This window comes from Rhinoderma darwinii, chromosome 1 (genome assembly GCF_050947455.1).
Source record: "Rhinoderma darwinii isolate aRhiDar2 chromosome 1, aRhiDar2.hap1, whole genome shotgun sequence".
Lineage (NCBI taxonomy): Eukaryota > Metazoa > Chordata > Amphibia > Anura > Rhinodermatidae > Rhinoderma > Rhinoderma darwinii.
In genome coordinates this window covers 160384743-160453092 of record NC_134687.1, presented here as the reverse complement: position 1 = coordinate 160453092, position 68350 = coordinate 160384743, and the positions used below count along the sequence as shown (strand labels likewise).

Genomic DNA, 68350 nt, shown 5'->3' with positions numbered 1-68350 from the left:
TTTGCAGGCGGAAATTCTGCCTCAAAATTCCGTTTGGAAGTTTGAGGCAGATTTTCCTCTCCCTGCACGCCAATTTTCGCTGTGTTTTTCACGCCATTGAGGCCCCCGGGCATAATACTCCACGAAATACACTTTCTCTGCCTCCTATTGATGTCAATGGCAGGTCAGAGGCGTAAACGCCCGAAGATAGGGCATGTCCCTTCTTTCTCCCGCGAGACGGTTTTACTGATCGCGGGAAAAAAACGCCAACGCCTCCCATTGAAATCAATGGAAGGCATTTTCGGGCCGTTTTTGACGAGTTTTGCTGCGCGGTTTCTGCGTCAAAAAAACTCTGTGTGAACCCAGCCTAGTATATTCAAGGTATGTTCACAGGGCCTATTTTCAGACATTTTTCGGCCCGTAAACGCCCCTAAAAATGGCTGAAAATACGGTGAATGAACGCCTCTAAACATCTGCCCATTTCAATGGGAAAGACGGCGTTCTGTTCTCACGGGGCTTTTTTTTACGCGACCGTGTTTAAAAACGGCGCGTAAAAAACGCCCAGTAAGAAAGAAGTGCATGTCACTTCTTGAGCCGTTTTTCATTGGGTCAATAGAAAAACAGCTCCAAAAACGGGCGTAAAAAAACCGCATCAAAAAACGCTTGATGCTTAAAAAACAGCTAAAAATCAGACGCTGTTTTCCATTGAAAACAGCTCTGTACTTTACAGACGTTTTTTGTTAAGCGTGTGAACATAGCCTCATACGTATTGAAAAATACAAGGCTGATTTCAAGAGAAAACAACCTCTGAATCTAGCCGTTTTTTAAGCTGATTTTCAAAGCGTTTTTGTTGTTTGCAAGCGTGTTTTGGGGCTTTTTTTGTAGTCAATGGAAAATCAGCTCCGCAAACGCATTTAATTCAGCAGCGTAAAAATATGCCTAATAAGGGTATGTTCACACGCAGTGTTTTCAGGCATATTTTGGGGTGTTTATGCCCCGAAAAACGCCTGAAAAAACGGAAGCTGAACGCTTAAGGCCCTGTTCACACTGAGTTTTTTGAAGAGTTTTTTGACGCGGAAACTCCTGAAAAACCGCCCAAAAATGCCTCCCATTCATTTCAATGGGAGTTGGACGTTTTTTTTTACCGCGAGTAAAAAAACTGCATCGCGGTAAAAAGAAGCGACATGACCCATCTTGAGGCGATTTCCGCCTCCAAAACCCCATTTCAATCAGTCAGAAAGGGTAAAAAAAAAGACCTCGACGAGTGTTTTGACGAGTTTTTGTCAAACCACTGTGCAAAAAACGTCTGGAGCAGTTTTTGCAGGAGGAATTTTCCTCCAGCAAAAAACTCTGTGTGAACACAGATAGTTTTGATAAATGAGGCCTACTGTTTTTTCTAATAGTCAGGGTATGTTCACACGTAGTGTTTTCAGGCATATTACGGGGCGTTTACGCATCGAAAAACAGAAGCAGACAAACGCCTACAAACATCTGCCCATTGATTTCAATGGGTAAAACGGCGTTCTGTTCCGACAGGGCGTTTTTTTACGCCTCATTTTCAAAAACCAGCACGTAAAAAGACGCCCGCAAAAAAGTGCATGTCACTTCTTGGGCCGTTTTTCATGTACTCTATAGAAAAACAGCTCCAAAAACGGACGTAAAAAACGCAGCGAAAAACGCGAGTTTGCTTAAAAAACGCCTGAAAATCAGGAGCTGTTTTCCCTTCAAAACAACTCCGTATTTTCAGAAGTTTTTTGCTAAGCGTGTGAACATACCCTCACTAATTTTTACAACCACTTTTCTGTCCAGGTAATATGAGAATGTTTTTTCCTGTTTCTTTGCTTTACATACAAAGAAATTAAGAGATTTTTCACTAAAAACATTTGTCATGCTGTTTTATCTTTCTTTCTGATCTATAAAAACTTTAATAAAAAGTGACGAGATTTGGCTCGGATGGATAAAGGACGGAGTGGGCTAGTAGAGGCGGCTAGACTGATCACCTCAATTAACACTCTACACTCCAGCCAGATAATAAAGAATGAGCCGAAATGGAGTGGTATATAAGAGGCAGCTGGAATGATCACCTCCTTCAACCTATTAGATTGGGTGTAGCTCACATACGGGCACATTTACAAAAATAAAGTCCACCAAACTTGATATACACATGCGCCAACTTTTGACACAAAATATTGACGTACATGTACACTAGTCTGAAATTGGCCCTTAAGAGAAGTAGTGTGCCTGGCTTCGCTATTTTGATAAATTGACACAATTTTTTCTTTCAGGTAAGCATATACACTATAAGGCTATGTTCACATGTTTAACATTTTTAAGCAACTTGTGTTTTTTGCTGAGTTTTTGGAGCTGTTTTTCTATTGAGTCAATGAAAAAATGGCTCAAGAAGTGACATGCACTTCTTTTTACGAGCCGTTTTTTTACCCGGCCGTTAAAAGGCAGTTTTTCCCATTGAAATCAATGGGCAGATTTTTGGAGGCGTTCAGCCCCCACATTTTTAGGGGAGTTTATGTTTCAGCACCCAGGACAGTGACTTCCGATCACAATATACATCAACCTGTAAAAAAAAAACGACGTTCATACTTACCCAGAACTTCCTGCTTCTTCCTCCAGTCCGGCTTCCTTGGATGACGTTTCAGCCCATGTGACCGCTGCAGCCAATCACAGGCCAATCACTGGCTGCAGCGGTCACATGGACTGCCGGGTCATCCAGGGAAGTTGGACTGGATGTCAAGAGAGGGACGCGTCACCAAGACAACGGCCGGGTAAGTATGAATTTCATTTACTTTTTCTGCGGAAAGGGCTGTCCCTTCTCTCTATCCTGCACTGATAGAGAGAAGGGCTGCCGATTACTGCAGTGTAATTTTGCAGTGAAAACGTGCCCGTAAATATGGGTGGAATACGGGTGACACCGGACCCGTATTTACGGACATGGGTCCGTAAATACTGGTGCAATACGGGTCGAATACGTGTGACCAAGGACCCGTATTTACGCCAGTATTTACGGGAGGAGAAAAATACGTTTGTGTGCATGAGGCTTTAGGCACAGGAACAAATGTAACACGGGAAACAGGATACAGGGCACGGGAACAGGAGAACACTAAGGGACCATTTGCTAAGACTAACATAGGTAAACACAACAACGCTCAGGCAATGAGCGAAAGGGCAGAGCCCTTTTTATAGTCCAGGGTGATCACGGATTAATTACAGATTTTACACGTGTGTGTACTGGCCCCTTAAGACAGGGCGCGAGCACCCTACGGGAACTAGTGCAGAGATGCGGAAGTGAGTGCCAGCGTCTCTCAGGAGGGAGATGCCGCCCGGCACTCACTCGTCCGCGGCCGTCGTTAGAACGACAGTCCGCACATACATAATTAAAGGGGTATTCCAGTCATAAGAAATTGATGGCCACTTCTGAATTTAGATGTGATCGTTAGCAGTTCGATCCTGCTTGTCAGAGACACGCAGGACCCGCTGACACTGAACCCGTGAGTGCCGCTGATCTAACGGATACAGAGCAAGATGCAGCTGCTCTGTATACAGAATCCAAAACAGCTGTATCTCAAAAAGTTAAAATTATTTTTAATACAATTTAGGAAGTTGCACTAATCACACTGATGGCCAATTTTTTTTAATTTTTTTTTTTTAAAAACAATTTCAAATGAGTACACAGCTTTTAATTCTGCACTTCTAATTTAAAGAAATGTCTAATTTGATTACAGAAGAGAATATAAATTGTTAATATACATCAAATAAAAGTTTAATACACCAAATCAACGCTTTAGGAAAAATATATTTTGTGGAAAATTGCAAAAAGGAACTCCCCACAGTCATACTCTTAATTCGGATTATTTTCATTGGTGCTTTTAAAAAAAAAAAAAAAAGAAAAGTTAAATGTCATTGTAAAAGCAATAAAAATTCCCACATGTATGTAGACATTGATTACTAAGACATCCAATTATGTGTCAATAGACCGGGCAATGCCAACAACATGAAATGAAAGACAAGCAGCAATTTTGGTCTACATTGATATATCTTGGGCACTTTTAATCACAACCGTATTAAATACCTTAGTGCAAGGGTTGAAGCTTATTCCATTCATAACTATTGCTTAGCTATGGGATGTATCCCCTTTACACTGGCCAACTATCGGGCAAACGAGCATTCAAAGAACGCTCTTTCCCGATCATTGCCCTGTGTAAACAGGGCAAGGATCAGCCGATGAACAAGCAAACGCTCATTCATCGGCTGATTTTATCACTTAAAAATGCATAAACCTTTATGGCTGCCGGCAGCACATCTTCCTTTGTAAACAGGGAGACGCGCTGCTGACATGATAAAAATGTACGGGGACGAGTGATCGGGTTAACCAGCGCTCGTCCCCATACTAGCTCCTTGTGACAGGAGCAAACGAGCGCTCTCGTTGCCAGGCGATCGTTTACACTGAGGCAGGATCATTAACACAATCTGTAATGGTGGTATATGTCATCTTATAAACATTATATCAGCCATTCTTCCTATCACAGGTATCACAGGTAAGGGTCATATGCTTTATCGAGCCAGTGGATAAGTACAGTGTTGCAGATAACAAACCTAACATTTAAAACACTCGTATTAAGCTCTGAAATGCACTTTTAAAACTCCTGCAAACAGTCACATGAAGCGTTTTCTAAGCAGATTTTTAACGTTCCCCAATCTATTTAACAATACACTGGTTTTCAGAGGCTGATTTCTCTTGAAAATCAGCTCGTATTTTTCTGCCAGAAAACGAGCCATGTGAATATGCCCTAATGTCTGCTGCCCCTGGCCTTTACCTAGGTTGGTCGATATGATGTTTCAGCAAGACATATATTATATTAGATAAACTTCCGAATCATTTATGCAATAATGACTTATATTACTACAATGAAAGCTTTGTAAGATCATCATAAGATTATTATTTGCCATTAAGATCTCGAAGATTCTTTTTAAGCGGAATATTAAATGCAGGTTTTTTTTTTTTAAATCTTTTGTGACATCTAAGGTTCTGTTAACACCATATTTGTCCACATAAGTCAGCCATACACTACCGTTATTTTTGCAAGAAAAGCACAGTTTTTTTTCAATGAAGATAACATTAAATTAATCAGATATACACTCTATATATTGTTAATGTGCTAAATGACTATTCTAGCTGCAAACGTCTGGTTTTTAATGCAATATCTACATAGGTGTATAGAGGCCCATTTCCAGCAACCATCACTCCAGTGTTGTAATGGTACATTGTGTTTGCTAACTGTGTTAGAAGGCTAATGGATGATTAGAAAACACTTGAAAACCCTTGTGCAATTATGTTAGCACCGCTGTAAACAGTTTTGCTGTTTAGAGGAGCTATAAAACTGACCTTCCTTTGAGCTAGTTGAGAATCTGGAGCATTACATTTGTGGGTTCGATTAAACTCTCAAAATGGCTAGAAAAAGAGAGCTTTCATGTGAAACTCGACAGTCTATTCTTGTTCTTAGAAATGAAGGCTATTCCATGCGAGAAATTGCCAAGAAACTGAAGATTTCCTACAACGGTGTGTACTACTCCCTTCAGAGAACAGCACAAACAGGCTCTAACCAGAGTAGAAAGAGAAGTGGAAGGCCCCGCTGCACAACTGAGCAACAAGACAAGTACATTAGAGTCTCTAGTTTGAGAAATAGACGCCTCACAGGTCCTCAACTGGCAGCTTCATTAAATAGTACCCGCAAAACGCCAGTGTCAACGTCTACAGTGAAGAGGCGACTCCGGGATGCTGGCCTTCAGGGCAGAGTGGCAAAGAAAAAGCCATATCTGAGACTGGCTAATAAAAGGAAAAGATTAATATGGGAAAAAGCACACAGACAATGGACAGAGGAAGATTGGAAAAAAGTGTTATGGACAGACTAATCGAAGTTTGAGGTGTTTGGATCACACAGAAGAACATTTGTGAGACGCAGAACAACTGAAAAGATGCTGGAAGAGTGCCTGACGCCATCTGTCAAGCATGGTGGAGGTAATGTGATGGTCTGGGGTTGCTTTGGTGCTGGTAAAGTGGGAGATTTGTACAAGGTAAAAGGGATTTTGAATAAGGAAGGCTATCACTCCATTTTGCAACGCCATGCCATACCCTGTGGACAGCGCTTGATTGGAGCCAATTTCATCCTATGACAATGACAAAAAGCACACCTCCAAATTATGCATGAACTATTTAGGGAAGAAGCAGGCAGCTGGTATTCTATCTGTAATGGAGTGGCCAGCGCAGTCACCAGATCTCAACCCCATAGAGCTGTTGTGGGAGCAGCTTGACCGTATCGTACGCAAGAAGTGCCCATAAAGCCAATCCAACTTGTGGGAGGGGCTTCTGGAAGAATGGGGTGAAATTTCTCCCGTTTACCTCAGCAAATTAACAGCTAGAATGCCAAAGGTCTGCAATGCTGTAAATTGCTGCAAATGGAGCATTCTTTGACGAAAGCAAATATTGAAGGAGAAAATTATTATTTCAAATAAAAATCATTATTTCTAACCTTGTCAATGTCTTGACTATATTTTCTAGTCATTTTGCAACTCATTTGATGAATATAAGTGTGAGTTTTCATGGAAAACACAAAATTGTCTGGGCGAACCCAAACTTTTGAACGGTAGTGTATATGCTCATATAAAATAAAAAAATCCCTTACAAATGTACCCATAGCATTTTTTGGGGGGGGGGGGGGGGGGGGGGGGGGGTTGACTGCCAACAGTGTTTGTTGAAGCATTTCTACCCATGATATTTCTAAATAGATGCTGTCAGAACCCATATATTAATATATGCTCCTAAATGCCTATTTCATAGTCATGTAGGACTATGATGCTGTGTGATAGGCATTGTAGGCAAAATTCAAGTCTAGTGGGAGCAGAATTGTCATTGCCCCCTCCTAGAACTTTTGTCCAAAAGCTGTATCCAAGGGTAAGTTCTCACACACGGCAGATTTGTTGCGGAAATTTTTGTGACTCTCCCATTTTTTTAAATAGATTTTGCAGAAATTTCTGCAACAAACACTGAATAAAATATGAAGGACCCAGGTTCATGTGTGAGGGATTTGTTGCAGATTTTCAGAGCGGAATCCGTACTGAATATCTGTGGCAGTTTACAGTACAATACATGTGAATGGGTTTTTCAAAACACTATGTGTTAGAAAGAAAAAAAAAACATGCAAGGATTTTCAAATCTGAAGCATGCCCATTATGTTGTGAAATTGCCGTGGATTTTACCCTTAAAAAAAGAGGGAAATCAGTGGAAAATCCACATGTAATGGAAAAACTGCCGCATCAGAACCCAGCCTTAAATTGGAACTGTCACCAGTTTAGTAAAGCCCTAATTTCCTACCTCATGTCATAGGCGCTGTCACGCTGATGATGTCAGTGTAATTTGTATCCCAATCCGTGTTTTACTTTCCAAGTTATGAGCCATTGTCGTACTATGCTTATTAGTCTATACTAGCCAAAAGGGGCGGTAACGCTGAGGTTTCACTGGGGGCTGTGTCTGTGTTGAATGGGCAGGCACACCGCCTATCTATGGAGTGCAAAGTCTATGCCCTAGAACAAACGACTAAAACTACCAGAGAAAGTAGGGCAAAAAAACTGACATGTACATCCAAAATTGTATCAAAATAGTAAAACTATTTTTATTGACACCAAGGAGAGGACAAACAAGTTAAAAACATTGTATACAAAAATTCTAACTGTTTGACATTGTCCTATCAGTCATACAGCTTCTCCCATTCCTGCACAGCTTGATCTCAGCTTCTATCGCAAGACTCTTTCCTTCCAAAACAGAATTTCCAGCTTTACAAGAAATAAAAGTTCAAATGATTCTGGATTTTTTTTCTATTGAAAATATATTATTGATTATTACTACGTTACTATGTAGTACTATGTAATTACTCACTCTCCTACGTCTGTACTGGTTAGAGCAGGTTATAAAGCAAGTCAGGTTGTGTGTACTCTGCTCCATGAAATGAATATTGCACATTCATGAACTACACCTGCTGAAGCGGAGAATTCCGATATCTGCCGAGTTGCTAAGTTGAGATAATGCAGTAGATATGTATGTGGCCTTTTGCCAGCTTTACTGATACCTTACTGTGGACCAATGACATTTTTTTTAGGTCATTCTAAAAACATACTGACCCAATACATTTTTTCAGATAAAGGCTGGAATCACACATACAGTTTTTGGAGTCAAAGCAAGGAGTGGATCCAAAAGGAATGGGAAGTACAAAAGAAAAAACAAATCCGTTTCCTTCCTGTTGGATGCACTTCTACACCAAAAACTGCAGGGGTGATTCCAGCCAAAAGAAGAAGCAATAGAAAGCAGTGTAAAGTGCAATCTGGGACACGTTTCTGTAATTAAAACGAATGATAATGCAAAGAATATTATGTTAGCAGGCGATACTAAACATGAGCACCCACACCACATAACTTTGTTACAAAAATACATAAATGTAGCAAAGGCCAATTAGTAAATACTCTGTTTATATGAAAGATACTATTTAATAGAGTAAGATACTTTGGTTACGCTTTGGTTTCTGTTTTCATTCCCTTTTCTCCATTGTTCCATTCAGTACATTTGCCTGGTGGTTTCTGATCTAAAGGGAAGCCGTTGTCTAACCAGTATGTAATGAATATTAATACATCTAAAGTGCCTGTCCCCATTGATTGTTTTGACCTTGTAAAGGTAAGCAGAGACCTTTCCTTACATGTATGAGTCCAAAAAGGGACTAATTCTGCTCTCTTATAACATATCACTGAAACGCTGTACTGTGTGTTTAAGAACCGAGATTCCTTGATGATTTAGGAGGACATCAGGACACTCAAGGAAAGTGCTGTGCAAACAACTTAAGGCAAACATTTAAGTGCTGTGTGTTCTTGAGGATGCAGAAGTGTTCTAAAATCTAGTGACATTAATGATATACAATGTATGAATCTGAATGGGGCAACCAAGGAATGGGCCATATACCAGCTAAGGAAAAAAAACGCACCGATGTAATTGTACTCTCTGTAGGCATTATAGCAAGCTTTTATAAGAATTCCACAACCTTTGGTTGTCCCTTGACTGTAGTTGCAAAGTTTTGGGCCAATCCTTTAAAAGAGATTTCTAAAAAATAAAATAAAAAATCTTTTTGATTACATATTTCAGATCTGTACAAAATACTTCTGGTTTCAGAAATCATCTTTTAACAATCTTGATATCAAATGGGTATGGAGCAAGAGTCAAGCCAAACCGTCCCTCCAGCATAGGCTGAAATGTGTCACTAGCAAACGAAAAAGTGAAAGATTGCAGCAGGTTGACAAACATCAGGAATAGCTCCATCTTGGCCAACTGTTCACCCATGCAGACCCGTCGACCTAAATAATAAAAAAAATAATTATTACTAGAATGGAAAACCATTTTACGGCACAAATGATCATATATATATATATATATATATATATATATACACAGGGTGGGCCATTTATATGGATACACCTAAATAAAATGGGAATGGTTGGTGATATTAACTTCCTGTTTGTGGCACATTAGTATATGGGAGGGGGGAAACTTTTCAAGCTGGGTGTTGACCATGGTGGCCATTTTGAAGTCGGCCATTTTGTATCCAACTTTCGTTTTTTCAATGGGAAGAGGCTCATGTGACACATCAAACTTATCGAGAATTTCACAAGAAAAACAATGGTGTGCTTCGTTTTAACGTTACTTTATTATTTCATGAGTTATTTATGTCATTATGGGTGTCAGGTCCGAGCATTCCTAGATGGTCGTCGTGGGCCAGTTGAATGGCCCCCTAGGTCTCCCGATCTGACCCCCTTAGACTTTTATCTTTGGGGTCATCTGAAGGCAATTGTCTATGATGTGAAGATACGAGATGTGCAGCAACTGAAACTACGGATACTGGAAGCCTGTGCTAGCATTTCTTCTGCGGTGTTGCTATCAGTATGTGAAGAGTGGGAGAAGAGGGTTGCATTGACAATCCAACACAATGGGCAGCACTTTGAACACATTTTATAAGTGGTTAGAAACTTGTAAATAACTCATGAAAGAATAAAGTAACGTTAAAACCAAGCACACCATTGTTTTTCTTGTGAAATTCTCGATAAGTTTGATGTGTCACATGACCCTCTTCCCATTGAAAAAACGAAAGTTGGATACAAAATGGCCGACTTCAAAATGGCCGCCATGGTCAACACCCAGCTCGAAAAGTTTGCCCCCTCCCATATACTAATGTGCCACAAACAGGAAGTTAATATCACAAACCATTCCCATTTTTTTAGGTGTATCCATATAAATGGCCCACCCTGTATATATATATATATATATATATATATATAAATATATATATAAAAAGCATATAGATCCCCCCTTGGGGGTCAATTCTAGCGTCCTTCAACGTGGTGTCCCTTTATACATCAATTGACAATAAGAAGGGCATAGAAGCAGTTAGACGCAGATTGGGTACTTCTGGCTATAAGGCATCATGTTGTGAATTTATCATATTGCTTTTAGACCTTATTTTGACATCTAATTATTTCATCTTCGAGGATAAAATATTATATTCAGTTTAAGGGGACGGCCATGGGGTCCAACATGGCCCCGACCTATGCTAATATTTTTATGGACTTGATGTTCGTCTATGTATCCCACCACTTCGCTCACGTTTTGAGGTGGTGGAGATACATAGACGACGGAAGCCTCTTTGGTGGCTTTTCATCAATACCTTAATACGATTGATAAAGATTAATATACAATTTACTGTGGTTTACTCTACAGAAACCATCCAATTTTTGGATGTTACCGTTATGATCAAGGATAACATACTTAGAACTGGTTTGTACACAAAAGAAAAGGGATTGTAACGCACTTTTAACATTTGAAAGCTGCCATCCAAAAAACATGATACGATCATTGCCTTATAGTCAGATGATCCGTGCTAAAGAGAACCTGTCACCTCCCCATACATGTGCAGCTGAGTGCAGCATGTAATGGGCAGGGCTGCACAAACCCTGGGGCACTTGACATTTTTTTTTCCTACCCGCCTCCGTTATTTAGATATCAGTGCCGTTATATTTGGTGCCCGATATTTAAATAACCCCCTGAACTGTCAATGGGGCGTGTAATGGCAAGGGGGCGTGTATCATCGCTGTGACACTGTCCAATCAGCTACGGACAGTGCCACAGTAAGAGCTGGAGAGAGGAGAGAGTGTGCGTGTGCACGTGCAGCTCGCAAGAGATCATAGTCTTGTCCTTGTCTGCCAAGAGCTGAAGAGTGAGTGAGAGCGTGTGCGCGCATGAGCGCACACGCTCTCCTCTCTCCAGCTCTTACTGTGGCACTGTCCGTAGCTGATTGGACAGTGTCACAGCGATGTTACACGCTCCCTTGCTATTACACGCCATTGACAGTTCAGGGGCGTTATTTAAATATTGGCACCAAATATAACGGCACCGATATCTAAATAACGGAGGAGGGTAGGAATTTTTTTTTACGTGCCCCAGGGTTTGTGCAACCCTGCCCATTACATGCTGCACATGTATGGGCAGGTGAAAGGTTCTCTTTAAGCGTATTGTAGAAGATCAAATTGACTTGGACCAATCACTTGATGCAGTGACCTGTAATTGTTTACAAAGGAGTTACCCCAGACAGATGTTACAGTCACACAAAGACAAATTAAAACTATTCCAAGGAAGAGACTATTTAATACTTCTAGATACTAGACACAAACGAATTCCCTTCATCTCCACGTATAACGACCTTAGTGGAGACATATCCAAAATTCTTAATAAACATTGGTCAATTATTAAAAATAGTTATGATCATATTGATAAATTAAACAACACCTCACTTATGTCTTATAGACGACCACAGAAGTTACGTGATACACTTCTTAAGACCCGAGCGGGGGGGGGGGGGGGGATCTAAGGGTGGACAACAGACTTAGACCATTTAAACAAGGCAATTTTCCTTGCCATTATTGTGTTAATCACACACTTATGCGTAGAGTTAGTGTATTTATACACCCCTGTACTTGTAAGCAATATAACAGTAAACACACTTTTACTTGTGATTCCGATTGAGTCATTTATGTATTATGGTGCCCCTGCTTACTCCTGTATGTGGGAGAAACCACTTGTGATTTCAAAACCCGTTTAAAAACCAGCGATTCTCCGTTAGGAGAAAGAAACTTGATCTGCCTGTATCAAAACACTTTGCGGAACAGGTTCATACAGAGGAAGATTGTCCAGCAAAGGTGGAGACAGGTGGAGACAGATACACGTGGTTACATAAATGTGAATTGAAATGGATATTTCTGTTAGATACATGGAAACCTAATAGTCTCAATATAGAATTCAATGTGGCCAGGTGTAAAGGATCTGCCAGGCACAGCTTCGGGGTTAACTCCCATAGGTAATCAGTCTACACCTGAATCTACGTCTCTGAGACTGACTTCATCTTCCACCACTCAGGATGGCAGGCTTAGGAGTGGGAGAGCCTATCGCAGCCTGGCCAGACGGAGCTAGCTCCCACCCTCTGTCTATTTATACCTGCCTTTCCTGTTCCTCCTTGCTTGTGATTCTTTCCGTGTGGTTTCCTGGCCCAGCTACAGCTCCTAACTATTTGATCCTGCTCCATACTGACCCTGGCTTACTGACTACTCTCCTGCTCTGCGTTTGGTACCTCGTGATCTCCTGGTTTGACTTGGCTCGTTCACCACTCTGGTTGCTCACGGTGTTGCCGTGGGCAACTGCCCCTTTCCCTTTGCTTTGTATTCCCTTGTATGATTGTCTCGTGCACTTACTGAGCGTAGGGACCGCCGCCCAGTTGTACCCCGTCGCCTAGGGCGGGTCGTTGCAAGTAGGCAGGGACAGAGTGGCGGGTAGATTAGGGCTCACTTGTTCGTTTCCCTACCCCCGTCGTTACACCAGGGTTACTTGTGGATAACTCTTTCCTTCTCTTGCTGTATTCGCTCCTCGCAATGCCCCCTTCTGATGTTGTACGTAATACATTTATATGTAATTTCATAGATGTGATGTATGTATATGGATTTTTGTTTACCAAATGTACAGTTAGGTCCAGAATTATTTGGACAGTGACACAAGTTTAAAGCATTTTAGCGGTTTACCAAAAGATATTGAATATACAGTTATATAACCAAAATGGGCTTAAAGTGCAGACTCTCAGCTTTAATTTGAGGGTATTCACATCCTAATTTGAGGAAGGGTTTAGGAATTACAGCTCTTTACTATGTAGCTGCCTCTTTTTCAAGGGACCAAAGGTAATTGGACAATTATCTCAAAAGCTATTCAATGGGCTGCATGGGCTATTCCTTCGTTAATCCATCATCACTTAAGCAGATGAAAGGTCTGGAGTTGATTCCAGGTGTGGCATTTGCATTTGGAAGCTCTTGCTGTGAACCCACAACATGAGGTCAAAGGAGCTCTCAATGGAAGTGAAACAGACCATCGTTAGGCCAAAAAAATGAAGAAATCCATCAGAGAGAGAGCACTAATGTTAGGAGTTGCCAAATCAGCAGTTTGGTACATTCTTGAAAAAAAAGAGCGCACTGGTGATCTCGTGAACTCCAAAAGGCCTGGATGTCCACGGAAGAAAACAGTGGTGGATGTTCGCAGAATTCTTTCCATGGTAAAGAAAAACCCCTTCACAACATCTACCCAAGTGAAGAACACTCTCCTGGAAGTAGGTGTATTAGTATCTAAATCTACCATAAAGAAAAGACTTCATGAGAGCAAATACAGAGCGTTCACCACAAGGTGCAAACCATTAATCAGCCTCAAAAATAGAAAGGCCAGATTATTCTTTGCCAACCAACATCTAAGAAGCCAGCCCAGTTCTGGAACAGCATTCTTTGGACAGATGGGAACTAAGATCAACCCGTTCCAGAATGATGGGTGGAAGAAAGTATGGAGAAGGCTTGGAACGGCTCATGATCCAAAGCACACCACATCCTCTGTAAAACATGGTTGAGGCAGTGTGATGGCATGGGCATGCATGGCTGCCAAAGGCATTGGGTTATTAGTGTTTATTGACGATGTGACTGAAGACAGAAGCAGCCGGATGAATTCTGAAGTGTTCAGGGATATACTTTCTGCTCAGATTCAACCAAATGCAGCAAGGTTGATGGGACGTCGCTTCACAGTACAGATGAACAATGACCCAAAACATACTGCGAAAACAACCCAAGAGTTTTTTTTAAGGCAAAGAAGTGGAATATTCTGCAATGGCCAAGTCAATCACCAGATCTCAACCCAATCGAGCTGCATTTCACTTGCTTAAGACAAAACTTAAGGCAGAAAGACCCACAAACAAGCAACAACTGAAGACAGCTGCAGTACAGCATCACAAAGTAGGAAACCCAGTGTTTGGTGATGTCCATGGGTTCCAGACTTCAGGCAGTCATTGCCTGCAAAGGATTCTTGACAAAGTATTAAAAAAAAACATTTTATTTCTGGTAATGTTAATTTGTCCAATCTCTTTTGAGCCCCTGGAATGAGGAGACTGTGTAGAAAAATGTCTGCAATTCCTAAACGTTTCACAGGATATTTTTGTTCAACCTCTTGAATTAAACCTGAAAGTCTCATATCAGTTGTTTCATTCAAATCCAATGTGGTGGCATGCAGAGCCCAAATCATGAAGATTGGGTCTCTGTCCAAATAATTCTGGACCTAACTGTATATGTATTTGTATAGACATGCTTTATTAGTATTGATTTTTTCTTCTTTATTAATTTTTAGATCACACCAGAACTTCAGGACCACTTTTTACCATCATCCATCTCTACATAAAGTGGACTATAGAAATTCTATCTTTGCTATATATGTCATGTCCTGTGATCATTATACGTGGGGAACTTTCATATAACAGTTTGTTATTTAATTTCAATATTGTTGAGATATATATATATATATATATATATATATATATATATATATATATATATATATATAATCTATTCACTGCTTTGGAAATGGTTGCAGTATTGAGCTGCTGCGTAGCAGGCACCTGAATGTCCCAAACACGATTGGTGGTTGCAGTGTGACTTCCCATGTACACGAAGGGGGAACATGGTGTCTCCACGAACCCAGATTTAAGATCCGACTGACCACATAACAGTTACCAGGGTTCTTATTTCCACTTGTGGACCATAATTGTTCTTGTTTTTAAAAAATAATAACATATTAAGAGAAGGTACAGATTAAAACCTTTACAGTTGCGTATCTTGCATGTATATCTACAGGGGCGTAGCTAAAGGCTTATGGGCCCAGATGCAAAGGTTCTTCTTGGGACACCCCCAAACTTCTCATTGCCGACGGCCCGCAGCTTTCAGCTTTCAGCTGCATCGCTGGGTCTCCTAAGTGACCCAACGATGCAGCAATAGCAGGCAGGGGCGTCACTAACGTCTTAAAACGTCAGGGGAAATAGCCCCAATACATATACCCCCCCCCCAAAAAAAATGTGCGTGCGTGTATGTATATGTGTATATAGGACACAGCATATTTATAGCACTACGACCCTATAGCTATGGATAGGATTAGATACAGTGGCTCAGCAGACAGTATCACATATGATAGGATTGGATACAGTGACTGAGCAGACAGTATCACACATGATAGGCTTAGATATAGGGCCCAGCTCGCTGACATTGCGGCTCCAGCAATGGACCCAGGAAAGGTAATAATAATAATTGTTTTGCTTTTTTATGTGTTACTAATTATTTTTTGTGTTTGTGTTTTTTTACAAGTTCGGTTGTTGGACTACTTCGGATTCGAGGACTGCTTCGATAACGGCGTTTTTTTTATTTTCATTAAAATGGTTAATGTGGGTTGTGTGTGGGATTTTTATTTCAATAAAATATTTTTTCTATATCTTTGTATTTTTCTAAACTTTATTACTATTTAATAGCTGCTGGCTGATTGACAATGTCCATTACTAAAGCGGGGCTTAGTGTTATCCGGTGCAGAGGCTAACACTAACCCCCATTATTACCCCGGTACCCTCCGCCTCCAGGGGTACCGGGAAGAGCTGGGTACGATCCAGTACCCGACCATCTGTATTGATGGTTGGGCACTGGCGTGGCCGCAGGCTGGTATTATTGGGCTGGGAAATGGTAATTTCCAACCTGGTAATGCTAGCCTGCTGCTGCTATGTTGTATCTAGCTGGTTATAAAAAATTTTCATAACCAGCCAGATACAACATAGCAGCAGCAGGCTAGCATTACCAGGGTGGAAGGGCCACTTTGTTTGGCCTTTCCCAGCCTAATAATACCAGTCTGCGGCCGCCCCAGTGCCCGAACATCACTACAGATGGCCGGGTACTGGATCGTACCCAGCTCTTCCTGGCACCCCTGGTGGCGGTGGGTATCGGGGTAATAATGGGGGTTAGTGTTGGCCTCTGCACCGAATAACACTAAGCCCCGCCTTAGTAATGGATGCTGTCAATCAGCCAGAAGCTATTAATAAGGCAGTAGTAATAAGGTTTAAAAAAAATACAAAGACATAGAAAAAACAGGCTTATTGAAATAAAAAAAACCCACACAACCCTCAGTAACCATTTAACTTGATAATAAAAAAAAGCCATCAACAAAGTAGTCCTCGAATACGACGTACTCCAATGACCGAACCTTTAAAAACACACAAACACAAAAAAAAACATTAGTAAGGGACTGTTCACATCACCGCTGCCCTTCCGTCAGAGGTTTCTGTCGGGTAACCCCTCAACGGAAAGGTAAACTGAAACTTCAGCTTCCGTTTCCCTCACCATTGATCTCCATGGTGACGGAAACGTTGCTAAACGATCTGTTTGTCACTGTTGTTTTGACTGAATCAATAGCGCAGTCGACTACGCTATTGGTTGCGTCAAGAACAACGGAACCCTGTCTCAACGGTGACAAACGGAAATCTTTAGCAACGTTTCCGTCACCATGGAGATCAATGGTGAAGGAAACAGAAGCTAAGCATTCAGTTTACCGTTCCGTTGAGGGGTTACCCGACAGAAACCTCAGACGGAACCCCTCAACAGAAGGGCAACGGTGATGTGAACACAGCCAAACACATATGGTAGACTTAGATATAGGTCCCATGTGCATGTGTGATAGTTTGTTGGACCCTGTATCTAAGCCTACCTCAGGCTTAGATACAGGGTCCAGCAGACAGTATTCTTATACAGTATGGCTTAAAAGGGGTTGTCCAGTCCCTAAACATTGATGGCCTATCCTCAGGATAGGCAATCAATAGCTGATGGGTCGGAGTCCGACTCCCGGGACCCCCGACAACCAGCTGTTTTGAAGGGGGTGCAGCGCTCGTACGAGCGCTACTTCCCCTTCGTTTCCCTTACTTGCTCACACTGTGAATCGCTGACATGTCCGTGTCGGCGATTCAGTGTGAGAAAGTGACCGGAATGAAGGGGAAGTAGCGCTCGTACGAGCACTGCGCCCCCTTCAAAACAGCTGATTGGTGGGGGTCCCGGGAGTCAGACCCCCGACCTATCAGCTCCAGCAGACAGTGGTATTAAAGGGGTTATCCGGGGACCAAAAATTGCATTGCAATAATATATTTATGACACTAAGTAACTTACTAATATACTTTAATTAAAAATTCTGTACTAAATGGTGCAGTTCAAACCTCATGACTTATTCAGGAAGTGCTTGAGCTTTTCTAATAATGATGATGCTCCAACACTGCCCCACGTGACTGAGCTCTTGCTTCATGTGCTGTTCGTAAACATGACCGCAAGGGGCTGTCACATTGCTTATTGCTTGAGTCCCAAGCAGAGCATCAGCTAGCGCTTTGCTCGGGACTCCAGCACTGCTCCCGACGTCCATATTTGGTCAATTCAGGGGTTTCCTATCGCTTGAGTCCCCGAGCAGAGCATCAGCTGATGCTCTGCTTGGGGACTCCACAACTTCTGCCGACGTCACGATCACTGTCCATATATGGACAATGACGTCGGCAGCACTACTGGAGTCCTCGAGCAGAGCATCAGCTGATGCTCTGCCTGGGGACTCCACAACTTCTACATATATGGACAATGACGTCGGCAGAGCAGTACTGGAGTCCCGGAGCAGAGCATCAGCTGATGCTCTGCTCAGGGACTCCAGCTATAGGAAACCCCTGAATTGACCAAATATGGACGTCGGGAGCAGTGCTGGAGTCCCGAGCAAAGCGCTAGGGAGCAGGGCTGTGACATCAGAACCGCTGCTGCGCTCCGGAAGGAGGAATGGAAGTACTGTCAGTTACTATAGTAACGGGGGCCCGTGTAATTTATTACATAGGCCCCAGTTACTATAGTAACTTTTCATTAATGTGGTGCGGGGGGCCATGGGCCCCCTTGGCTTCGGGGCCCAGTCGCACTTGCGACCCCTGTAGTTACGCTACTGTATATCTCCGTTATTCCCCTTTTCTGCTTATACTATATATAGATGTGGTGTTTTACCTTACTTGTTCACCGGTTAATGATCCAGGACAATTCAGTTTTAGTTCATTCATAGGCTGAATGTATTGATACTGGGTTCGCTCTCAATGTTAGCTGGTTGCTGGGCAACACGAGACACGCTCTGACCTAGATACGACATGCGCAGTAGATAGAATGCCGTTAAGCAATACAATGCTTCCAGCCGCCTTCTCGTACGCTAGTCCCTTTGAGTGTTGTTAATTAGTAACGGGACACTTCCGATTTCGCCGTTCCACACATGCACGTCTGATATGAGTGAGCGCCAAGCAAAGCATGGTGATTATCGTTTGATTATGCAACACCTACTAGCTGGATTTTAATATTACCAAAGTTTGTGGTATCGGATTGGTGAGTGGTCCTGCAGCTCCAACCCCCGACACAGCTGTGTATTATCTGATATGTTTATTATGCACTTTACGTATTCGATATTTGTCTGTATTTATATTTATTAATTAGGAGTGTATCACTTTCACTTTTTGTATAAATTTTATATTTTTGATACCTTAATCATGTTTTTATCACATTGCTTTGTCTTTTTATCTTTATACACCCACTATAATGAGATTGATTATGCTAATTTGATATACGCTATATAATTCACTATGAACTTGTGTATCACTATGCTTGAGAAAGGCCCCAATGTGGGAATGAAACGTTGCACTGTCTGAGGTTGACTGAATAAACCACATTTTTTATATCTTCTACCGGATACACACACATTGCCTTGTGAAAGTATTCATCCCTTGGTGTTTTTCCTGTTTTGTTGAATTGCAAACCTTGAATTCAAATTTATTTTAAATTTGATTTTATGCAATAGTTCTGCCAAAGACGGACAGAAAATAAAGGATGGAAGAAGGATGTAAAATTTGCTCGCCTGAAGGAGGACTTAGGCTATGTTCACACGTGGCGTAATTGCTGCAGATTTTATAGCAGAAAAGTGTATAAGATTTTAAAAATCTCATCCACACGCTGCAAAATATTTCCATGCAGAAATTGACCTGCGTTGCGGTGCTTATTTGTTGCAGACTTTCCCCAAGGAGTTCAATAGGAAAGTGAAAATTTGCAACAAATGTTGCAATCTTTGCGGTGGAAAATCTGCAAATTCACAGAAAAAAAAACGCAAGTAGGGAAAAAAAATAAAGAGAGGACTATCCAACCAGAATTTTATAATATAATACTATACTGTGAACAAAAGTAAAGTTCAGATGGCTGTTCAAAAGACAAGCGTTACATGTATTGCATTACGATAATGTGGCTGAATGGTAAAAGCGTGCCAGTACTGCATGGGTTACACACACTAGTCACTTAAAATGATTAAATGTCTTTACCAATGCCGAATGGAATAAAAGCTTCTTTCTTCAATATCTGTCCATGTTCATCTAGAAATCTGCTGGGGTTGAAATCATTTGGTTTCTCCCACACCTTTGGATCTCGGTGTACTGCCCAGAGATTTGCCAATACCACACTCCCCTTGGGAATATTATATCCCTGGAACACTGGAAAGATAAAAAACCACACAGCAATCCGTCATTTATTCCGACATTAATGTGAAACATACAAGTATTATTCCCTTCTTATTTTTTTTTATCCCAGGCGTGTTTACATTCACTTACTGCTGATTTTCCAGCCACATCTGCTGGAAGTTTGTATGGACGCATCAACTACTCTTTCAGCAAAATAATATTTTCTGGAATGGTTTCTGATCTTCACCCCAACTGACTTCAGTATAATGGAAAGAATTGTATCTCTTTCCGTATTTTGGATCCGCTCCTGCTTTCGGCTTACAAACGCTGACGCAAAATACTGACCACAAAATTGTAAAAGTGGCCTAAGGCCTCATTTACACGAGCGTAATATACGCGCGTGCGACGCGCGTGCTTTTCACGCGTGTCGTACGCACCTATATTACTCTATGGGGCAGTTTAGACGATGCGTGAATTTTGCGCAGCGTGAGTGCGTAAAACTCACGACATGTTCTATAATCGTGCGTTTTTCACGCAACACGCACCCATTGAAGTCAATGGGTGCGTGAAAACAATGCATTCCACACGGACGCTACTGCGTTGCATGCGCGAAAATCACGCAAGAGCTGTCAAAAGGATGAATGTAAACAGAAAAGCACCACGTGCTTTTCTGGTTACAAACATCCAAACGGAGTGTCAAATTAGAGATGAGCGCACCGAACTTCACCGGGTTCGGCCGAACTCGTTTTGACCGAACCCGGCAAAAAATGTTCGGGTACGCGACGTCAGGAGACAGTCACTGCCCACGGTGCTCAAAGACTTAAACTGTTTCAGCACCATGGACAGTGACTTTCGATCACAATATACATATACGTGTAAAAAAAAACAGAAGTTCGGACTTACCGATAAGTCCCGGCTCCTTCCTCCAGTCCGACCTCCCGGGATGACAATTCAGGCCAAGTGACAGCTGCAGCCAATCACAGGCCAAGCACAGGCTGCAGCCAATCACAGGCTGCAGCGGTCTCATGGCCTGCCGCGTCATCCTGGGAGGTGGGGCCGGATGACAAGAGAGGGACGCGTCACCAAGGCAACGGCCGGGAGACCGGACTGGAGGAAGCAGGCAGTTCATGGTAAGTTTGAACGTCTTTTTTTATTCACAGGTTGGTGTATATTGTGATCGGCATTCACTGTCGAGGGTGCTGAAAGAGTTACTGCCGATCAGTTAGCTCTTTCAGCACCTTGGACAGTGACGGGCGTCGACTACCTCATCTCTATGATGGCGGCTGCGTGAAAATCACGCAGCCGCGCATCATACACGGATGACACACGGAGCTGTCAAATGCCTTTTGCGCGCGCAAAACGCAGCGTTTTTTGCGCGCGCAAAACGCACACGCTCGTGTAAATCAGGCCTAAAAGAGAGTTTCAGTCATGGATAAGTGATGTTTTTTTAACGGACACTGATAGGTGCTGGATTATCGGACTGTAATAGAGAAGTATATAAACCTCACTTGTATAGGTAGAGACCCTTAATAGACATCCCAAAATAAAATGTTAACCCAAAGTCTGCTACTATAAGGACTTGTACACACGTAACGGATTTGTTGCAGAAAATTTCCTCAGCCTTCCGCATCAACTAGTAGACAATCTGCTGCAGAAAATCGGTATCATTTCATGCGTTTTTTATCACACCCACTTCACTGCTATTGTATTCTGCGGCGTATTTTCCCTCCACAATTCCGGACGGGAAATACGCAGAAATTCCGTTACATGGTGAGAAGCACGAAGGGTTTTTTTGCTTAGTAAATCGGCTTCTGGACTTGTAACGTTCCACATTACATCGCAGCTCTGTGCTAGAACCTAAAAATTGCTGGATTACTCGGCTCGTGGATTGGGTTGTTGCTTACCTGTATTTTCAGAAGCCATGTGTGGTACGGAGAGGGGAACAACCACAGTCATTCTCTGCACCTCCATAATAGTGGCCTCCGTGAATGGCATCTGAATCTTGTCAGTCAGGGATGGAGGCCTCTCGTCTCCTAAAACGGTGTCAATTTCAGCTTTGACTTTTTCTATTAAAAAAAGGAAAAACAGCCAACATGGATTGTGTTTTGATAAAAGTATGAACTACAGATTTACCAGGACGGTGGCACAAAACGTTGCCCATTCACTTCTACTGCAGTTCACAGCACTAAAGGCTTCAGCAAATTTTCATCAAAATGTACAGTGAGACTGAATGGATTTTATGGCACTTGCTACTAATGCGGTCGTCTTGCATTATGGCACTTGCTACTAATGCTGTCGTCTTGCATTATGGCACTTGTTACTAATGCTGTCGTCTTGCATTATGGCACTTGTTACTAATGCTGTCGTCTTGCATTATGGCACTTGTTACTAATGCTGTCGCCTTGCATTATGGCACTTGCTACTAATGCTGTCGCCTTGCATTATGGCACTTGCTACTAATGCTGTCGCCTTGCATTATGGCACTTGTTTCTCTTCGATTCCAGGACTAAAGAATACGTAGTAAAGATAACCTGTAAAGGCTAGGACACTCTGGAGGATCTGAGGCTGCACTATGTAGAGGGAATCTTCTACAAGAACTCTAGTGGACTCTTGCAACATAAGTCCGGCCCATGTATTTTTCCATAAGGGTATGTTCACACGCAGTGACTAAAAACGTCTGAAAATACGGCGCTGTTTTCCGGCGAAAACAGCTCCTGATTTTCAGAAGTTTTTGTAGCATCTCGTATTTTTCGCGGCGTATTTTACCGCCGTTTTTGGAGCTGTTTTTCAATCGAGTCAATGAAAAACGCCTCCAAAAACGTCCCGAGAAGAGTCCTGCACTTCTTTTGACGAGCCGTCATTTTACGCGCCGTATTTTGACAGCGACGCGTAAAATTACACCTCGTGGGAACAGAACACCGTAAAACCCATTGAAAGAAATGGGCAGATGTTTGTAGGCGTATTAGGGGCGTTTTTTCAGGCGTAATTCGAGGTGTAAAACGCCCGAATTACGTCTGAAAACACTGCGTGTGAACATACCCTAAAACGTGACTGTTTTGTAAATGAAAGGTTACTTGAAAGTTGCACATACTGCACATACAACGGTCACACAGATTTAATGTTAGGGTCAGTTCGCAGAGTTTTTTTAAGTGGAAACCGCGTCGGAAAACGCGCAAAAAAAACGGCCGAAAAAATGCCTCCCATTGATTTCAATGGGAGGCAGAGGCGTTTTTTTTCCTGCGAGCGAAAAAAAACAGCTCGCGGGAAAAAGAAGGGACATGCCCTATCTCCGGGTGTCTACGTCTCTGACCTCCCATTGACATCAATGGGAGGCAGAGAAAGCGTATTTCGTGCCGCTTTTTGCTCACGGCGCTCAATGGCCAAGGGCGAAAAACGCTGCGAAAATTGGCGTGAAGGCAGATTTTCTGCCTGCAAAAAACTCAGTGTGAACCCAGCCTTAGGCTAAACAAGGGGAAAAAGTTTTGTAAGAGAAAAAAAGAAAATAAAAAGTTATGCAACGGTCAGGCAACTCGAAGCATTCCATAGCGTTTCGTTTGCTGTCTGTGAATGGGACAATTTTGTTTACATTCAGAAGCTAAAAACATGTGCAAGTGAATCCTGCTCACAGCTAAGCCCCATTCACATCATGGTGGTTTTGGACTATGTTTAAGGTATATGCCAGGAAAAGCGCCTGAGACGGATGCCTAACAGGAATCCGTCAGTCATAGACCAGTACGGTATCCGTTAAACGTATACGCCATGAACTCTCATGACTTGTCATTATGTACACGTTAAACGGATCCCATAATAGACTATGGGTGATGGATGCCATGGTTCAGTATCGTCACAGCATCTGTCACCCATAGGCTACTATGGCATCAGTCTGAATTACAGGCGGTTTATCTCACAGATTATTGCCTATACTGCACATAATTTGTATTCACTTCTAAGATGAGAAATTAGACCTATTAGGTTTTCAGCCTTTGGATGTAAACAAGAATGTTCTCATTCACTGACAGCAATCCAAAATCTTAAAAATGGCGAAGCACTAAAACAAAATATATTAGAAAGCTGCAGAACAACTCCGGTAAATTCAGGTAACCATTTACAAATTTTGGCTGCAATTGCAACAATTTAGGTTGCCATTTGGAGCCCTGTCTAGTGAACACTTATATGCGGTTCCCTTGTGGGTTTTTTTTTTTCCAAGGAATTCTAAAATGGTTATACTTTGCTCTCTACAGATTAAAAATGGATTACGTGTTCCCTATTAACAGTTATTTGACCCGGTCTTTAGGTCACTAGTTAGGTAGAGACATAGAAAGAGTTTACTTTATAAAGGGCAGCACGCTGTGTACTTTGTCCCTATATAAACTTCTCAATTACCTTATTATAAATGATCAGCTGGCACTGCCATAATCTGGTAATAGACTTCAATGAACCAGCGACTCTCGGTTATACATAAGAATATGCTAATCCAGCAGTTTATTTAAGCATTTATCTAAGGTTAATGTAGTGGCCAACCACAGGTTTGGATCTGTTATAAATCAACTCAATTTTGTCAGAAATTTCTTAAAATTAACCTAAATTTTACAAATTCAAAAAGGAATAGGAAAGGCTGGAAAGAACCCGGGACTTTCATGAAAAAGACCTTATGTGTTAGGGGACATGGGTGAAATGCGTCTTAGATGGGTGGACAAGGGTCCAGATGTCCCAAATTCCTATTCTGTTCATCTTGGAACTTTCATGTAATATCGATGGCAACAAGATTGTTAAATATCTGTGGCGAGGTATTATTTTCCTTAAGTGCATATCAACTACAACAGGGTTACTGTATACTGTATTATTATGTGATGGCCCGGACTATGCTGAAGCTAAATATTGGTGTATGATATAGTGTGCATTGCAAAAGCTAGTTAGGAGGATATAGGCAGATTGTTGGAACATGAAGGCCCTTTTACATGGGCCAATGATCGAGCAAACGAACGTTCATATAAAAGCTTGTTCCTGATCATTGACCTGTGTGAACAGGGCAACGATCAGCCAATGAACGAGCAGACGCTTGTTCATCAGCTAATCTATGCAGCAGAAAATATTATTCTTGTCGGCAGTACATCTCCCTGTCTAAACAGCAACTAGGAAGTGAAGGGGAAGTGTATACAGAGCCTATGGCAATGTTCACACTGCATTTTCCCTGTACGTTTGACGAATGCGTCGGGAAAGCTTATGTCAAACATACCCATAGGCTCACATTATACCGATGGAGGTGAAAAGAGTGTTCTGTTGGCCTCCGTAGGGTGGTATGTCCGTATTCCTTGCTAAATGGAAAAGCATAGTTTAATATAATACTCTATCCAGAGGCATCCAGTAAAAATAAGTGTACGTTTAGCGGATGTCAGAATGGCCTTTGGGTGTTGGATGCCACAGTATGGCAACCAGCACTAGCCTCCATTAAATGTATACTTCTGGAAGCTCCAGTGATGTAACTGTCCATATATGGATATTTATCACTGCAGCTTCCCCCGGGGAAAGGGAAGGGGGTAGATAACTGCTCACCGCCAAGGAGAATTATCCAAGACAAAGGGAGGGTGCTGGGATTCTGTCACCAGACACTGCTACCCAGGAGCCCTTCACTGTTCGGACAAAACAGAGGGAGGGCCACAGTCACAGCAGTACAGAAAAGTTAGTGCTGTATCGGGGTATGGGATCCCGGGGAGAAGTCGGTGACAGAATCCTGGCATCCTCCCTTCAGGCAAACAGGAGGAAGGGTGCAGCACAGGGGACTTCAAAGCAGCCAGAGTCCCCGGCTGCTTATCTGCAACCAGGGATGCGACCTTATCCAGGCTTGCACTGATGGAAGCCTAGATAAGCAAGGATAGGAACACTATACACAGATTAGGCCCTGCTCACAATGCGTTATGGTCTCCGCTTTAACATATACGTCAGGAAAATCTTCCAACGTATCTATTTCTCGGAGCCTGTGATGGAAATCATACAGTAGAATCACTCATAGGCTGGAATGGCCTCCGTTTAACGTATACGTCATGAACGTGTCCGTTTGATTGATACCATTATAGGCAACGGGTAACAAATGCCACTGTATGGCATCTTTCACAGCCTCCGTTTAATGTATAGGACGGGAGATTTTCCTCACGCATACATTAAAACGGGACCACAACGCATTGTTAACAGGGCCTCATCTGTGTGTAGTGTAAAGGTCCTCTTACACCGGCCAATTTTGACAGAGCCAACTCGTTGATCGGCGCTCGTTTGCTCCAGTCACAAGGAGCTATGTATGGGAATGATCACACGTCCCCATACATTATCATGTCAACAGCGCGTCTCCGTTTACACAGGGAGATGTGCTGCCGACAACGATAATATTTTAGGTTTTATAAAACTATAAGATCAGCAGATGAACGCGCGTTTGCTCGTTCATCTGCTGATCGCTGCCGTTTACACAACGAGCGTTCTATGAACGATCGTTTACCCGATAATTTGCCGTGTAATAGGGCCTTTACTATCCGCTCTCACCTATGCTTCCAGAAGTACAATAGAGTGGTCATTAAAAACTCCACCCTCTAATGATAATGAGATTACTCTGCTAATCATGTCTGTATATACAGCAAAGCTGACAAGTGAGCTACAGACCAGAGGAAACATCAGCTCAGTATGTATTCTCTAGGGCTCATTATGAACACTGGAATATTTCAAGATTTATTTCTTATGTGGATAGTCACCTATAAAAAAGCCACCAACATTATTTTTTTTTAATAATAATTAAAGAAAACATTTCTGATCACACATCCCCTTTAAGAAAAAAGGTTTCAAGAGGTTTCATTAAAGGGGTTTTCCGGGATTTTTAAAAATCAGCGACAGGGGATGGTATAAAATAATAAACTATCAGTTCCTACAGCGCTGGGGCCCTTTTTCCCGCCGCTCTGATGAACGGTGCATGACCGCTACAGCCAATCGTTTGCCTCAACGAACACGTTTACGTAAATGTCAATATCCCTACTGAGGCGAATGGCTGCAGCCAAATGTGACCGCTGGGGGAGCTTCCGAGACCGGAAAACAGGGCCCCAGCACTGGAGGGGGGGGGGGGGACGGACACTTCAGGGGGTGAGTATCTGATAGTTTACTTTATACCATCCCCTGTCGACGAAGTTCATGGTTAACTCCTTTAATAACACTTACCTTGTACATCTGGGTGAAGGCACATATACAAGAGAGACCAAAGAAGTGTGTTTGCAGTTGTATCTGTTCCTGCAATGAAGAGATCACCAATAATATAGAACAAATACTCTGTGTTGAAGCTACTCTCTAGTTGAGTTCTCTGCTCTTCATCTATGTGAAGGAGGTACATGTCAATAAAATCCCTGGGGTTCTCTGGGTCTAGGGAAACCTTGTGCTCCTCTATTATCCTCTTCAGAAATACTGTGATGTCAATAACAATTTGTCTTAGCTCTTTGAATGGTCCAAATGGAAGATAGTACATCCAAGAGCAAAGGTTAGAGAGGACGGCTTCACTGTTGACACTGATTTCCAGTCCGCGGGACATCAGTCTCAGCATGTTCTTGAATTTCTCATCATCATAGTCAAAACGTTTGCCAAAACATATGGAACAGATGACATTGGAAACTGCGTTGTTGATGATCTGAAAGGGGCTAAAGCCTTTATTACCAAACTTCAACATTTCCGCCTTAACGTATTTGAACTCTTCAATAATTATGGGTTCCAGGCTTAGTTTTCCAAGGCCAAAGTGCCTTAAAGTAGAATGGGAAAATCTTCTTTGCTGTCTCCATATAGGACCATATGTTGCAAAAACTATACCTGAAAAACAAAATAAGGAGCAGCGTCAGGCTATGTTCATACAAAATCTTTTTGTCTACGTTAGACAAAGTAGTCTGTGACGGATGCCCTAACAGCGGCATCCGTCACCAATAGTCTCTCTGCACACATAGCGTAATTGCTGCATATTGTCTGGCCGGATTTGTGGGCGGAAAATCCAAAGCAAATTACAGTAGCAGTAAAGTGGGAGGAGATTGAAAGGCTATGTACACCTTTGCAAGGCTAATATATATATATATATATATATATATATAATGAGTATCAGTGTGTTTGGTGCAACTTTACAAATACTTTTTATTAAAGATTATTTATTTATTTTTAGATACAGCTGCTCTGTATTCTTTATACAGAGCAGCTGTATCTGGCGCTATTCACTGAAAGGGTTCAGTGACAGCGGGACCTGTGTTGACACACAAGATCCACCTGTAAACTATCACATCTAAGTTACCCTGTGGCCCGTCCGTGCAGTATTTAGTGACCGTAAATACTAACCGGTCGAGTGCATGAGGCCTAAGACAGTGTAGATCCTTCTGCTGTTCATTCATTTTCTATTAAAATAATCTGCTGCTGCTTTGGAAGAGGACAGTCCAGCTCTGAAGGGCAAACTACATGAAAAACAAGAATATTATTGTATCCAGTATCTGTGGCATCTAATCTATTTGATAAGAAAGTCTTCCATTGCAGCAATTCCATTCGAGGGTATTCCAGCAGCTTGGACTTTGTCAGGAAATCACTGAGAAAAACAACTGAAAATATAGGAGAACGTGGCTGCAAAATAAGACACCACAACCAGCAACAAGGCAGAACAAGCCACAAAAGTGATGTGCTCTCAGCCCCTTTTCTGCTCTTCTTATGGACTTCCCAGGGTACTCCAGCTTTGGAAAAGCTCACCATGGTAGAAGTTTAACGTACACCTCTGATGGATGCCATACAGTGGAATGTCACACATAGGCTCCCGTTTCAAAATCTAGTTGCAGATTCCAGACGGGGACTAATGCGCGTGGCTCTCTCCATTATGTTCTCTGGGAGTAATGGAAACAGCTGAGCAGCGGTTGCAGCCAACAGCCGCCTCTCCAGGAGAATCATGGGTTCCTCGATATAGGCTTAGATCCCATTTTTCCTTCTCCCAGGAGCAATCTATAAAGAATATCCCAGATCTCTGACCTATTTTGAAGAGAAGGGACAAAGAGCAGATAGTACTTGTATGTGGGAATTCACATTAAATGTGGCGTCAATATTATCTTTAATTACTTTGTGTTGACACATTTACAGTTTACAAAACAGATCTGATGACTATGGATAACTTACTACCTGGTGACCCATGCTAAATAGAAAATGTAAATCTTATCCACATCATGCAAGCCTCTGTATTTCTGTGTCCCGGACAAGAAGGATTACACACGAGTTGCCTCCAGAGCCTCTCCAGGATTCTCATGTGTTTGGTTTGCATGAAATGAGTAAATAGAACCATGAATCCTGGCCCAGTTTCATTAAATTAACAACAGTGGTGTGAGGGTTTATTTTTTTACTAGAGTTGTAGTTTTTATTGGTATTATTTAAAGTGGCATATACCATATAATGTACTGGGAACCTGAAAGAAAACTCTTGTGGAATTGGGAAAAAAAAAAAAACGAAGCTATTATCGAGTCATTTCCTTCACATTACGTTATTGCACTGCGTAAGATGCATATGCTGGGAAAAACTCCTGACGTATACATTAAACGTAGGTGTTGACAGATGCTCTAACTGTGGCATCCGTCACCATAGTGTGTGTGTATATATAAAAAAAAAAAATAAAAAAAAACACGACACATACGTCACCAAAAAGCTCACATGCTAAAACAACTAAAAATACCACACAGTATCATCGATAAACCGACGTATACCAGCCAGACAGCGCTTAAAGATGCTCTGTCACCAGATTCTCAAATCCCTATCTCCTATTGCATGTGATCGGCGCTGCAATGTAGATAACTTAAAAAAAAAACAAAAAACAAAAACACGTTACTGTTAAGTTATGAGCTTTTTTTATATATATGCAAATGAGGTTTGAAATGGACAACTGGGCGTGTATTGTGTTTTTAACTGGGCGTGTTTACGTGTATGACGCTGACCAATCAGTGACCAGTGAGCATCATACACTCCTCTACATTGATTTACACAGCAGCGATGTGCAGCCACATAAACAGAGATTAACGTTACTGCAGTGTCCTGATAATGAATACACATGAAATCCAGCCTGGACGTCATGTGTATTCAGAATCCTGACACTTCTGACTCTTTTCTGTGAGACTCCGGCAAGGGAAGCGAAATCTCGAGAGATTACGAGGTAAACGAGATTTCGTTTCTCTTGCTGGAAATCTCAAAGAAAAGATTCAGAAGTGTCAGGATTCTGAATACACATGACGTCCAGGCTGGATTGTCATGTGTATTCATTATCAGGACACTTGATTAACGTTAATCTCTGTTTATGTGGCTGCACATCGCTGCTGTGTAAATAAATGTAGAGGAGTGTATGACGCTGACTGGTCACTGATTGGTCAGCGTCATACACGTAAACACGCCCAGTTAAAAACAGAATACACGCCCAGTTAAAAACACAATACAGTTGGACAGAACGAAAAAAAAACGCCCAGTTGTCCATTTCAAACTATATATATATATATATATATATATATATAAATAAAATAGCTCATAACTTGGCCAAAAATGAACGTTTTTAAAAAAAAACAAAAACGTTACGGTTATCTACATTGCAGCGCCGATCACATGCAATAGGAGATCTGGATTTGAGACTCTGGTGACAGAGCCTCTTTAAGGGTATGTTCACACGCAGTGACTAAAAAAAAAAGGTCTGAAAATACGGAGCGGTTTTCAGGCGAAAATAGCTCCTGACTGAAGTTTTTTGTAGCAACTCGCTTTTTTCACGGCGTATTTTACAGCCGTTTTTGGAGAGTTTTTTCAATGGGGGTCAATGAAAAACGCCTCCAAAAACGTCCTGCACTTCTTTTGACGAGCCGTCATTCTACGCGCCGTATTTTGACAGCGAGGAGTGTATGACGATGACCAATCAGCGTCATACACTTCTCATTGTTCCTGTGTGATTGTGCAGTGAAAGAAGCTTGGCTGGAACAATGAGGTGTATGACGCCGATTGGTCACCGATTGGTAAAAAGTAAAAACACGCCCAGTTGTCTATTAAGAAACTAATTAGCATAAATCTAAAATTGTTTATAACTTGGTCAAAAATTATCGTTTTTCAAAATACAAACCACTGCTGTTATCTACATTACAGCGCCGATCACATTATGTAGGAGATAGGGCACTTATATCTGGTGACAGAGCCTCTTTAACTAGGTTAACTTTTCAAAAACTTTAAAAAGGAATCTCTACTCGACAGCGCCACCATAACGGGGAAACCCAAGCATTACACAGCACCCATACTTCTCAATGGGCTGTCCATGTAATGTAGGACTGGTCCTCTAGAGCGAGATATGCACTTTGTAACCACCCTGCCAAGAGACTAGGATGCTTAACAGAGGACCCCAGTCTATTAACTTTAGAACGCCTATCAGGGTACATGAAAAGGATTTTCTATACTAGACAACCCCTGCCATTGTTTATAGCAGTGGTGTACAATGTGTGGCTATCCATCAGTTCCAAAACTACAACCTCCAGAATGCAATGAAAGCCTTTGGCTGGCAGGGCATGCTGGGAGTTTTAGATTTCTAACAGACGTAGGGTAACATGTTGTAAACCACTGGTCTGTAGTATTGTGACCACTATTATTCAACTTATTTATTAATGATCTAGAGGATGGGATTAATAGCACTATTTTTACAGTTGACACCAAGCTATGTAGTATTGTTCAGGCTATAGAAGGGGTTTGTAAATTGCAAGCAGATTTGAATACACTAAGTATTTGGGCATCCACTTAGAAAATGAAGTTTAATGTAGATAAATGTAAAGTTATGCATCTGGGTGCCAACAATCTGCATGCATCATATGTCCTAGGGAGAGCTACACTGAGGGAGTCACTTGTTGAGAAGGATCTGGGTGTACTTGTAAATCATATACAACCAATTTGTACACATGAAGCGCTAATGGGCTATCTAAAAAAAAACAAAAAAAAACTATCTGGTATAGTATATCAGGTAATACAGTGGATTACGTCTTGATTTTTAAGCAATTTGTAAATAGAGATAGCCTCAAAAATATATAACCAAGTGTGACTTGGTGTTTTTGACTAAGAATGCAGAAAACCTATAGAGAGAGTAGTCAAAAAACTGATGCAAATATAACAAGTAAATAGAAATACATTTTATTAACAGATAGATACAAACAAGATTAAAAATTATGAGTCATACAATGTTAAAAAATGGCGTCAACCGATTATGGGACACAGAATGATGCATATAGGGTACAAATGACAAAGTACTAGGAAATAGGATGACAGCATGGGATGTACTGGTTATGCCTGATATGCAACCAGAAGATTAATATAAGGTGCCCTTTGCCAGTGGTGGTATGTTAATGAGGCTAGTGTGCTCTGAAAAAAAAGTATAAATGCAAAGCACTAATGAAGGGATAAATGGATGCAGGCCAGGGCATATAGAAAACACCAGTACATTAGTACAATGTAAGACACATTCATGCGAGACGAGGGTGCTGTTTTAACCATCCAAGATTGTGTACCATCGATATGGAGTAATGAAGTACATACCCAGATAAGGGAGTGATCCAACATACAGGAGACGCCAGACCCGACGCGCGTGTCGGCAGATGCCTTCGTCTGGGGGTCTATCATAGTAAATCATAAACTAAATAACAGCATGCAGTGTCAATCAGCTGCTTCAAAGGCCAGCAAGATATTGTCGTGTATTAAAAGAGGCATGGACTCGCGGGACAGGGATATAATATTACCACTTTACAAAGCATTAGTGAGGCCTCATCTAGAATATGCAGTCCAGTTCTGGGCTCCAGTTCATAGAAAGGATGCCCTGGAGTTGGAAAAAATACAAAGAAGAGCAACAAAGCTAATTAGGGGCATGGAGAATTTAAGTTATGAGGAAAGATTAAAAGAATTCAGCCTTGAAAACACGGCTAAGGGGGGGATGTGATTAACTTTATATAAATATATTAACCCCTTAGTGACCAGCCCATTTTAGGCCCTAATGACCAAGCTATTTTATTCGTTTTTCTATAGTCGCATTCAAAGAGCAATAACTTTTTAATTTTTTAGTCTACATAGCTGTATGAGGACTTGTTTTTTGCGGGATTAGTTGTACTTTTTAATAGCACCATTTTTGTGTACATATTTTTTTATTAACTTTTATTAACTTTTTTTGGGGGGGGGGGAATTATAAAAAACAACATGAAATTCCGCCATTGTTCTAGGAGTTTTTAAATGGACGCCGTTCACTGTGCGACGTAAATAACATGTTACCTTTATTCTATGGGTCGGTACGATTACGGCGATACCACATATGTAGAGCTTTTTTATGTTTTACGACTTTTGCACAATAAAAACACTTTTGAACTAAAATTATTTGTTTTTGCATCGTCGCTTTCCAAGAGCCGTAACTTTATTTTTCCATCAATGTTGTGATTTTTTGGGCTTGTTTTCTGCGGGACGAGACGTAGTTTTGATTGGTACTGTTTTGGGGTGCATGGCACTTATTGATTCATTTTTATTATGACTTTTTGGGGGGCAATGAAAAAAATAGCAATTTCGCCATTGTTTTTTGCATTTTTTTTTTTTTACGGTGTTCAACTTGCGGTTTAAATTACATATTAACTTTATTAATGGAGTCATTACGGTCGCGGCGATACCATATGTGTGTACCTTTATTTTTTACACTTTTACTAAATAAAACCACTTTTTATGGAAAAAAATTGATTTATTTTTTTACTGTAATTTTTTATTATTAATCTTTATTTCACATTTATTATTTATTTCACTAGTCCCACTAGGGGACTTTACTATGCGATCTTCAGATCGCTGCTATAATGCTTTGGTATACTTCGTATACCAGAGCATTATTGCCTGTCAGTGTAAATCTGACAGGCAATCTGTTAGGAAGTGCCTCTGGCGCGTCCTAACAGGCATATGTCCAGGGCAGACCTGGGGGCTTTTCTCAAGCCCCCGGCTGCCATGACACCCCATCGGAGACCCGCGATTGCATTTGCAGGCTGCCGATGGGTGACAGAGGGAGCGCACACCCTCTGTAAACAAGTAAACAAGTAAAATGCCGCGGTCGCTATGGACGGCAGCATTTAACGGGTTAAACGGCCCCGACAGCTGAGCCCCTGCTCCAGCCTGCACGGGAATAAGAGTCAGCCTTGCCTAAGGCCCCTTAGTGACTCACGTGAAAAGGCGTATTGGTGGTCACTAAGGGGTTAAAAGGCAAATACAAAAAATATGATGAAATCCTGTTCCATGTAAAACCCCCTCAAAAAACAAGGGGGCACTCCCGCCGTCTGGAGAAAGTAGGAATTAGACCTACCGGTAATTGTATTTCCAGGAATCCATAATGACAGCACCACAGGAGGTTGCCCTATTGACCTCTATAGGGACGGGAAGACAGAGAGGTTAAAAGGCCCCTCCCACCACTCACTTGCCAGTGTTTTTCAATTACTACACCAGGATGGATGCAACCCCATTTTATTTCTAGGGATAATAACTGACATGTTACTTGCACAAATCAGAATTTCAATAAAGGGAGGGAATGTAAGGGTGCTGTCATGATGGACTCCTGGAAATACAATTACTGGTAGGTCTAATTCTTACTTTCCAGTACATCACTCATGACAGCACCACAGGAGCAATACCAAATTATAATGCTCAGGGCGGGACTACGGATTGGAGGACTTTCCATCAAAAACTTAAATCAGTATCTGACAGAACATCTAGCCTATAGTGTTTGCAAAACGTATGATGGCTTGACCAGGTGGCAGCTCTGCAGATTTGGTTCATAGAGGCTTCGCTTATTTCTGCCCAGGATACCGAAACTGCCCTCGTTGAATGGGCTTTAATGCCTTGTGGGGCAAATAGTCCTTGGGACTTGGGGTCTTCTTGTATGGTAGTTTTTACCCATCTCATTAGAGAGCCTTTTGAGGCCCTCTTTCCTTTATTCTTTCCCCGAAACAGGACAAATAGATTTTTATCTGGTCTCCAGGAGGAGGTTCTATCCAGATACTGAAGAATTGTTCACCTGACATCCAGGCAATGGAATTTTTCTTCTTGTTGGTCTTTAGGATCTGGACAAAAGGAAGGAAGAATTATTTTTGGCCTCTGTGGAAGGGAGTAGATACTTTCGGAATAAAGGAAGGATCTAGCTTTAGAATGATCTGGTTTTCTTGAACTTTTAGGTAGAGTTCTATGACCGATAGAGATTGATTTCTCCAATCCTTCTTGCTGATGTGACTAAGAATGCAGTCTTTAGAGTTTAAAAAAAATGCATACTAATTGTGTCGAGCGGCTCAAAGGGGGTAATCGCAAAGAGCCGTTAACACTACATTCAAATCCTAGGTGGGTACGGATTTCTTTAGGGAAGGTTTCAATTTAGAAACTGCTTGAGGGAATCTTCTGATCTACCTATGTTCAGCTAAAGGAGTATTGAAAAAATTACTTAAAGGGAATGTGTCGCTAGAAATTTTTTTTTTTTCCAGTTAAACAGTATATAAGGGATTACACATTGTTTTAATTTTTTCACAAGTCAAGAAATATTAGAAATTAGATTCTAATTTATAACATTTCCATGTGCTGGTCACTAGAGGGAGCAATTCCCAAAATTGCAGCATTGCAATGCGGTAAAGCAACCTCATTGCTTTATGCTGCAAATTTGGGGTAGACACACTCGCTCTCGTGTCCTCACACAATCCTCCCTCCCTTATCCTGGCTAGTGCCAGGAGAAGGAGGGGGTTGAATCTTCAAACTTCCTACACTGTGTGCCGCCATTTTCTGAGCGAATGCACAGTGTAGGAGGATAAGATACAGTGCAAATCACACAGTATAACACGAACATAATACACAAAAACATAAACTTGCCTGCTCCTGCGGCCGCTGCCGCTCCTATACCTTGCGTGTTCGCTGTGGACCGGAAGTTGTCAACTTACTGTCCGGCCGCGGCTTCCAGTCCACATAAAAATGGCACCGGATTTCGCTCTGCCGAAGACCTTCCGTTTGGTCTGTGTGGGAGCGGCGCGTGCGCCGTTCTCACACAGACGGCATACGCTATAGTGAATGGAACGGCTCCCGTTCGCATTCTCTATGGGGATGTATGTGCCGTATTCCACCTCTGTATGTGTCGTTAATCAACACCGAGATGAAAAAAAAAAAAAAAAAATGGCAGCCCCCATAGAGAAGTAAAAGTGAGAAAAAAGTAAAACACAAAACCACAAATAAATGAAATTTATTTTAATAACATACTAAAAGCAAGATTATGTAAAAAAAAAAAATTTTTCGCACGACACCTTCCCTTTAAGGCCGAGATCTGCACTTTTAGGGTACTAGGGCCAAGCCCTTTTTTTGAATCCAGATTGCAAGAAATCTAGGATCTTCGCGATGTTGGGAAGAAAGGGGTCTGGTCTCGGATCTCCATACCAGCAACAGAATTTCTTCCAAATTTTTTGATCAATTTGCGAGGTAACTTCTTTATGGCTTAATAAGATAGTTGAAATTACCTCGTCTGACAAACCGTAGTTTCTCAAGATCTGCCTTTCAGGATCCAGGCTGACAATTTCAGAGTTTTTTTTCCCTTGAAAAAATAAGGGACCCTGGGAGAGAAGATTCTTCTTGACTGGGAGCATGATAGGATCCTCCAATGCTAGGTACTTTAGGATTGGGAACCAGCTTCTTTTTGGCCAATAGGGAAGAATGATGAGGAGTTTTGTCAAATCTTCCTGGATTTTTCTTAATACGACTGGTATTAGAGGAAATGGAGGAAAGGCATAGGCCAGATCCATGTCCCAGGGTTGGGATAATGCATCTACCCCCAATGGGTTGTCTTTGATATTTAGGGAGAAGAATGTCTTTGCTTGAGAGTTTTTCCTCGTGGCAAATAGATGTATTTGGGGATAACCCCACCTCCTGGTTAAGGACAGAAAAATTTCCCTATTCAGGGACCATTCTCCAGGGACCCCCTTGCTTATGTTGTTTGGGCAAAGCCACCAGTGGAGAGAAGATTTCACAGTTTCGGAAATCTTAATTCTTGAATTCAAGGAGTCCTGTTTTCGATCCCACTGTTATAGGATCAGATTTTCTAAGGGTCTGGAGTGAAACGGACTCCATGGAATGGATTAGATGCAAGACGACATCAATCCAAAGATCCACATTCCTTCTCTTATGGAACAGGTGCTCTTTCCCCAAAATTTTCTCACTTCTGTCAGTAGAAGTAGTTGTTTCTCCCTTGGGAGGAAGGAATGTTGAAGGGAGGAGTCTAGCAGTACTCCTAAGACCTTCTGTTTTTGGGGAGGAAGACTTGACTTCTCGAAGTTGATTATCCATCCCAATTCCTGTAGTAGGGAAAGAACCTGTATCAAATGGCTGTTTAGGATAGACGGAGTATCTGCTGTCAGCAGAAAATAGTCTAGCTATGGGATAATCACTGTGCTTTGACTTAAGAAAGCCATAATCTCTGCCATAATCTTTGTAAAAATTCTGGGGGCGGAGGAAATGCCGAAGGGGAGACAGACAAATTTCGAAGTGGAGAACGGAAGGACGGTTCTGAATCGCGAATCTGAGGAATCTCTGGTAAGCGGGGTGGATAGGGACGTGATTGATCGATTTAAAGGATGCGTACTTACAAATTGACGCTTCTTCCCTTATTAGGGCCTGTTCACATCACCGCTCGCTTTCCTTTCCGGGGTTCCGGAAAGTGAAACCACAGCTTCCGTTTCAGTCACCATTGATCTCAATGGTGACGGAAACATCGCTAATGGTTTCCGTTTGTCACCATCCCGGCAGGTTTCCGGTTTTCCGACAGAATAGCTGAGTCGAATGCGCTATTGATTCCGTCAGAAAACCGGAATGGTGACGAACGGAAACCATTAGCGATGTTTCCGTCACCATTGATATCAATGGTGACTGAAACGGAAGCTGTGGTTTCACTTTCACTTTCCGTTCACCCGACGGAAACCTCCGACGGAACCCCGGAATGGAAAGCGAATGGTGATGTGAACAGGCCCTTAGAGGGATAGTTTATCTGATAGACTCCATTTTGAACTTGCGATATTTCACCCATCTGTTCAATAGATTCAGGTTGATTATCGTCCTGTAAGAACCATTTGGTTTCTTGACCAAAAAGATTTTCGAATAGTGGCCCTTGAATCTTTCGCTGTAGGGAAGTGGAGTAATTGCTTTTAATTGTAGCAGTTTTTGGATGTCCAAGATAAGGATCTGATGAAGATCTCTAGATCGGTTGTAAAGGATTTGCCTGACACAGCTTCTGTGTCGACGCCCGTGCTTAATCAGCCTGCATCTGTTCCTAGGTCTGCTAGAGTGACTCGATCTGCTACCACTCAGGCTGGTAGGCTGAGGAGTGGGAGAACCTATGACAGCCTGGCCAGACGGTTCTAGCTCCCGCCCTTGGTCTATTTATACCTTCATTTGCTGCTTGTCCTTTGCCTTTGATTCTCTTGTTTCCTGGCTCTGCTGTTCCTGCTATTACCATTGACCTCTGCTTCATATTGACCCTGGCTTGTATGACTATTCTCCTGCTCTGCTTTTGCTACCGCGTACTCTCTTGGTTTGACTTGGCTCGTTCACTACTCTGTTGCTCACGGTGTTGCCGTGGGCAACTGCCCCACTTCCCTTTGCTTCTGTGTACCCTTGTCTTGTGTGGTCTGTCGTGCACATATTGACCGTCGCCCAGTTGTACGCCGTCGCCTAGGACGGGCCGTGCGAGTAGGCAGGGACTGAGTGGCGGGTAGATTAGGGCTCACTTGTCCGTCTCCCTACCCCGACATTACATCGGTACTTGGTTATTAGATACTTCTCTGGAAGAGTGGAGGAGAATTCTAGTTTGTATCCTTCTTCTATAATCTGTAGAACCCAAGGGTTCTGGGTTATTCTGGTCCAGTTGGACTAAAAATGTAGCAGTCTTCCCCCTACCCTCTTGGCGTCATTGCTTTGAGGGCTGAACTGAGTTATTGGGGTTGAGGAGATATCCTCGACCCCTACCCCCCTTGGGGTAACTCCAGCGACCGGTTTTTCCTTTCCCTCTGTAAGGTTGCTTCTCTCTGTTGGCGAAACTTACGAAACTGAGGGATTTTTTGGTTTCTCTTCTGGAAACCCCTTTTTCCTATCCGTTGCGCTCTCCAGCATGTTATCCAGGAGCGGACCAAACATGAGATCCTGTAAATGGGATAGAACAGTTTGTTTTTAGATTTAGTGTCTCCTGACCACATCTTGAGCCATAATGCTCTTCTAGCAGCACTTGAGAGAGCCCCATTCCTGGAAGCAAATCGAATGGATTCAGCCGATGGGTCTACCAAGAATCCGGTTGCCATCTTTAGTAGGGGTAAAGATTCGAATAGATCTCTCATTTTCATCATTAAATGAGTCTCTAGCTGGTTTAACCATATAAACATCGATCTTGCTACAGATGTGGCCGCAATATTCGTAGAGATTAAAGCGGATGAAGATTCCAAAGCTCTTTTCAGCAGCCCATCTGCCTTCCGGTCCATGGGGTCCTTTAACGGAGAGGAATCTTCGAAAGGGATTGCGTTTTTTTTTTAGCAACCCTAGTTACTGGAACATCCACTCTTGGTATCTCATCCTAAGGTTTCGTGTCTTCTGGATCAAAGAGAAGTCTGTTTTTAAATTCTCGAGATTGAGTTTTTTTTCTGAATCCTCCCATTCCATCGTTACCATTTTCTTGAGATTCTCATTTACCGGAAATATCTTTGTTTTCCTCTCCGTCAGGCACCCAAACATCTCATCCTGGATGGTATGGGGTTGGACTTCTTCGGGAATAGCCATGGTTTCCCGTATTGCCTGGATTAAAGTATCGGACATCTCTGAAGAGAAGAATTTTTTTTTCTCCTGAGTAGATGAGGTTGAAGGCAAGAGTTCCTCTCCATCTTCTAACTCCCCCTCTGATAAGTAATAACACTCCTGCTCAGAGTCAGACCCCTGAGATGGCGGGCACAATTTTTGTTCCACTTCAGTGCATGGCCTTTTTGCCCGGGAGTGTGACAGAGTTTGAGGAGGGGCGAGGGAGGCGACCGACTGACTCACTTCCTCACGAATCATAGCCCTAAGTTCAGACATAAACAACGTTTTTTCCTCTTTTAGTAGTTTTGCAATACAGTCTTGACAACTGTTTCTTATGCGACTCTACCAGTTTTTTCCCACAAGTCGCACATTTTTTAACTTTCTTTTTAGGCTCAGTTTGTCTCGGAGAGGAATCTTTATCCTAGGGAAAACAAAAGGCAGGTAAAGTATGGTGTACTTACATACGGAGTCGCAACCCTTACCTTAAGGGTGAGACTCACATGACCGTGGGACAGATCTGGAATTCCGTCAGAACGAGATAGTTCCATCACCGCAACAGTCAAATGCAATATCGAATTCAACAAGATATATGCTTTAAGGCTGTGTGTGTGTATATATATAAAAATATATAATTCCACGTTAGAGGTATTAGCTCTAACTACATACCTGTGCGGGTCCATTAAATGCGGGCGTTATGAATTTCCCGCCTTCCAAAATGGCCGCGAACAGGAAGTAGCCCGGCGTCATTTCCGGTCGCAGCTACTCCATTGAGATGCGGCCGCGTCATAGCAGGAGTCTTAGTACTTCCGGCTATGCGGCCACTTACGAGGATATACTACCGGTGCTACCAACCCTATGGAGCTGCTGGTCCTCAATGGTCACGCAGCCTCGGCCAAAGCCTGGCTTGGGAGTCCCAACCACACACACTACCGGAACCCTGCCTAGGATTCGTAAGGTAGGTGTGTTTGGTTGGGAGCTAAGGGACCTCTCGTAAGAGAGGTAATTAGCCTAGGCACATAGGAGGAATAGAAAGGAGAGTGCACAGACTTTTTTCCAGGCGTAATGTCTCTCTGCTCCTGACCCTGTAGGAACAGGAAGAACACTGGCAAGTGGGTGGTGGAAGGGGCCCTCTCTGTCATCCTGTCCCTATAGAGGTCAATAGGGCAACCTCCTGTGGTACTTTCATGAGGGATGTACTGGAAAAAAAAAAAAAAGGGTTCAACCTGCAGAGGCAACAAGCCTTCTTTACTGTGAGAACTGTGAATCTATGGAATAGTCTACCGCAGGAGCCAGTCACAACAGGGACAGTAGATGGCTTTAAAAAAAAGGCTTAATTTCCTAGCACAAAAAAATAGTAGCTCCTATGTGTAGAAATTTTTACCTTCCCTTTTCCCATCCATTGGTTGAACTTGATGGACATGTGTCTTTTTTCAACCGTACTATGTAACTATTGATCACTGAGTAGTAACTGAGCAGTGGATAAATACGTGTCCAAGGTGCCAAAAATAATTCACTGAAAGAAAGTGGAATGTATAGAAGTAAATTAAAATATAACTTTTAATAAGGACATTTAAAATATAGTGGCTTTCAAGTACGTTCTGATTGATGTTACGTGTTTTGTAACTTAGTGCAATAATTTGACACTAGAACACCCAGTGTCTTAATATGTTTGCAACCAAGAGAGATAATAAATATGCAGTGATTAGTCAACAAGGGTTTGTTAATCTTGAGCATAAGTAACTATATCAAGTAATAAAATATCTTCTAGCACAACTCGTGCTAATTGTTGATTATACACCACAGTGGTTGAAAGCAAATGAGACTGAGGGGGACCTGGCTCCCATCCACACTGTACACATACCGGGCTGATAATCGCTAGACGCTTTCACTCAACGACAATTGCTGTATTGCTATATTTTCTCAATTAAGGTAAACTCTGATAGTAAAAGTAAACTCATGCGCCACAGTAGGTACACGTAAATGTGATTGGGGGAGACCTAGCTCCCAGCTAGGCTATATGACCCAAGCTGATATCTGCTGGATCCTAACATTCATTTACTTCGGTATACATCCTGTGGATAAAGCTATACAGTATACAGCCTGTGGATTTAGCATAAAGTTAAATTGCTAATAACGTGGTAAAAATAGATAGTTTTTCTAAATAAAAAGCACTGCTGTCACCTACATTATAGCACCCATCTCCTTATGTAGGAGATAGGGCACTTATAATGTGGGGACGGAGCCTTTTTAAGTTCCATAGTGGAACTGAAGACCTAACCTGGGGTTTAAGCCAAGAGGAGGCTGTCCGGAATATCCTGACCCACCAATCTAAAATAAAAAAACAAAACTCAATGCGGATATCTGGAGTTTTAAAAAGGTATTTGGCTTGAGGTTTTTATTCAGTCCTGCCTGGAGAAATTCGAATATCAAGGGGATATTAGGTTTAGCTAGGGGATCGATATAGGTCTATATCTGCAAAGCTTATAAATGCTCTCCAGACTCTTCGATATATCTGTGAGGTAACCGGTTTTCTGCTGGCCAGCAGAGTAGAAATGACAGATTCAGAGAACCCTCTGTGTCTAAGAATTATCCTTTCAGTTTCCAGGCTGTCAGATGAAGTTTTAATATTTCTGGGTGCATTACTGGGCCCTGGTACAGGAGATCTGGTATGGTCGGGAGAATCCAAGGACATTCTCCTCAACCATGTGAACCGGGGTCTCTTCAGCCAAAAGGGGCTTTTTAGTATAGTGGAGGCCCTGTCTTCCCTGATTTTTCTTATCACCCTTAATAGAAGACATAAGGGGGGGGGGGCATAGCCTCGCTCCTGACTCCAACATTGGGCAAATGAGTCTATTGCGGTTGGGTAGTCTATGGGATCTAGGGAAAATAATCTTTTGACCTACCTGTTTTCCCTGGTCGCAAACAGGTCTATTGAGGGAGCACCCCTTTTAGGCACTATTTTCTGAAACATCGTTGCATTTAGGGTCCATTCTGACTGGCGTAACCTCAACCTGCTTAGGAAGTCTGCCACCTGATTGTCCCTTCCCTTCAGGTGGTTGGCTGAGCGGGTCAACAAGTGTTGCCCTGCCAAGGAGAATATCTGTGAAGATAAATCCATCAGTGGAATCGATCTTGTCGTCCCCCCCCCTGATGGTTTATATACGCCACTGTTGTCTGAATAATTTTTATATTCTGGCCCAAAATTTCTGTTAGAGGTTTTTCATGGCCTGAAAAACTGCTGCCAACTCTCTGAAGTTGGAGAATCTTTGGGTAGTCTGGTGGTCCCACTGACCTTGGAGAAAAAAAAAAAAGGAGTCGTAGTGAGCTCCCCAACCCCAAGGGTTTGCATCCATGGTTATGTTGAGTGTAGGGGTTGTTACCCATGGAATGCCCCTCCTAAGATTTTTCCTGTTCAACCACCATCGGAGAGACAGCCTGGCTAAAGATGAAATGTGAAAGGTATGGTCCAGAGAGACTGCTCCTGTCCCGATGTTCTAGAATATCCAGTTGCAGAGCCCTGGATCTGAACGGAGCCCATAATACTGCTAAGAATGCATGACGTCAAGAGGCCCAGATCGGACATAGCTTTCCTGAAAGAGGTCGTATGGTCTATATATAGTTCGGAGACTCTGCCTATCAGAGGATTGATCTTCCCTTCTGGAAGAAAAGACATCTGCCTGGAGGAGTCTAGAAGAATCCCTAGAAAGACATTTGTTGGAGGGGATCAAGTTTAATTTCCTTAGATTTTTGTTCCATCCTAGTAGCGACAGGACAGAACAAATTATTTCTGTCTGTTGTGTCAGAGTCTGAGCGGACTATGCCACTATTAAGAAATCGTCCAGGTAAGAAATCAGGAGACCGTCTCTCGTCCTGATGTATGACATCTCTGCAATTAATTATCATGAACAATTTTTTGTAGGTCAAGTATGTTGTGGCGGAACGGGTGACGGTTACAGGCATTGTACCCAAATACAGGTTAAGCCTGCCGCAAACCGTCGCACTCCCGCCATCCGGGTGCCATAGCTTAGATGGCGCCCGGTGCTAGATGGGGATATGTCCCCTCAAACTGCATTACGTTATGTTTGATAACCAGTTGATTTGTATTGTATTGTATTCAGTGCTGCTTCACTGTCCTCCCCCTCTACGGTTAATCTTACACTGAAGGAGAATGAGTCACAGGCTGAGAGCGGGAAATTGTCTAATGTAAATAAGAAAAAGGGAGGGGGGGTGAGGGATATAGTGGTGCTGGATGAGTTCTCAGTTAGTTGTTGCCCAGGAGAGGATGAGATAGCAGTGTGAGCTGCAGGCAGGGGCTGTCTACCTCAGAGATGGTACCTGACCTAGGGACAGTAATAGATGACAAGTGCTGGAGTCCCATCTAACCAAGGAGGATCTGGAGACACCCCAAAGGATGAAAGGTACAGTGGAGAGACCCCATAGTGAGGTAGCCTGTCCCATCCAGCCCAGAGGGGAAAAGCAGCGGTGCATTGTTTCTGTGTGTGTCTGTCCCTGTTAATAAACGCGCCGCTGTGGCTTGTCCCCTGTTAATCTGTGTCGCCTGAATCTATCGCCCACATTCTCTTGGCGTAAACCGACCCCCACTGACCCGGTTTCGCCACATTTGTATTCAGAGGTTTCAGATTTATTACAAACCTGTATTTCCCTTTTGTTTGTTTGTTTTCATTCCAGAAAAAAGATTTAAAAAAAGGGGAGGAGGGGGGGGGGGGGAAATAGAAGCCTTTCCCTGTTTCTGCACTTGGGACTTGAATCAGAACCCCTTTTTTAACGAGTGACAGAATTTCTGATTCGAAGGCTCTGTTTTTCTGGATTCTTCTGTACTTCTGTAGCAAAGGACCAATCTGGGGGAAGGGATCTGAATTCCAGAACATATCCTGACCTTATAATTCCTAGGATTTCTTCCCAATTTTTGTAAAACAGGGATAGACACCAGGCGCCCACCATGGTTCTTCTGGCATCATTATTGGTGTTCTCGGTTTTTGCATCGTTTTGTCGTCTGAAAAGGAAGCCCTTGTTCTTTCTAAGGAACTTTGAGGCCTTGAAATCCTGTCCCCTTGGGCTAGGTTTTTTATTGAACCTTTTAGGACGAAAAGATTCAGTTGAATAGGGAATCGCCTTTTTTCTAATAAGTCATCTATCAGGGGCCCAAACAGAAAAACCACCAGAACAAGGAATGGAGCATAGTCCTCCTTTTAATCCTGTATCCCCCTTCCAGGATTTTAAGCCAGATAGCGCTTCTGGCAGAGTTTGAGGGGGCTGTTTATCTGGCTGAAAGGCAGACGGAATCTACCGAGGAGTCAGTTTTCTCTAATCCAGCAGATTTTTTTGGCTAAGATGGAGGAGAGGATCTGCTCTGGAACTTTTGTCTCTAAAGATTTCGATAGCACAATTAGAGATTCACATTAGAGATATAGCCACACAAGTGGGTGCAATACCTGGCTTAAAAGTCCCAGTAGAAGCTTCCCAGGTTCTTTTGAGGTAGTAATCCACTATCCTGTTCATGGGGTCAGATAATGAACCAAGATCCTCAAAAGGGTAAAACATTCTTCCTAGAAATTTTTGCAACTGGTGTGTCAAGTCTAGGGGTGCTAGCCCAACCCCTACAGAACTCTTCTTCAAAATGATATTTCCTTCTAAGAAGTTTGGGAATACCAATTTTCCAATCTGGGTTCTTCCATTCCCTTTTGATGAGACTTGCTACATTTTTATGAATGGGGAAAAAAATCTGTTCCCTAGGCCCTAAGCCTTCAAACATTATGTTGTGGACAGAACGGGGTTCTTTGGGATCAATATTCATTGTTGCTCCAATAGTTTTTAGGAACGGATCTACATCCTCCGCTAAGGACAGATTTCTACCCCCATTCTCATCAAAGGTATTCTCTGAAGAGCTCAGCTCTCCTTCCTATGACTGAAAATCCTCTTCAGCAGAAGAATTGGATACATTTATCCGACTGGAAGAGGTGAATGGTTGATCCTTCTTTTTTCTTAGGGACTTTAGGGAATCGCTAACTTCTGCCCTCACAATGACGCTTTCTTTAATGCCCACCTTGCCCAGACAGAGTTTTGGTGGGCGGCCTTCACTTGTCAGGTTTGTAGTTGTACCACATTTTTTTCCATTTTGTTAGGCCTCATGCACACGACCGTATTTTTTCCCACCCGTAAATACTGGCGTAAATACGGGTCCGGTGTCACACGTATTCGACCTGTTTTGCACCAGTATTTACGGACCCGTGGCCGTAAATATGGGTCCGGTGTCACCCGTATTCCACCCGTATTTACGGGCACGTTTTTGGCGGCACTAATCGCCAGCCCCTTCTCTCTATCAGTGCAGGATAGAGAGAAGGTACAGCCCTTTCTGTAATAAAAGTTAAAGAAATTCATACTTACCCGGCCGTTGTCTTGATGACGCGTCCCTCTCTTCACATCCAGCCCGACATCCCTGGATGACGCGGCAGTCCATGTGACCGCTGCAGCCTGTGATTGACCTGTGATTGGCTGCAGCGGTCACATGGGCTGAAACGTCATCCAGGGACGGCCAGGACGTCGGGCCGGATGTCGAGAGGGACGCGTCACCAAGGCAACGGCCGGGAGACCGGACTGGAGGAAGCAGGAAGTTCTCGGTAAGTATGAACGTCTTTTATTTTTATTTTTTACAGGTTGCTCTTTATTCTGATCGGTAGTCACGGTCCAGGGTGCTGAAAGAGTTACTGCCGATCAGTTAACTCTTTCAGCTCCCTGGACAGTGACTATTTACTGACGTCGCTTAGCAACGCTGCCGTAATGACGGGTGCACACATGTAGCCACCCGTCATTACGGGAGCTCCATAGACTTCTATGGACTGTCCGTGCCGTTATTACGGCCTGAAATAGGACATGTTCTATCTTTTTTAACGGCACGGGCACCTTCCCGTAAGAAAACGGGAAGGTACCCGTGGCCAATAGAAGTCTATGAGCCCGTTATTACGGGTCGTAATTACGACCCGTAATAACGGGAGTTTTTACGGTCGTGTGCATGAGGCCTTACACTGTATTAAATGGTGCTACGTGTGAGGCTTCAAATTCAGTTTGTTTTTTTTTTAATAATCCAACCTGGTTCTATTCCACAACTTAGTCTCCGACCTGTTTGGAGAGCTCCCTGGTCTTGATGTTGCTTGCTCAGGGTATGTTAGCACGCGGAGTCAAAAACTTCTAAAAATACGGAGCTGTTTTCAAGGGAAGCAGCTCCTGATTTTCAGATGTTTTTTAAGCCACTCGCGATTGTCGCTGAATTTTTGGAGCGGTTTTCCATAGAATAAGTTCAAAATGGCTCCAAAAACGTCCCAAGAAGTGACCTGCACTTTTTCGCAGCCGTTTTTTTACACGGCCGTTTTTCAAAACGGCAGAGTAAAAAAACGGCCCGTCGGAACAGAACGCCATTTTTCCCATCGAAATCAATGGGCAGATGTTTGGAGGCGTTCTGCTTCCGATTTTTTGGCCAATTACGGCCCGAAAAACGGCCGAAAATAGGCCGTGTGAACATACACTTAGTGGTGTCTCAGACTCAGAGGCCTTTCAGAACAGGTGAATTTACTTGGTTACATGTGGAGTCACTGAAACAGCGTAACTATGATGTTTCCATAACTCCCATTGAACTGAACAGTAGTTACAGAAACCGCATAGCTCGCATGCTACTTCCGTAACTGCAATTCACTACTATGGGAGTTAGGGAAACCGCGTAGTTACGCTGTTTCAGTGACTCCACATGTAACTAAGTAGCCGCTGGTTCAAGTCCCCTAGGGGAACTAATAAAATGTGTAAAAAAATAAATAAACAACGTTAGATACATTTTCAGGAGTGTAAAAAAAAATAAAACCCTTTTCCCATTTTTCCCCAAGCACAATGTAAAAAATAAAATAATTTGGTATCGCTGTGTTCGTAAAAGTCTATTACACTATACCATTATTTAACTCGCACGGTGAGTTTAAAAATTGAAAACATCAAAATAGTTTTTTGGTCCCCTTAAAGTGCTTAAAATATGAAATAAAGAAAAAAAAAGTGATCAAAAAATTTGTATGTACCAAAAAATGGTGCCAATAAAACTACAGCTCGTCCGGCAACAAAATAAGCCTTCACACCGCTCAAATCGATGAAAAAAAAAATATTACCCGTGGCCAATAGAAGTCCATGGGCCCGTAAAAACGTGCCGTAATTACGGGCGTTTTTAGGGTCGTGTGCATGGGGCCTAAAGGGAATGTGTCGCAAATTAAACCTTTTTTTTTTTTTTAAAGGGAATGTGTTAGCAAAAAGTGTATTTTTTTTTTTTAGTTAAACAATTAGTGTGTAGGTGATTAAACATTGTTCTAATTTTTTTTATTTTTTTCACGAGTCAGGAAATATTATAAATTAGATTCTAATTTATAATATTTCCCAGCACTGGTCACTAGATGGAGCAATTCCCAAAATTGCAGCATTGCATGTGGTAAAGCAACCACATTGCTCTATGCTGCAAAATTGGGAAAAAATCCCTCGCTCTAGTGAGCTCTCAGAATCCCCCCCTCCTTTATCCTGGCTAGTGCCGGGAGAAACGAGGGGATTGAACGGTCTAACCTCCTACACTGTGTGTCGCCATTTTTTGAGCGAACACACAGTGTAGTAGGTTTACATACACTAGTAAACACACTGAAACACGAACATACATAGAAATCACTTACCTGCTCCTGTCGCCGCCGCTCCCTCCGGCCCGTCCGCTCCGTCTGCTGCTCCAAGTGCACAAGTCCGGAAGCCGCGACCGGAAGTAGTAATCTTACTGTCCGGCCGCGACTTCCGGTCTACAGGAAAATGGCGCCGGACGGCGCTCAGTTCAACTTGGACTGTGTGGGAGCGGCGCATGCGTCATTCCCACACAGACGGCGCACACCATAGTGGACGGAACGGGCCCCGTTCGCATTCACTATGGGACTGGGGCTGCCGTAATCCATGTCTGTATGTGTCGTTAATCGACACATACAGAAATGGAGTAAAAAATGGCAGCCCCCATAGGGAAGAAAAAGTGAAAAAATAAAAAAAAGTAACACACAAATACATACAAAAGTTTTTTATAAAACACTAACAAACTGATAAAAAAAAATTTTTTTTGGCGACACTATTCCTTTAAGTTACTTATTTCTATTATATTTGTTACATTTTTTGCGGTATTTTATTTTTTCTTCCACATGGTGGAATGTATTAAAAATTAAATAATAATTTGACATGTTTTCCTATGTTGGCCACCAGAGGGAGCACTTTCCAGAATTACAGCAAGGTGAATAAGGCAAAGAAACCTGACTCACAGCTGCCGTAAATGTGTGAGGGAATCTCCCCCCTTCCTCCTACAAGTGAGGGAAAGGGGTCTTCAAATTGCTAAGCAGTGTAAGGCAGCCATTTTGTGTGTGATTTTTGAAATGCAGCTGGCAGAAGCTATAAGACACATCAAAAGGCTAAAGAGGCTCTGTCACCACATTATAAGTGCCCTATATTGTACATGATATGATCGGCGCTGTAATGTAGATTACAGCAGTGTTTTTTTTATTTAGAAAAACAATCATTTTTGACGGAGATATGACCTTTATGCTAAGGAGTTTCTCAATGGACAACTGGGCGTGTTTTACTTTTTGACCAAGTGGGCATTGTGGAGAGAAGTGTATGACACGGACAATCAGTGACCAATCAGCGTCATACACTCCTCTCCATTCATTTACTCTGCACATAGCGATATAGCTATATCGCTATGTGCAGCCACATACACAAACACTAGCATTACTGCAGTGACCTGACTATGAATATACATTACCTCCAGACAGGACGGGATGTGTATTCAGAACCCTGACCACTTCTCTGTGATTTACAGCATAGCAGGCGTAGTCTCACTAGATTACGCTGTAAACTGTCATTTACAGCGAGATCTCGCTGTGCTGTAAATCACAGAGAAGTGTCAGGATTCTGAATACACATCACGTCCTGGCTGGAGGTAATGTATATTCATTGTCAGGACACTGCAGTAATGTTATAGTGTGTGTATGTGGCTGCACATAGCGATATAGATATATCGCTATGTGCAGAGTAAATGAATGGAGAGGAGTGTATGACGCTGATTGGTCACTGATTGGTCAGCGTCATACACTCCTCTGTACAACGCCCACTTGGCCAAAAAGTAAAACACGCCCAGTTGTCCATTGAGAAACTCATAAGCATAAAGCTAATATAGGTCATAACTGCATAAAAAATGATTGTTTTTCTAAATAAAAAACACTGCTGTAATCTACATTACAGCGCCGATCATATTATGTAGAAGATAGGCCACTTATAATGTGGTGACAGAGCCTATTAAGGGTATGTTCACACGCTTACTAAACAAAGGGAAAAACAGCTCCTGATTTTCAGCCATTTTTTAATCAAACTCGCGTTTTTTACGGCCGTTTTTGGAGCTGTTTTTCTATAGGGTCAATGAAAAACGGCTCCAAAAACATCCCAAGAAGTGATATGCAATTCTTTTTGGTGAGTGTCTTTTTGTGTGCCATTTTTGGAAAATGGCCACGTAAAAAAACACCCCGTCAGAACAGAACGCTGTATTTCCCATTGAAACCAATGGGCAGACGTTTGGAGACGTTCTGCTTCCGATTTATCAGCCATTTTTCGGGACGTTTACGGCCCGAAAAACGGCTGATAACACCGCGTGTCAACATACCCTTAGAATGATGAAAGTGAAGTGAATGCCTTTTCAGTTGACAGGTTCACACGGCGTGTATTTGACACGTTTTTTTAGCGCATTTTACATGCCTCTCCTGCTAAATGTCTTTATCCCTCCATCCTGCTGACAGTCTCCTCCAGCATCACCAGCCAATACTGCTGACAGTGATGCTGGGGGAGACTGTCAGCAGGATTATATGGTGAGGCTGGAGGAGACTGTTAGCAGGATGGAGGGATAAAGACATTTAGGAGTAGAGGCATGTAAAATGCGCAAAAAAATGTCAGCGTCACCATACAATCTTGCAGACAGTCTCCTCCAGCATCACCACCCAATACTGCTGACAGTCTCTTCCAGCATCACTGTCAGCAGTATCGGGTGGTAATGCTAGAGGAGACTGTCAGCAGGATTGGGTGGCGAGGCATCACCATACAATCCTGCTGATAGTCTCCTCCATCGTCCCTATACAATCTTGCAGACAGTCTCCTCCGCAGTAGAGGAGACTGTCACACCACTCTGTGATAGGAATATCCATCTAGCGACAGGGGGGGGGGGGGGGTCCACACACACACACACCTTATATGCAGTGCAGCTGGTCTTCATAATGGCGCCTGCCATCTCCCTACAAACCAGCTTCTCTGCTGTGTGACTCTGACCTGCATCTGCACAGTACAGAGCCAGATAGCAGAAGCAATGTACGGCTCCCGTTAATTGTGTCCTATGCCCTGTGCTGCTGTACTCCATCTGTGTATGTGTCGTTAAGAGACACATACACACATGAAATAAAACATGGCAGCCCCCAGTGCAGTAAGAAAGAGTTAATAAAAAAAAACATTGTGTGTGAAAAATTAAATAAAGTCAATATAATATTTTATTAAATAAAAACAGATAAATTAATTTAAAAAAAAAAAAAACAACAAAAAAACTAGCCCTTTAATTCCCAGGAAATTCCTATGTGTGCAGGAAAACTTAAAGGGTCTCCGCTACTGGATCAAATTCTGCTTTTGGCTTAAAAAATACATACGAAATCTGAACCCGAGGCCCAGATCAGACAGTTTTCTTGTCAGAATCAGCGCCCAAAAAAAACCCAGCTGAAATAGCCTCCCACTGATTTCAATGGGAGGCAGAGGGCTTTTTCATTTTGAGGGAGTTTTTTTCTGACCTGCAATATACTCTGTGTGAACTAGGCCTAAGGGTATGTTCACACAGGGCGGATATGTTGGGTAAAAGTACACAGCGCACTCGCCCTGGGGCCCGCAGGGAATTCGGGACGAAAAGCCAAACCAAAAATTGTGTTGATTTTTCGTGCGGAATGTCCATCACGGAAAACAGTACTGCAGCCCGGCCTTCTGGGATGATGTTTCATCCCATGTGACCACTACAGCCTGTGATTGGCTGCAGCAGTCACATGGGATGAAATGTCATCCCAAGAGGCCAGGCTGCAGGACGTTGAAGGGACGCGTCGACTGTTTATGCCGCGGAATTGCTTGTTTTCTGTTGCAGGTTTTCCCCAATGTATTCAATGGGGAGGTAAAACCCGCAACAAATGGCAGATATTGCAATCTTTGCGACGGAAAAGCGGCTATTGGTGAGGGGATGGCACACTCTACAGTGGGGACCTATCTACAAGGGGTGGCCGTGTGTGGCAGCCAGGGGAGGGGGGCATTATACTGTGTAGGGGCACTACAGGGGACAGAATACTGTGTGTAGCACAATTAGGGTATGTGCACACGCTAGCTGGCTTTTACGTCTGAAATGACAGACTGTTTTCAGGAGAAAACAGCTGCCTCGTTTCAGACGTAATTGCTCCTCCTCGCATTTTGCGAGGCTTCTCTGACAGCAGTAAATTTTGAGCTGCTCTTCATTGAGTTCAATGAAGAACGGCTCAAATTACGTCTGAAAGAAGTGTCCTGCACTTCTTTTGACGAGGCTGTATTTTTACACATCGTCGTTTGTCAGCTGTCAAACGACGACGCGTAAATGACAGGTTGTCTGCACAGTACGTCGGCAAACCCATTCAAATGAATGGGCAGATGTTTGCCGACGTATTGTAGCCTTATTTTCAGACGTAAAACGAGGCATAATACGCCTCGTTTACGTCTGAAAATAGGTCGTGTGAACCCAGCCTTAGAGGACAAAATACTGTGTCCTTGAAGGGGTTATAATATATTTATTATTCTACTGTATGGGGCAGCTACAGGGGCATTATACTTTATTATGGGAAATTTTTTTTCTGATGGGTTGGGGCGCCGAAAGATAATTTCGCAAAGGGCGCCATCTAACCTAAGGCCGGCTCTGCTTGCGGATTTATTGTGAAGCCTTGATTATAGCAAACTTATGTGAAGTTGCAGATTTTATGCGGCTCTAAGGGTATGTTCACACGCCCTATTTACAGATGTAATTCAGGCGTTTTACGCCTGGAATTAGGCCCAGAAAATACGGCTCCAAAGCATCGGTAAACATCTGCCCATTGAATTCAATGGGTCTTACGGTGTTCTGTGCAGACGGTCTTTTATTTTTTTTTTACGCGCCGCTGTCAAAAGACGGCGCGTAAAAAACGGCCGCCTCAGAGAAGTGCAGGTCACTTCTTGGGACGTAATTGGAGCAGTTTTTCATTTACTCCATTGAAAACCAGCTCCAATTACGTCCGTTATGGCCGCTGCGAAAAACGCCTGCACGTGCAAAAACTTTTGAAATTCAGGAGCTGTTTTCGTCTGAAAACGGCTCCGTAATTTCAGACGTATTTTACGTTTGCGTGTGAACATACCCTTAGGGTATGTTCACACGAAGTGTTTTCAGACGTTTTTCGGGCCGTAAGCGTCCCGAAAAGTTGGAAGCAGAACGCCTTCAAACATCTGCCCATTGATTTCAATGGGAAAAACTGCGCTGTTACGACGGGACTTTTTTTACGTGGCCGTTTTTCAAAGCGGCCACGAAAAAAAAAATGTCCACGAAAAAGTGCATGTTACTTCTTCAGCCATTTTGGGAGCAGTTTTTCATAGACTATAGAAAAACAGCCCTAATAAACGCGACTTTGATTAACAAACCGTCTGAAAATCAGTCTTTTGTAATTGGAGACGTTTTTTATTTTGTGTGTGCACATAGCCTTACTGCGATTCCACTGCAGAATCGCTGTACAAACCGCAACACAAGTGAACTTGCTATTTTTAGTGCCGAATTTATGCTCCCTAATGAAGTCTATGGGCCAAAAACTGCACCATCTCCGCAGAAAATACACATGATAAATTGACGTGCTGCAGATTTGAAAGTTGCACCGCAGAACGCTTTCCATAGGACTTTTCTGCTGGGTTTTCTGAATCTCATCCACTTTACTGCTATTGTAAATGCTGCGGCACGGCCGGCTGCTGACTGCCGCCCGCATTTTCGGGCCGAGCTCCCATACAAAGTATGGGAGCATGGCCCATAAAACACCAAAAAAACGGACATGCTCCATAATTCCCGGCACGGACACCCATCCGTAGCGCTACGAAAAGGTGTCCGCAGCCATCAGAACTGAATGGGCCCGAAATTACGGACCGAAATTGCGGGCGATTTTATGGTCGTGTGCACGGAGCCTAAGGCCTTATTCACACAAACGTGTCCGTTTTGCGCGCGTAAAAACGCAGCGTTTTTCTTGCGTTGCAGTTCAGTGTGACATCAGTGTACGGTGCGTGTCTGCGTTTTTTTTACGCGCGTATGTCATGCGTTTTTTACGTCAGCAAAATAAACTGAAGGTGTTTTTCTTTAACAACTTTGTGTGAATCACGCACAGCACACGGACGACGTCCGTGTGCTATCCGTGATTTTCACGCACCCATTGACTTCAATGGGTGCGTGATGCGCAAAAAACGCACAAGTATAGGACATGCAGTGAGTTTCACGCTGTGTGAAAAACACAATGTCTGAATGGCCCCATTGAATAGGTCCGTCTGACGTCCGTTGTTTTAACGCACGTAACACGGACGTGAAATACGCTTGTGTGAATAAGGCCTTAGGGTGTGCTCACACGTAGCAAACTTGCATTATATTTTTGCAGCGAAAATTACATTTTACATTACATTTTTTTTTACACTCCTAAGAATTTATCTAACTTTTTTTGGGGGTTACATGTGGAGTTACTGAAACAGCGTAACTATTATTGCTTCGACCAAGTGGGCGTTGTACAGAGGAGTGTATGGCGCTGACCAATCGGCATCATGCACTCCTCTCCATTCATTTAGACAGCAGAATCGCGTTCTTACTAAAACATGATCTGCAGCCACATACACAGCGATTCTGCTTGATTAACATTTATCCAGTGTTCTGATAATGAATACACATGACCATCTAGCCTGGACGTCATGTGTACTCAGAATCCTGACATTTCTGAATCTTTTCTGTGAGATTTACAGCAAGGGAAACGAAATCTCGTTTAGCTCCGTAATCTCGCGAGATTTCGTTTCCGTTGCTAGAATCTCACAGAAAAGATTCAGAAGTGTCAGGATTCTGAATACACATGACGTCCAGGCTGGATGGTCATGTCATGTGTATTCATTATCAGAACACTGGATAAATGTTAATCAAGCAGAATCGCTGTGTATGTGGCTGCAGATCATGTTCTAGTAAGAACGCGATTCTGCTGTCTAAATGAATGGAGAGGAGTGCATGATGCCGATTGGTCAGCGTCATACACTCCTCTGTACAACGCCCACTTGGTCGAAAGTAAAAATACGCCAACTTGGGCATTAAGCAACTCATTAGCATAAACCAAAATCGCTCGTAACGTTGTGAAAATAGATCGTTTTTTTTAAATAAAAAGCATTACTGTCACCTACATTATAGCGCCCGTCTCCTTATATAGGAGACAGGGCACTTATAATGTGGTGACAGAGCCTCTTTAAGGATCCCTTGATAGACTCAAGTTTATGGGGAGCCGTGAAAACGGGACCCGCACGAGTGCCACTCGGATGTGAAAAACTACAATTTTTCACGTCCGAGTTTGCACTCGTTCGTGTGAATCTGGACCAAAACACAGTGTAAAACTCCAGCTGCGTTAGTCTTCTGTTTACTTTATATCTGCAGATGGACTTTAGCGACTTGGATCTTTCTGATCCTCTACAGAGATAGCCCGCAGTGGGAAAGCACTACAGGCTGGAGGCTACTCTCGATCACTATAAATGAATAAATATTAACCCTTTCCCTGCAACAGACTCATCTCACGTTCGGGCAGGCGGCAGGGGGTCCCGAAGGTCGGACCCCGACCCATCAGCTATTCATGGCCTATCCTGAGGATGGGCAATGAATTTCTAGTAGCTGGAAAACCCCATGGGCTTTTTCAGCCATTCTATATCTCCTAAGTCTGTGGCTACAGAAGCCCATGATTAGCTGTTTTGATGGGGCCGCAGAACTCGTAAGCGCTCTCCTTGCTCAATGTGAATAGTTGACAGCGGCAATTCACAGGTATTTACAGCCTTTTCGCCCATTCAAGTAAATGGAACCCCGACCTATCAGCGATTGAATTTTTAGTGGCTAGAAAACCCCCTTTAACAACACGCGTGCACAAGTTTTCTGGTGTAGAAATGTCGCAAAGGGCACAAAAGTCACCAAATTTGTACTTTTCGGTGGTTTCCCCGCTCTTGCCAGATTAAAAAACAAAAAAAACTTTCATGCGGCCCGACGCATTTACATCAGAAAATGTCGTAAATGATAGCAGAAATCTACGGCATCTCCTGGCTGGCATAGATTTTATTCAGTGTCGCATGGACAGCCGAAGTTGTGACAAACTTTTTAAGAAGCGCGTGCCTCTTAGTAAATTTGCTGCAACTTACTCGATCGTATTTTTTTTTTTAATAATACCGGTGTAGTCTTAATACATCACATGTATATATATATTTTTTTTCACTTTCCCGGTCGTTTTATAAGAACTACTTCTGAACCGTCAGTTTTTCTGTAGCAATATTTAGTATAGGGCTTTACCTATCCATTACAGAATAAATGTTACATTTTTAGGGCTTATACAGACGAACGTATAATAAGTCCGTGCTACGCGCGGGAAACCTATGTTAATGAATGGGGCCATTCAGACGGTCAGTGAATTTCACGCAGCGTATGTCCGCTGCGTGAAACGCAAGACATGTCCTATATTTGGCCGTGTTTTGCGCTGCACGCACCCATTGAAGTCAATGGGTGCGTGCAAATCACGCTCGGCACACAGAAGCACTTCCGGGTGCCGCGCGTGATTCGCGCAACATGAATGAATGAAAACAGAAAACCAGAGTGTCATAATGATGCCGGCTGCGCAAAAATCATGCAGCCGCGCACCACATGCTGATGACACACGGACCTTTTGCGCGCCCAAAACGGACACGTCCGTGTGAATAAGGCCTAATATTCAGCTTATTTTCAGCGATAGGCTTTTTTTGGATGTAGTTTGCTATTGGTTATTTTCAATGATAGTTGGGTGGCACTTTCTTCTTAGGCTACGTCCAGAAAGATTTTCTGCCCCGCATTTACATGTAGATGTTGGTGCGGATTGTGCCGTGGATTTGCATTGCAGAGTAGAATCCGCAGTGAAAATCTGCTGAATTTCCACAAGAAATGTGATAACACGGAGAATGTCATGAATTCTGGGTGGAGTTTCCGCTACACGTTAATATGGCTTTCAAAACCCCATCCACGTGTACTGTAATTAGTCAAATTATCGGTGTGCAAAATATCAAATGAAACTATATATGTTCTTCAGCAGCTGTGCACATGGACACCTGGACTGTGACTGTATTCCTGACAAACAGGGGGACCTCAAATATTATCCCCAGGAACTAAGGTAACAGATAAAATGAGACGTCACAACCGTAGAGGCGCGAATGGTCCGGGATTACGGCACAAAGAGCGTCATCCGTGGGCCGTCCGCAATCACACACAACGGTTGTGTGCATTGGCCCATAGGATATAACGTGCCGTATACTATCCACAATTGCAGATAGTAGATGGATGCAAACGAGCTGAGCCCTCCGCCATTGCTCCGATGATAGGAGAATATTTTTACAGGTACGGAAAAGTCGATTATAAAAAAATCTTTGCGTCATAATTACCAATGATGTTTCTATGCCTAGTATAGCGGTGTTCACATCTGCGATGTTCATTTCTGTTCCATCATATGAGCAGAACGAAGAAAAGGACGGGAGTGACGTCACCGGATTTCTGAGCCTCTAACGCAGATGTGAACACAGCCCAATTGTACAAACCATGTCCCACACCCCCCACCGCCGCTGTGTACCTTTCCTCTTGGTGATGATGTTGACCAGGGGCACGCTGGGCCGATCAGAGAACACCTCAGAGTAGTTCACCATGGCATCTTTCACCGTGTCGAAATTGTTGAGGATAACGATGAGGCGGTTACCAATGTATAAGCCATAGATCTTGCCATATTTTTTGGACATATTACTGAGGACGATATGAGGGTACAGAAAGGCCCCCCTCCTGGTGGTTCCAGGCGGAGCCTTGCTCAATTTATTGTTGTCTATGCCGAACTGCATCAGTCGGAGAAGCCAACCAGGCACCATCATGAAGCCGAAGTTGCCCACGAAGGGTAGCGGGGTAGGACCAGGCGGGGAGTTTCCTGTGATGATCTGATAATAGGCCCATAGAGAGCTCATGAGCCAGTACAGCACCAGGAACAGGAAGGTGTAGACGAGAAGTGAACGCAGGGAAACGTCCTCGCCGACAGGCAGCCAGGCGTCCATATACTCCATCCATGCGGCACTCACCATCCTCCCGGCCGCACTGGCTGTGGTAATGTCGCCCTGTCACCTCCCGCGCCGCTCACTTATACTGCCCCGCTGCCAGCAATTGTTGCCAAACAACACGACTTCACGCGTGCGCGGCCGCTGATTGGCTGGAGGCGTTCTCCACGCCCCTCACTGTAATTCCACATACACTGCTACCCGCTGACTTGTCGCTACTGTTATGTGATACGTGAGGGGTATCCATTGTACACGGTGTATTGTACTGTGCTCTGCCCTAGCCAAGACGCAGACATATGACATGTTCGGTATAGCGGCGGAATAATGATATTGTGACGACGTTCTACACACAGCACGGTGTGCTTATTGGACTTCGCCTCATAATAATTGCGCGGGAATTTTTTTGAGAGAGGCTGGTCATCCTGTGTAGGCTAGTGCTACCTGCCGCCGAGTCCACATAGAAAAGGATGTTTGGTTTTAGGGTGCAGTGCAATCTTTCTAGGTAGTTTACAGGTACCATTTTGGTTGTACTTTTTTGTTTTCTGAAAGACATTTTAGATGGGGAAGCAAAAAAATATTTATATTCCTGTAACTTTTTTTTTTTTTCTTAAAAGGGTTATCCGCTGACCAAAACTGGCATTGCATTAATATATTTTATGTAAAAAGTCACTTACTAACGGGTGGATTATAATGAGGGCAATCTTGGTAAGTGCCCAGGGCCTGAGGCTAAAAGGGGGACCAGTTCGCCCCGGTTCCTCTGAACCGGTTGTTAAAATTACAGCCGGTTCAGAGAACTGGGGTGAAGCGGGACCTCTCACCCAATTGAATCCGCACACTTAGGATGCGGATACAATTGCTTACTCTAGCGCTGGTGAGAGCTTTCTCGCCCTTTGTCACGATGATGTCATCACGCCGTTACGCTGGATGATGTCTCCTGGTCTCTGACCAGTCCTGCGTCGCTAGAGGATGGCGTGGGGACAGGTGAGAATGTTTTTTTTTCCCTGTGGACAGCGTTGGGGGCGATATCTACAGCGGGAGCTATCTACAGGGGGCATTGTGACTGCCGCTATCTACAGGGGGCATTGTGACTGCCGCTATCTACAGGGGGCAGTGTGACTGGCACTATCTACAGGGGTAATTGTGACTGGCGCTATCCACAGTTGGTAGTGTGACTGGTGCTGTCTACAGGGGGCATTCTGACTGGCGCTATCTACAGGGGGCAGTGTCACTGGCGCTATCTACAGGGGGCAGTGTGACTGGCGCTATCTACAAGGGGCAGTGTGACTGGCATTATCTACAGGGAGCATTATGACTGGCGCTATCTACAGGTGGCATTGTGTCTGGCACTATCCACAAGCGGATTGTGACTAGCACTATCTACAGGGGGCATTGTGACTGGCGCTATCTACAGGGGGCATTGTGACTGCTGCTATCTACAGGGGGCAGTGTGACGTGTTATCGACAGGGGGCATTGTTAGTGTGTGTGTGTTGTTTTACTTTACAGTGTTTGACACAATTTAATTCATGGGGCCATAGTATGGTGCTATTATATTCAGAGGCACAGTGTAAAATACTATTGTATTCAGGAGCGCAGTGTGTGATACTATTATATTCAGGGGCATGGAGTGTGGAACCATGAGAATTTTATCTTCGTTTATAGGTGTGGAAATGTTGGAAAAGTGAGAAGCTGAAGACATCTGAGCGGCAAACTGTAGAAATGGGCCATGGCCGGGAGAAGTCATCATAGAGGTCTGGACCGGATGGAGAAGAACAGGGAAAAGAACTAAAAAGAATCTGAGACATCACCTGTGAGTCACTCAATGTAAATGTTTATTCTCCCTGTGACTGATCAGTACTGTAGTCACTGTATGATCTGTAGCGAGATGACAGATGGTAGCATTATTTTTGTGAAAGCAACTCCCAGCATATCTTTACCAATGTTCGGGTTGTACTGGGTGCTGTCGTTTTATGTCGTGAAAACTTATGTGGCAGGGGTTAGACTGAATTTTCAAATGATCCCTGTACTGAGCTGTATTTGTGCTGGTGCTGTATAGATCTACTGAGCTTTGTTCTGGCAGGGTATGTATGTACTGAGTTTTCTTCTGGTGCTGTATTTATCTACGGAACTTGCTTCTGGTGTTGTATTTATGTACTGAACTGGGTTCTGGGGTTGTATATATGTACTGAGTGTAACGGCCGCGGTCGCAGACCGCCACCTTCCCTTACCTGCTGATGACCGCGACCTCTCTCCTTATGCCGACGTCTCCCTCCCCGGAGATGCCAGCACATGCATCCGCTGTGCCCTGCAGTGACCACTAGGGTGCGCGCGCGTTTTTTCCCAGCCTTAAAGGGCCAGCACACACATGTAAATAATTAGTTATCCCCAGATCACCCTGGACTATATATAGGGCCCTGCCCTTTCACTCCTTGCCTGAACGTTGATGCATATTCCCATGTTAGTTTTAGCAAACGGTCCCTTAGTCGTATCCTGTTCCCAATGTTCCTGTCCCCTGCTACCTGTATACCGTGCTGTGTTTGTTACTGAGCCTTATCGAGTGTTGGAGTCGTGTTGTGCCACCTGTCACACCTGCTGTCATACACCACGTCTGTTGTCATCTGCCACGCCTGATATCATCCGCCACGTGTGGCTTCATCTACCTTCAAGTTCAATCTGTGCCTTAGCCTCTGCTACTGTCTGGGCTATTTCAGGTACTCTTGTGCTAGGACTTTGTATACACTGTTGTTTGGCCAGCTGCTACTCCGCTATGGTGGTGCGCCTAGTTGGTCCACAAACCCACGGATCGTGACAGTACGCTTAGGCCATGGACCCCGCTGGTTGACCTAAGACCATGACGACGTCACAAGTCATGCAGGCAGACATGCGAGACTTTCCGTCTTGACAATACCAACTCCTCGAGGTGGTGAATGCCATTGCACATCGACTGGATGCGCAAGCTGCAGTCTTCACGGCACTTGCGCCTGTTGCTCCTGCTGTTTCTCCTGCACACCTCCTGTCAGTACCAGTGCCGATCCCCGATTCTCCTTGCCACTAGCTCCTTGCTATGACGAAGACGCGAGGACCTGCAGGGGATTTCTGAACCAATGCCAGATCCACTTCAGACTGCATGCAAAGCCCTTCTGATGACGCAAGGATCGCCTTCATAATTTCTATCCTTACTGGCAAGGCCCTGGCATGGGCGAACCCCATTTGGGAACATCAGAGACTTGTGATTTACAGTGTATCTTATAGACTTTCCGTACAGTATTTGAGGAACCTGGGAGAGTCTCTTCTTCAGCTGCATCTCTGCTGACCCTTCGCCATGGAGACATCTCCATGGGCGAGTACGCCATTCAATTCCGTAACCTGGCTGCAGAACTGGCCTGGAACAACGAGGCCTTGTAGGCTACATTCTGGCAGGGACTGTCTTCTGAGATTAAAGACTAGCTTGCCACTCGAGACCTGCCACCTACCCTGGATGATCTTATTCTTCTGGCAACCTGGATTGACATGAGGATCCAGGAACGGTCCCAAGGGGTTTGTCGGGAAAGAAGATTCCCTAGGCTGGCTCCTACTTTCCAGCAACCCCTGCTGCCCTCATCAGTTGTTCCACCAGAGGAGCCTATGCAAGTGGACCGGCTCAAATTGTCAGTCCAGGAGAGACAACACATACGCACTTCGGGACTCTGTCTGTATTGCGGCCTTGGAGGCCATTTTCTGTGTTTGTCCCCAGAAGCCAAAAAACTCCAGTGCCTAGGATTGGTTGAAGAGACAAACCTAGGCGGAACGGCACTAAATATAAAAATTTCTCCCAAACTCTCCATTCCTGTGACCATAGTGTCCGGCCAGAAGATGCAGCGGGTCTCTGCCTACTTGGACTCATCTCCAGTTGCCCACAGTCCCCCTGGAGACGTCTCTGGCTGTTGCCTCGGTGAATAAACGATTGAACTGTTCCCAGATGCTTCACCTCCCCGTGGACGGGTATACCCTCTCTCCTTCCCTGAGACCCAGTCCATGTCAGCCTATGTCAAGGAGAAAATGGAGAGGGACTTCATATGAAAATCCACCTCCCCGGCCGGGGCCGTATTCTTCTTCGTTAAAAAGAAAGACGGATCTCTTCGACCCTGCATTGATTACCGTGGTCTCAACCAGATCATGGTCAAGAATAAATACCCATTGCCACTGATATCCAAATTATTTGACCATATACAAGGAGCCATGATTTTCTCTAAAGTAGACTTGCGGGGGGCTTACAACTTGATCCAAAACCATTGAGGTGACGAGTGGAAGACGGCATTTAACACTCGAGACGGGCACTACAAATACCTGCTGATGCCCTTCGGTCTGTGTAACGCTCCTGCGGTCTTTCAAAAATTTGTGAATGATATCTTCCGACATCTCCTCTATGTCTGTGTTGTGGTCTATCTCGATGATAGTTTGATCTTCTCCCCAGATCCGACGACACATCGGAGGCATGTCCGTCAAGTTCTGTTGCGCTTAAAGAGGCTCTGTCACCAGATTTTGCAGCCCCTATCTGCTATTGCAGCAGATAGGCGCTGCAATGTAGATTACAGTAACGTTTTTATTTTAAAAAAACGAGCATTTTTGGCCAAGTTATGACCATTTTTGTAGTTATGCAAATGAGGCTTGCAAAAGTCCAAGTGGGTGTGTTTAAAAGTAAAAGTCCAAGTGGGCGTGTATTATGTGCGTACATCGGGGCGTTTTTAATACTTTTACTAGCTGGGCGCTCTGAAGAGAAGTAACATCCTCTTCTCTTCAAAACGCCCAGCTTCTGACAGTGCAGATCTGTGACGTCACTCACAGGTCCTGCATCGTGACGGCCACATCGGCACCAGAGGCTACAGTTGATTCTGCAGCAGCATCAGCGTTTGCAGGTAAGTCGATCTTACCTGCAAACGCTGATGCTGCTGCAGAATCAACTGTAGCCTCTGGTGCCGATGTGGCCGTCACGATGCAGGACCTGTGAGTGACGTCACAGATCTGCACTGTCAGAAGCTGGGCGTTCTGAAGAGAAGAGGATGTTACTTCTCTTCAGAGCTCCCAGCTAGTAAAAGTATTAAAAACGCCCCGATGTACGCACATAATACACGCCCACTTGGACTTTTACTTTTAAACACACCCACTTGGACTTTTGCAAGCCTCATTTGCATAACTACAAAAATGGTCATAACTTGGCCAAAAATGCTCGTTTTTTTAAAATAAAAACGTTACTGTAATCTACATTGCAGCGCCTATCTGCTGCAATAGCAGATAGGGGTTGCAAAATCTGGTGACAGAGCCTCTTTAAGGGAGAATCTTCTGTATGCCAAGCTGGAGAAGTGCATTTTTGAAAAAAAATCCCTGCTCTTCCTGGGCTACATAATCTCAGATCATGGCCTCAAGATGGATCCTGAGAAATTAAAGTTCATCCTGGAATGGCCCACGTCCTCAGGGCCTGCGGTCCATACAGCGTTTTTTTGGATTCGCTAACTTCTACCGGCAGTTTATCCCAAATTTCTCATCACTGATGGTTTCCATCTCTATCCTTACCAAGAAAGGTATGAACGCCAAGGTGTGGACTCCAGAGGCAGAATCAGCATTTAATAGCCTCAAGAGTGCGATCACTTCAGCCTCAATCCTCCATCATCCTGACGTGTCTCGACAGTTCTCGTTGGAGGTGGACGCTTCCTCTGTTAGTGCAGGTGCATTTCTGTTCCAGAGAAGCTTCAAAGGAAGGGCAGTAGTATGTGGCTATTACTCAAGACTTTTTTTCTCCCGCAGAGCGCAATTACTCTATTGGGGATCGGGAGTTACTGGCCATCAAGTTGGCACTGGAGGAGTGGATACATCTGCTAGAGGGCGCAGTTCATCCCATTCTGATATACAACGACCACAAGAATCTCACTATCTCCAATCGGCTCAATGGCTAAACCCCCGTCACGCCAAGTGGTCGCTGTTCTTCGCCCGTTTCCAGTTTGTGCTCCACTACCGTCCCGCTGATAAAATGTGAGGGCTGATGCTCTGTCCAGTTAATTTGAAACAGAGTACACTGTGGAGATGCCTCAATGTATCACCCGTCCTGCAATGTTACTGCTAATCCCCTGCAAGTTAGAGACATTCCCCCGGGGAGGACTTTTGTTCGTTTGGTAGATAGGAGGAGAATCCTTTGCTGGGGACACAGCTCCAAACTGGCTGGGCACGCTGGTGTTCGTAACAATTGAGACCTGATAGCTCGTCATTTCTGGTGGCCTATGCTGCCCAAAGATATTTTGGACTTTGTCTCTTCCTGCACTGTTTGTACTTCTATTAACCTCTTAATGACCATTCCATTTTGTGCGTTAATGACCAAGGATTATTTTTTGTTTTTTCACTGTTGCATTCTAAGAGTCGTAACTTTTTTTTTTTTATTCCGTCGACATAGCCGTATAAGGTCTTGTTTTTTGCGGGGCGAGCTGTATTTTTCAATTGCACAATTTTTGGGTGCATATAATATATTGATTAACTTTATTTTAGGAAAGAATTAAAAATAAACGGCTATTCCAGCATTGTTTTTCACGTTATAAATTTACGCCATTCACTATGCGGCATAAATAACATGTTAGCTTTATTCTATGGGTTGGCAAGATTATGGGGATGCCAAATCTGTAGAGGTTTTATGTTTTCTTACGTTTGCAGCAGGAGCCAGGCTGTGTATAACAGCGGTGCTCCTGCCGCTGATCGTGTGGGTACACTGACAGTACCCACCCGATCAGAGCGACGGATATATCCGTCGCTATGCGGGAACTAACAAGATATATCCGTCGCTCGTCGTTAAGGTTGCTCACTCCAAGCCTGCTGGCCTGCTCCAACCTCTGGCTGTGTTCAACGCTCCCTGGCAACATATTGCAATGGACCTTGTCACAGATCTTCCTCCCCCTTTTCCGGAAATTCGATGTATCGGAGTACGGGCTCATAGACTTTCTATTGAGTCCGTCCTCCGATACATTGAATTCCGGAAAAAGCCGAACAGAAACTAAGCTGCTTCGCACGAGTGCTTCAGCTGCTTAGTTTTAGCGATTTGTGGGGGTCTCAGTTCTTGGACCCGCACCAATCAAAACTTCTGACATATCACTATGACATGTCAGAAGTTTGTTAAATGTTTAGCTACACTTTAATAGCTTTGTAACTTTGTAAGTAGCTTTGTGTAAATGCAGTTGTAACATTTTCTAATATACTTTGGGGGGAATTTAAGACTGGCGTTTCAGACATAAATTAGAATACATTTGTCGGGTTGTATAAGGCCTTGTCCCTTCTGCTATGGCACGTCTACTTTTTAGCCATGAGCGTTGCAAATGCCTCAAAAGTCTTTTTTACACAAATTGCGACTGTCCTATGTCAGAAAACTAGCATAGAAAGAATAATACATTTCCGGCTTAGTATTTCAATTCCTCACCATTTTAAAGATCTTTGTTTGTCGTCAGTGAATGGGAACAATCTTGTTTAAAATCAGAGACTAAGGTCACGTGCACACTTCCATTGCCCGTCGTACGGCCGCAAATGACGGATCCGTGAAACACGGACCGCACACGAATGGCTTCTGTGTGCAGTCCGTTGTTTCAATGGATGAAATTAATGAAAAGGCAGAGACTGTTCCGTCAAAAACGGACAGGAGTAGCACCTGTCCTATTTTTGTCGCAACAGCCACACGGTTCTGTTGAAACAACGGAAGTGTGCATGGCCCCATAGAAATTAATGTGTCAGTGTGCTATCTGTTAAAAAAACAGATAGCACACTGAAAAAAATAACTGAAGTGGGCATGAGGCCTAAAACCCTGAATAGACCTGAGAAGTGGATAAAACTGTATCCAGGCTAGGAAATCCTCTGTGATCTAAACAACTATCAGAGATTTAGGCCTCAGAGAATGATACATTTGATGTAACCTACTAGACATGTTAAAGGGTAACTAAACTTTCAAATAACTTCTGACATTTTATAGTGATATGTCAGAAGTTTTGATCGGTGAGGGTCTGAGAACCCCACAGATCGCTAAAACGAGGAGGCAGAAGCACTCGGGAGAGCGCACACTATGACATGTCAGAAGTTTTTTGAAAGTTTAGTTACCCTTCAAGACACTTTTCTTTACACCACTTCATAGCTGGCGTACTTTATACCAATAACTGTTGAAAAAGGTGCAAAAAGTGTAAAAAACACATAATAAATTTGACCCACACATGTACACATTATATAAAACCGTAAAACCCCTAAAAAGGGGTATTTCCCATGTCAGAATTTTGAAGCATATCCACAGGATATGCCATAAATGTCCGATAGATGCGGGACATGCATCTAGAACGGGCTCCCTGACCCCCGTCCTACTATCTGCCGGTATTGCTGGGCTCTAGCTTCTGACTGACCAGGTTTATCGAAAACGAGCGCGTAAGCAAAATAAGTGTCCAACATGTCTAGGGAATTGTGCCATCACGGCGGGTGGGCCATTTTGATAAATAAGGAGCAATTGGCATATTTTTTCAGACTAAGACACCATGCACATGGCAAATACGGATCCGTAGTCATCCGCAAGTCATCCGCATATCTGGCACGCTGTCCGCAAATACGGTCCGTAGTGCATCTGCATTTACGCATCCGCAAAAAAAAAGGGAGGCTACAGATGATGTTGCCAACATGTCCCGACCCCTTGAAAAGGTCACATGATTGCTCAGGCGCCATTTTCTTAGGGTATTCGCTGCTGTCGCATAGTAACGCTTCCGCAATTACGGATGCTGCCATACAACGCGGGTGTCGGCTGTATATTACAGCTGACACTTGACTATAACGAGCGCGATCACGCTCTCCTAACCCCTTAAATGCTGCGCAATAGCGACCACGGCATCAAAAGCATCGGAAAGAGGGGGACGACCCCCCTCTGATAGCCCGTTGCCCCCCCCTGTGATGCGATCGTGGAGTGCCAATGGTTGACATGGCAGCCTGGGGGTCTAATGAAGGCCCCAAGGTCTGCCATCTTTGTACTCCTATAAAGCCTTAATAGGAGCCTGTCAGAAACACGATATACTGCAATCAATTAGTATCACAGTATATAGTGCAAGCGATCCAATGATCGCTGGTTCAAATCCACTAGGGAGACTTAAAAAATAAAAAAAGTAAAAATCAGTTAAAGCTTTTTTTCATGTACAAAAAAAAATATTAAAAGTTCAAAAACCCTCCTTTTCCCATTTTCCCCCCTAAAGCATTGTTAAAAAAATTAAATAAACATACTTGGTATTGCCGCGTCCATAAAAGTTTGAACTATTACAATATAACATTATGTCTAATCACTTCAGTATTGTTAATGTGTTAGTATAAGACAGCACATAGTGATCTAAAAGGATCCCTATGCGCTGAGTAAATGAATGGAGAGGAGTGCATGACGCTGATTGGTCTGGTTGTACAGCGTCATACACTCCCCTGTACAACGCCCACTTGGTCTAAAGTTAAAAACACGCCCACTTGGGCATTAACCCGTTAGTGACCGGCCCATCGTGTTTCTACGTCGGTCACTAACGGGCTTTATTCCGATGCCATAGACTTTTTACGTCGCGGCATCGGAATAAAATAGCGCCGCCGGGGAGAGGTTTAGCTCCCTGCTCTCAGCTGCCGGAGGTAGCTGAGGGCTTGGAGCAGTGACTGGGGACCGCTGTTTGCGGTCCCCATACCGGCGATCGCCGGTATTCAACGAATACCGGCGACCGCCGTTACAATAAATGTGCCGATGCAAATGATGATTTTATCTCCTCTCACCATGTATGTTTGGTGAGAGGAGATAAAAAAAACTGCTGCTTAGGCCCCCTGCTGCCTCCGATCGTGTCCCCCGTCCCCCCCCTGTGCCCCCCCCCCATCCCTAACTGCCGGGAAAAAAGAAAATGGCGCTGTGAGTCTAAGGCAGCTATTCTGCCTGTAAATAGAAACTGATCAGGGACCCTGATAATTGGTCCCTGATCAGATGGTCACTGTGATATACCTATCACAGTGACCATAGTCCCATATTTTCACAATACAGCACAAGATTTGTGCTCTTCTCTCCCTCCTCTCACTGTAGTTGATCTGTGAGTGGAGAGAGAGAAATACTATAGAA

General features: G+C 43.4%; 1 protein-coding gene across 1 annotated transcript; it reads right to left on the bottom strand.

The window, feature by feature from the left end:
- Positions 1–7636: 7636 nt before the first annotated feature.
- On the bottom strand, positions 7637–58380 carry CYP2U1 (cytochrome P450 family 2 subfamily U member 1). The gene is made up of 5 exons (XM_075860507.1): positions 57779–58380; positions 27153–27788; positions 21863–22024; positions 19824–19991; positions 7637–9384 (listed from the first exon to the last, which is right to left on the bottom strand). Exons 1-5 carry the CDS (start codon positions 58269–58271, stop codon positions 9206–9208), a joined length of 1638 nt encoding a protein of 545 aa, XP_075716622.1. The 5' UTR covers positions 58272–58380; the 3' UTR covers positions 7637–9205.
- Positions 58381–68350: the final 9970 nt, after the last annotated feature.

Bases quoted from the DNA above. Each gene is read 5' to 3' on its own strand.
- CYP2U1 (XM_075860507.1), bottom strand. From the start codon at position 58,271: ATGGTGAGTGCCGCATGGATGGAGTATATGGACGCCTGGCTGCCTGTC. The intron at 19,992-21,862 runs GTAAGCAACAAC...TTATCTTTCCAG, and splicing joins CATGGCTTCTGAAAATACAG to TGTTCCAGGGATATAATATT. The intron at 9,385-19,823 runs GTAAAGACATTT...TTTATTATTTAG, and splicing joins TTTTATTCCATTCGGCATTG to GTCGACGGGTCTGCATGGGT.